Source organism: Zootoca vivipara, chromosome 7 (genome assembly GCF_965207765.1).
Source record: "Zootoca vivipara chromosome 7, rZooViv2.hap1.1, whole genome shotgun sequence".
In the NCBI taxonomy this organism is placed as follows: domain Eukaryota; kingdom Metazoa; phylum Chordata; class Lepidosauria; order Squamata; family Lacertidae; genus Zootoca; species Zootoca vivipara.
This window is the reverse complement of record NC_142590.1, coordinates 38,523,221-38,584,168: the sequence shown is the minus strand read 5'-3', so window position 1 is coordinate 38,584,168 and position 60,948 is coordinate 38,523,221. Positions and strand designations below refer to the sequence as shown.

Sequence of the window (60,948 nt, the reverse complement as noted above, 5' to 3'; positions counted from 1 at the left end):
TATGTTATATATTTTAGTGTTTTTATATTGTAAACCAACGTTTACTCATCAGATAAAGGGTGCTATAGAATAACAACAACAACAACAACAACAACAACAACAACAACAACTTGTCAGTGGTGTAGCATGGGGGGGGGGGCTACTGAGGAGATTGACCAGGTTGCAAACATTTTTTGGGTGCGTCTCTGCAGCTGCCCCCCTGACTGGAGGCCCTCCCTATCCCCCCGCCCACTTCACCTGAGCAGCATGCTGAGCAGGAGCTGTAGTGAGAATGGGCCCTTGCATCCCTCAGCTGTGTGGTTTCCCCACCAGCAGAGGAGGTGTGTAGACAGGAGTCTTGTGGCAGCAGCAACCCATCCCCAGCACAAGGAAGCGCGCATGCCTGCCCCACCACTGCCGCACAGCTCCCTCTGTGAGCAGCAGTGTGCTGTATGGAGGCGCCAGTTAGGGGGTGCAATATTTGTCTTAGGGGGCACAACACTAGTCTTGCCGTTGGCAGTAGCAACCCACGCTACACCACTGCAATTTGATGAGGCAATGGAGCAAGGGATGATGTAATCTGTTCTTCTTGTTTGCTGCTTGATCACATTTCCAAGAATTTACTTTTACCCTTGTGTTCCCTTAAAGTTCAACCAGGTTTTGAAACACATGTTTCTGGTTCTCAAGTGCATAGCAGCTTGCAGAAAACATCATTGCTGCAAAAGAAGCACTTTCACAATTTATGATACAATTTGCTTCCTTCCCGTATGTGGATGTTATCTTCATTTTGGAAAATCTCCATGTCAAGTTGTATTAGTATTCATAAGGCATTAGGGTAGATGGTTCACATAGTTTTGGTAATATGGGGATGTTTTACTAGTTCCTTCTGTTTCTGTTTCTGTTTTTTGTCCTTCTGTGACAATTCAATTCATCTGGGATTTGTGTATAAAGGCTAAGTCTATTGTAAAAATTTGAAGAGGTAGGATTGTGCAATGGAGCACAGTGATTAAAGTTATCAGAAGGCATCCGCCTGTCTTGAAAGACGATGGAAGAGTGCGCCATTGGGGGTAAAGTCAAACTGTTGGAGAGGTATAGTGCCTGCCATGGCTATAGAGAGCAATATGGGAGAGAGATATTTTATTGCAGAGGATATCTGGCTTCGCTGGTGCAAATGCAATATAGCCTTTTGTCTATCTGTACTCTTCAGTTTATCTGAACAGTAGTACATCAGGGTAGAACCAATTCTGAGAAAGTTTTCTTATTAGTAGGAACACACTAATATTCCAGACCTGTAATCTCTAGAAGAGAAGCTTCTAGTTTTTTATTAAAGGAGATTTTTTAGTAGTTTCTGCAATTCTGTATGGAGGTTATCCCAAAACACTTCAAATTTCTTACACTGCCACCACATGTGGTAGAAAGTGCCTGGTTTTTCTGCAAGAAGCCCACATGATAAGTGAAAATAACCATTGATTCAAGGCAGGTGCAGAAAATGTAAAACATACCTGTCAGGGGGCCTCCCTACAGGGAGCCTCTCCCTGTCATCCTGACCAGCACTTCGCCCAGCGAGAGCGGTAGCAGTGGGTCAGGCGGGGGGGAATGAGGAGGGGAGCAGAATGGAGGGAAGGCTCAGTGAGGTATCAGAGCCCTTGCACCGCCCAAGCCAACTACGGTAGTGGAGGAAGGAAGGCTCAGCGATGTATCAGAGCCCCTGCACTGCCCTAGCCCACAAGTGGAGGAGGGAGCACAGCCGCTTCCGGTGCCCAAATTGAGGCACGCCCCCAAACGCAGGGTGAGAGGGTGGCGTTTCGGGGTGCCCAAGTTATTATGCTGGCCCTGGAGCAGAAGGGCGTCATTGCCGGATTCTGCGAGTGACTAGGAGGTCATGTTTTCTGCTATCTCTGCACTGTAAATAGTATGCACAATAAAACCTGTAAAGACAGAATGGACTGGAGCGTCTTTACTCGGGAGTAGGTGCAACAATCCCCTGACAATACCTAACAACAAAATATAGTGAATTTGGAGGTTTTCATTCTATATTTTCAACAGACAAAACCAAACAGGTGCATACATATTCTTAACTTGGTTTTTTTATATAATTCTAAATAAACTTTTGCTATTATCTCTTTTTCATTAAGTGAAAAATGTGGGGTGGTGGTGGTGATTTTCTTCCAAATGGAAGAGCACATCCTCAGGTTGCTACAATTAAGTTAAATGAATGTATATATCCAAAATAAGGTTATAAGGATATAAGTATCAATATCTGCCACATTAAGTTTTATTATTTTTTTTAATGGCTGGTGGTGAACTAATTATATGAAGAAGTGACTGGAGAAATGTGAGGGCTAATGAGATACTAATGATACCTCTTCGATATGCGCAAACACGCCCAAAAGGAACAGGATGAAGAGGCACATTAACTTAATTTCCTGGCAGGTATTCACACCACTTCAAATCCTTTAATGGTAAATGGAAATTTAAGAAGTGCTTTGTCTGCTGAGTGGTTCTTGACTACGATCCACACACCCCACAATGCAAAATATAGTTTAGATTTGTGTGCTTGAGGAGGAATGACAGAGGATATGCAAAATTCAAGAGATGTAGATTCAGTGGCGAAGGCTGCACCTGCTAGGCAATAATTTGGGAGGACAGGGTACTCCCCACCCTGAATGAAGCCCCAGCACAGGGGAAGCTCTTGGAATGACTTTCAAAGATCAGCCGTTAGGACAGCCCCTGTCTGGATAAAAGACATCACACACAGGGAAAGGAAGGTAAGAAGAGAGGATGGTCTCTACCTTTTTTGACTGTTGTTGCTGTGCTACACATACTCGTGCTTTTGTAACTTCCAGGCTTGGGTAATGCCAGGTGGTCTGTGTGCATCTGCCCTTACGGAAACCTCTGAAGCAGCAGTTGGTGTAGAAGGGAGCTGTGTGCCTTTTTACGGATGGGAAAATGCATTCACATCTACAGTACATAGCTTCTTTGCATCTGTTGCACTGACGATCACTGTGCTTTGGGGCCCATTTAGGTGCTATCTGTAAACTTTAATGCTTTACATGATCTGGAATCCATATAACTAAAGAACTGGCAGTCCTTTTACATGGCTCTGTACCAAAGTAAAAAATCTTGCTCTTTCAGTAGCTCCATTTGATACTTTCAGTTGGCTTGATGCTTGTCTCTCTGTTGCCAACAACTTTCTGGTTCTAAACCAGAGTCCCCAAACTAAGGCCCGGGGGCCGGATGCGGCCCAATCGCCTTCTAAATCCGGCCCGTGGACGGTTTGGGAATCAGCATGTTTTTACATAAGTAGAATGTGTCCTTTTATTTAAAATGCATCTCTGGGTTATTTGTGGGGCATAGGAATCCGTTCACATTTCCCCCCCAAAATAAAGTCCGCCCCCCCACAAGGTGTGAGGGGCAGTGGACCGGTCCCCTGCTGAAAAAGTTTGTTGACCCCTGTTCTAAACCTTTTCCCACTGAAGTCTGTCACTGTTCTTCACGGTGGTGATTCTTCTCCAAAGCTTGCTTCGCTGTTACTTGCACAATACAGTATACATTTTTCAAAACCTTATCAGCCAATATATTTCAGGTTTGTTCTTTTGTTATCTGATCAGGCATAATAGCAGTTAGGTGTTTTTTTTTCCAAGTTGAGGAAGCCTGGTAGCGGTAGGGTAGAGTTAGTTTTGGTAATATAGGGAAATTTTACTAGTTCCTTCTGTTTCTTCCTCCCTTAAGCACTGGGTGGTTTCCTCAGGGCAACAACATGGGGGTGGGGAAAGGGAGTGGAAGGTAGAAAAATTGACCTTCACTGAGTGGGCATTTTCAGACTATCCCAAGGTACTTGTGGCAAACTCAGTTATGTGCAGTCATTAGGGCTATTGTTGTTTTTGTACCAATGAGCTTCATTTTACATCAAGGGTTGCCAACATTTTTGGGCTCGTAATCACTTTTGAATTTTGAAAGTGTGCCATGGGTATCTCTCTTCCTGATTGCTTCTCCCTTCACCAGTCATTCCCCTTCCCAAAGGCAAGGCTCAGGTTAATTTGTGCTGGTTAACCTTTGGGTACTTAAGCAAACAATGGTTTTTAAACTGTGGTGTGTGTTGGGGTATTATTTTTGTTTGTTACTATGTTATATGTGTAGTATAATATGTTATATATATATAATATATTATTCATGAGTATAGCAAGAGATTTTGAAATAATGTCTGTGGCATAATTAACGTAATTAGTGACATACTGTAATAAATAGCCCCTGAAGATTTGGAGTATGAACCAATGAGCAATAGGCATGTATATTCCTAATAAATCCCGCCTTATATAACATAGTATGAAATTACTATGTCCCAAGTGAATGACCAATAGCTTTGGATAAATGAGGACCAACAACAAAACTCTTGGCTTTCCAAATTCTTCACAGAACTGTTCTGGTCTTTGGACACGAAATTCTTGTTTTCCTTGCTTTTAGACTAAAGGATGTTTGTCATGCATGAACAAAAAGGGGTAGGAGTGTGACAATTCAATTCATCAAAGGCTAAGTCTACTGTAAAGATTTGAAGAGGCAGGATTGTGCAGTGGAGCACAGTGATTAGAGTTATCAGAAGGCATCCGCCTGTCTTGAAAGACGATGGAAGAGTGCGCCATTGGGGGTAAAGTCAAACTGTTGGAGAGGTATAGTGCCTGCCATGGCTATAAGGGGGCAATATGGGAGAGAGATATTTTATTGCAGAAGATATCTGGCTTCGCTGGTGCAAATGCAACATGGCGTTTTGTCTATCTGCACTCTTCAGTTTATCTGAACAGTAGTACATCAGGGTAGAACAAATTCTGAGAAAGTTTTCTTATTACAGTGGTACCTCGACTTACGAACGACTTGACAACCGAATTCTTCGACTTACGAGTGGGGCAAATGGCTGCACACTTAAGAATTTCTCGACATCCGAACGGAAACCACGGGAGTTTTAGGTTTTTTTGATGTACAAATTTTTAGATGGGGTTGCTTCAACGTACGATTTTTTCAGATTCCAATGCATTTTGGGAAATTTCCTATGGCGTTTTTCAACTAACGAATTTTTCGACCTACAAAGGTGCCTTCGGAACGGATTAAATTCGTAAGTCGAGGCACCACTGTAGTAGGAACACAGTGTTGGGTGTCAACATGGGAGACCCATGTTCAAGTGCAGATTCACCCTGAGTTGCATGGACAATTTTGGCCAGACGGTGCTTCTCAGTTAAATCCACACCACTAGGTTAGGGTGAGGACAAATGAGATATGAATTTGGATTCCCTTTGTCTTTTCCACCTCAGCTACATACACACCACACATTCAGAGCATCCTTCCCAAAGAATCCTAGGAACACTTAACAAACGACATCTCCCAAGATCCTTTGGGAGAGGGAAATGTGCTTCAAATGTTCACTTGAGGATTATTCCACAGAGTCAACTCTACATAGAAGACTAGGGCTGTATACACATAAGGAGCATGCAGCCCCATTCTTCCATGAAGAATGTAAGAATAATAATCCTCAAGTGAACATTTGCAGCAGAATGGCATGTGAAGAAAATGGGAAAATTAAGAAATCAATAAATTGAAACAGCAGATTCACATGAGTGACAATAGTCAATCATTATCTGAAGAAGTGTGCATGCACACAAAAGCTTATACCAGAACAAACTTAGTTGGTCTGTAAGGTGCTACTGGACAATTATTATTATTATTATTATTATTATTATTATTATTATTATTATTATTATTAGAATAGCCAAACGTTTAGCCAGCTATAGAAACATATAATCTCTTTGCGGAAGCAATCTGGCAATACACCCATCTTTGGCATCTCTTTGATTTCTGTTTTGGCCATGATACATTCAGAATAACACGGTATAAAAAACTCTTTTATGAATTCCCTGTGCTACAGTGGTTACAACGAAATAAAAGCCAAAGACAAGCCCAGATTATTTAGTCAGTATAGAGTATACAGAAATGGACAGGACTACACCTAAATCAGTGATTATTTGCATCAAAATTGAATAAAAGTGTGCATGTGTGCAGGGGAAATAGTGATTCGGAAATCTGAAATCAAATATTTCAAAGCAAGAGATAATCCCTAGTAGGTTTCCCTTATGTTCAATGGATGCACAGCACAGGTTCTCAGCATGAGACAGTGATGTTCAAATGGTGACTCAACCCTGTAGATCTTTGACTAAGAATAATTCCTCAAAAGAGTAATGTTTAGACTGCATTGACAGCACAGGGGCAATGGGACCTCTGACAGTGATTGATCCTGCGAATACAATGCATTGCAAACCAACCAGTTTGGCTTTACCCCTGAATTAAAGCATTCTGGCATGAAGGAGATAAAACTGGTTCTATCAGCCTAATACATTTTTTTCTTTTAATCATCTCTTAATCTGAGGCTGTATAACTTTGTGTGGATTCTTTAGTGAGCTGATACTTAGAAATGCTTTGGTGGTTGGGGCAAGTGAGGACATCAAAAAAAAGCTCTTAACAGCAGGGCACTGTGGCAGTAGAGCAAATGATAAAGTTGTCTGTTCTTCTTTTCCCTTGCACTCTCTTTTTTTATATAATATATTTTTATTAATTTTCCAATTAAAAACAATTATATCACATCCATTATTTCAAATTATACAAATACATATCAATCAAACCGAATGTTATGCCAAATCATCTAAAATTTTCGGGGTTCCCATGCTTCAAGAAATTGGGGATTCCTCGCAACTGCCCACTGCCGTCTTTTTTCTAAAGTCCAAATCATCACTCAAAGTCTATAATAGTCCCGATCTTTCCCTTACAGTCACATGTTTTCCTCTTTCATCCGATTTTTTTCCCAGCTGCTGAGATAAATATCAAACGAGATTTCACATATGTTCTTTCTCCTGTGTGAGTTAATCAGTCCGGCCTCCCCATAAATTCTTTTCCCTTGCACTCTCAACCAGGTTTCGAAATACATATACGGTAAGTTACTTTACTCATGATAGATTTTTATCTTCAGAACCAGTCTGTGGAATGCATCAAGGATAGCCCTGCCATACATTTGTTATTGTGGGTTTGCCTTTCATTGATTACATTAACACTCCTGATCCCACCCTGTAAAATTACTCTTGCTGTGATTGGTTAGGTCAGTCTTTAATTACGGTAACCTTCAAGTATTTTACTGGATGTGAGCCTGCATGTTTTTTAGGAATTGTGGACCTTCAGAGGCAGGAACTCTAGCCCAGAATACTGTACAAGAGTTCAGCGTCCTATTCAGTGTCCTTTGTGCCTGTCTGGCAACATCTAAAATATAACCAGAACAATCTGAGGCAGTTTCATCAACCCAAGAAGATGTCTGCTGGGACGTAAGTACATCGTGTGCAATCAATATGCTTTGAATTAGGTAAAAGGTAAAGGTAAAGGGGCCCCTGACCATCAGGTCCAGTCGTGTCCGACTCTGGGGTTGCGGTGCTGATCTCGCTCTATAGGCCAAGGGAGCCGGCGTTTGTCCGCAGACAGCTTCCGGGTCATGTGGCCAGCATGACAAAGCTGCTTCTGGCGAACCAGAGCAGTGCACGGAAATGCCGTTTACCTTCCTGCCGGAGCGGTCCCTATTTATCTACTTGCACTTTGATGTGCTTTCGAACTGCTAGGTGGGCAGGAGCTGGGACCAAACAACGGGAGCTCACCCCGTCACAGGGATTCGAACCACCGACCTTCCGGTCAGCAAGCCCTAGACTCTGTGGTTTAACCCACAGCGCCACCTGGGTCCCACTTTGAATTAGGATGATGGTTAAATAAAATAACAAAGTGTGCCAGTGCTTGACTTCATTCATATTGATTAAGCAAGTTTTATTACAGGAAACATTTGCAGAAATAAGATGGGAAGGGCAATTAACCTGATGATTTAAGTAATAAAAAGGCAGCATTTTGGCTTTTCTTGATTCAGAAATACTGTGGAAAATAGAATAGAAGTTTTTGATTGTGATTAGGAACAGAAATGAAAATTGGTGTAAAGAAGTATCATTGGTTATAATAACTTTGAAATAAAAGATATGCAGTTGATAAATGACATGAAACTGGATGTGTTGATGTTAAGTTTAGCAAACCCAATTAGATAAATGAAGGGGATAAGCAGAAGATGGGCAAAATATCTGGCTGCAAATAAATTAATGACTAAAGCAGAGTGCAGCACAGTACATACATATTAACTCTCTTTGGAACTGAATCAGTGGTCATTATTTGTCAATTATTGATGTCGAAAACAGTTCAATTAGTGGAGGTGTATAATAGGCCTATTTAGAATTTCACCCCTAAATCACCCCTAAATTTTAAACATGGAATAGTCTACTACACGGGTGCCAAGGACAAGGCCCGCGGGCCTAATCCGGCCCAGCAGACCTCGTGATGTGGCCCGCCGCCCGCCCGCCGCCAGACCTCGCGATGTGGCCCGCCCGCCTACTGGCCGGCCGCTAACCCCCCAAACCCCCGCTGCCGCCCGCCGCCCGCCCTCCCACGGCGCACCTGTAGTGGCTTTCTTTTGGATTATTTCCGAGGCTGCCGGGCTGGGGGGCCTGGGAGGTGGTGAGGGGCGGGCTAAGCAGCTGCAGCCAATCAGAAGCGACGGACGTCTCTGGGCGCCGCCCCTTCTCCGAGACAAACCACACCCGTCGCGGCAGGAAGACACGCCCGGCAACGCGCCCACACATGACGGAGCCTGGCCCGCCCCCGCCGGGTCGCGAAAGAGGGCCGCAATCTGCCTGCTCCTTCTCGGCGCCCCCGTCAGCCGCGCGGCCAGAGCGGTAAGCAGCACATCTTCCCCGGGCAGCCCTGGAGGCGCCTCCGAAGACACCATCGCCGCCCGGCTCGAAGGCCTTGCTCTGCTCCGCCTCTGGGGCCGCCTACCTCCCGCGCTGGCTGCCCCTTGGGGTGACGGCGGGAGAGCGAGTGGGGGAGCAAGCGGGGGATGAGGGGCGTGGTGCTGAAGCGGCGCGGGACTCTGTGCGCCCTTCCAGCGCTCTGGTTGACCCTCGCGCCTGCCCGTCCGCCCGCCCCAGTTCCGCTGCCTTGGGACTTCCTGCGCGGGACAGTGGGTGGCTGGGGAGCCTCTGCTGCCTCCGCTCTTCTTCTCCGTGAGTCGCTCCCGTACTTCTTGAAGCAGACCGCTCGCTGCACCACTTGTGGGGAATGAACGGACAAAGGAGGAATTGGGCGGAGAGGGACGGGGGGTGCCAGTCGATGGGTACAAGTAGGCCGCTTCAGGGCAGGGATCTCGGGGCGAGGAGACGCAGGAAAGGGGCTCCTGCACCTTTAACAGTTGTGTAGCGGAGGGAATGTCAGCGGATGACATGGCTACAGCTGCGGCAATTGCCTTTTCTGCGCTGCTGTTAAAGGTGCAAAAAAAAACCTCTCTCGCCCCACCCAGCCATTCACTAAGGAACATTCTGTGGGGTGAACAGATGTAGAGAAGGAAAATGAGTTTTGCCAGGTGCAGCCTGCCTTCCTGGCAGTGTGAGAAAAGCCATAGAATTATATAGAGTTGGAAGGGACCCGAGGATCATCTAGTCCAACCCCCTGCAATATGCAGCTGTCCCACATGGGGATTGAACCTGCAACCTTGGCATTATCAGCACCACGCTCTGGCCAACTGAGCTATCCCGGCTGAGGTATCCCGGCTGAGGTATCCCGGCTGAGATATTGGGACACTTCCCTTGTTTGTCACATTTCTAGCCTCCCTTTCTTCCAAGGAGCTCAAAGTGACATATGTGAGAAAGGGCTGTCACTCAGTGGGCAGGACCCCTGCTTTTCAGGTAGAAGGTCCCCAGCCGGGCCTTTGACCATTTTGGTTGCCCTCCTCTGGACACGTTCCAGCTTGTCAGTATCCTTATTGAACTGTGGTGCCCAGGACTGGACACAGTACTCCAGGTGAGGTCTGACCAGAGCAGAATACAGTGGTACTATTACTTCCCTTGATCTAGATGCTATACTCCTATTGATGCATCCCAGAATTGCATTGGCTTTTTTAGCTGCTGCATCACACTGCTGACTGATGTCAAGTTTGTGATCTACCAAGACTCCTAGATCATTTTCACATGTACTGCTCTCAAGCCAGGTGTCTCCCATCCTGTATTTGTGCCTTTCATTTTTTTTTGCCCAAGTGTAGTACTTTACATTTCTCCTTGTTAAAATTCATCTTGTTTGCTTTGGCAAAGTTGTCTAATCTGTTAAGGTCATTTTTAAGTGTGATCCTGTCCTCTGGGGTATTAGCCACCCCTCCCAATTTGGTGTCATCTGCAAACTTGCTCAGGATGCCCTCAAACCCATCATCCAAGTCATTGATAAAGATGTTTAGTAAGACTGGACCCAAGACAGAACCCTGTGGTACCCCACTAGTCACTTCTCTCCAGGATGAAGAGGAGTCATTGGGTTTGGTCAGCCAGCCAGTTACAAATCCACTGAATGGTAACATTGTCTAGCCTGCATTTTACCAGTTCTCCCCACAGTGCTCATGCCTTTCCATTGTTAGTCTGTCTCTCTTCCCCCCTCATTTTGACCCCTGTGGTGTGCGCCCACATTTCCAGTCACTTATCTTTTCCTGACTGCCTTACCAACACAGGCATCATAAGTGTCAAAAATGTGTGTGTGTGTGTGTGTGCGCGCGCATGACCGCGTGTGCCTCCGTCTTGCCGGCAAAGAGTTCTTACCCGTGCAGGAGGCTCCTGTCCCGTTGCTGCTTTAAAGCCAGCCACAAAGCCAGCGGTCTCCCCTTTCCCTGCTCGCCTGCCAGATGGCTGGCTGCTGCGCAGCTTGCCTCCCAAGACTCCCTCCCCCCTTACCCCACACCCCAGTCTTCCATCCATGCAGGCAGCATCTCCCCCCCTTACCCCACACCCCAGTCTTCCATCCGAGCAGGCAGCATCTCCCCCCCTTACCCCACACCCCAGTCTTCCATCCGAGCAGGCAGCATCTCCCCCCCTTACCCCACACCCCAGTCTTCCATCCATGCAGGCAGCATCTCCCTCCCTTACCCCACACCCCAGTTTTCCATCCATGCAGGCAGCATTTCCCACCACCCCTCACCCCACACCCCTGTCTTCTCTTCGTGCAGGCTGCATCATCCACCCCCTTTCCTTCTCCGTAAAAAAAGCTCAACAACTTTGAGCTGAACCCCTAAAAATGGGGGTAGATCACTGCCAGATTTTAATTCTGAAAGTAGATCACTGTCTCTTGGGATTTCGCCACCCCTGTAATTAATGGGTTGATTCAATATGAGGAAATTGTATAAGTTCACTTGATGGGAGCAACACACATGAAACCATACAGGTGTCGTAATAAGGGAGTCAGAGTTTTGCCCATTCCCAGTAATCAAGGCAGCCCAAACTCATAAGGCAGTGGACACATAGTCCTACAGATACAACTGGCCCTTTGAGGGTGACCAAACTGCTGATGCGGCCCCCGATGAATTTGAGTTTGACACCCCTGGTCTACTAGGACAATCCTATGCATGCTTACTCAGAAGTAAGTACCACTGTTTCCCTGGGGCTTTTCTCCAGGAAAGGTATGCAAGAGATTGCAGCAATAAGTCCTTTTGATCAATCTGTGACTTCCATACTTAAGAACCCTAAAATGAGCTCTGTCATTGGAATGAAGCAGGATATAAAAGAAACTTATAAGCCATCCCTCTTTGTGCTCTGAACAACTGGGACAAAAATATGGTTGGAGGGAATAGGAAGTGTTTCCATAATGAACTAGTTAGAAAAAGCAAAGGATCTATGGGTGGTATATGAATATGCCATATTCAGAGTAGACTCACTGAAATCAGTGGACAAATTAGGCATGAATAGACCCACTGAAATCAATAGAAAAGTCTGTCCCTCACTTTTGGCTGGAATGAGCACAAAATTGGTTTCAGAATAATTTCCTGTGGCAGGATGACAAACTGAAAATCTGCCTGCATGTTTCAAACTCCCCCCTCTGTGTTCTTTGGTAGATGTCTGCGCAGAAGAAAAGGTGCACATGAAATAGAACCCAAAACTGATCTTACTCGCTGGCGATTCAGCTCCGTGGAAGGGCGGCATAAATGGTACTACGTGGCAGACAATGAAGAATGTGCCCGTGAACAGAACGCACTAGAGGCTTACACTTTAGGGCTGGACATTGTAAGTGGCTTAATGATAACAGATGGTACAACACTGAAAGTCTACAAAAGGAGTAGAGGGCATAAGGACTGCTGGCTTGGGCTTGGCTTGCTGCAGATTCCCAAGGGCTGGGTCATTTTTCTTTTGGCTTCTCATTTTCTGACACCTCAGATAGGAACGCAGGAGCTTGGTTATTGCTTTCATTGAATCATAGATTGTAGAAGGGATCGTGAGGGTCATCTAGTCCAACTGCCTGCCACTTGGTGCTGTACAACTGCAACTTGATAAGGTCAGGCTTATCTTATACTTGAAAGACAGACAACCCTGAATAAGATGAATATGCTGATCTACTGGAAATACTGGAATACATAACTTTGATATCACTTTCTACAAGGTAGCTGCTCTGTGTGCTTGTTACCTGAGTTTGTGCTGAGTGAGTTCATCTGCAAGCCAGAGTCAGTGTAGGGTTCTTACTTGTGGAAAGGGAGTTGGGCTACATGATCTTCTGGTCCCTTATGGTTCACTGATCTAAGAGCTCAGAGATGTTCTCTAGCAAGCCACTTTCTTGCTCTCGATGACCATTCTCCAGTATACTGTGTCTGATATTTCCATGAGGGACTTTATGTGTGTGAAAATACTGAGGCACATGCATCCTCTACGCAGTTTGTTTAGAGGAAGACTCCTGGATTTCTGGACACCTGTGATCTCCCATTGATGTGAAGCATTGTGAGATGTTTGCAGCTGTAGATGTCACTTGAGGAATCTCCAGTTGAGGAATGGTATCTCAGGAACAAACCATCCATTACATTAAACAACTTTTTGTATTTAACATGACTGTTGTTCAACTACATGAGGACCCAGTCAGTATGGGAATTGTGGTGGGTGGGAAGGAGGGAGTTTTGCCTTTCCCAGCCTGCTGGTGTCTCTAGGCACATGCAAATAGCAGCTGGCGAGGGGCAGGGGGATTTCATTGAGACTACTGCTGAGAGGGGAAGTATTAAATGACACTTCCCCATCTGCCATGGTCCCTATCCTGACTCCCTTTCTCTGCTATATTTATTTTTAAATGACCAAACAGTTGCATTATATGTAGCAGGACAGTTAACACTATGCATACCGGTACTTTGTACTGTAGCCAGCCTTTTCAATTTCTGTACATTTCTCTTACTTCCCCCATTTTGTTTTACAGAGTAAGTTCTTTCCAGACTTGCCCAAAGCCAATACGGCCCAGGAAGCAGTCCAGAAAGCGATTAAATTCTTCTCTGGCCTGCAAGCGGAAGATGGCCATTGGCCTATGGAGTGCTCTGGTGTCGTCGCTCTTGGACCAGGTACAGGGACCCTAACAGAATTACCACGAATACATTAACTGGCCTCCCTGTATATTTTCTATAAATCTGTTGTTGTTTTTTACCAGATAGGCTAGGCACAAATAGGTGGACATTTTCAGAAACCTCTGAAACTGCTTAAATTAGTTGTCTTTCTTTTGCCTCATAATAACATAGGAAGCTGCCTTATCCCACTGGCACATCTATCTGAACACTGAACTGCTGGCAACCCTCTTTGGTTTCCCCAGCTCTATGCCCAGGATCCAACTTGGGATTTTCTGCAACAAAGCAAAAGCTATCGCGCTTTCCAGTGCAGTCAGAATAATCTAGAATAATGGACCTGTAAGCCTTTAGCTATGAAAGGAACAAAGAGATCTCACCTGTGAACTTAACTGTAATTCAGCTAAATAGGTTTTCTTCTTCTTGGGTAAGCAGAGGTGTTTATCTTATTCAAGCCAGTTCAGACTGCCTTTGGTCAACTTTCTGGAATAGTCTTCATTCTCAGAATATTTTAAACTAAACAATTCCCACCTGTTTTAGAAAACTAAGTCTAGCCTCTCTCACAAAACAGAATACCACTTCAGTGCATTCCAAGCAGGGGGGCAATCCATTGACTCCATTGCACAGGATATTGCTCATTGTTGGCATCACATAGCTGTATGGGGATGTGGTAGACCAGATGGTTTTAAAAAATAAATCTCTATTATTTTTAACTGTTTTACAGAAAATTTTAATATTTCTTGTAAACCACTTAGAAGCTTTACTACACTGAAGTGGTATATAAATAAATATAAATAAATAAATGTGGTTTGCGTAGAGATAGAGATGTGAGAGAAATTTGATTTAGTTTGCAGTAAAGGCTTTATTAGTGCTTTCGGAAACAGTATGAGAACTGAAGCACAGGCATCCATTGACATTTGCTATTCACTGAATTTTGTAGTGCACTTCTCCAGTCACATAATGTGTAGAATGGCATATACTAGAGTAACAACAGCAGCAGCAGCAGCAACAACAATAATAATAGCTTTGCAAAAATGTGTATATTGAGATGATGAATTTTCATGAAGACTTAAAAATAAATCAATCACAAACAGATGCAAAAAAGTGAACCAAACTTTGAAATGAAGTGAGAGAAGCTGAATTCACTTCAGTCCCTGCATGCAGAAGGTCCTAGGTTTGCCTTCTGGCATCACCTGATAGGATTGGGTAATACCCCTCTGAATCCCCACCTGGACCAGCAATTTGAAGATAGTTCACTGAGAATCCTGCTGCCTGTTGTTCAGTGGTTCACCACACAGGGGAAGTGCATGCAGCTCCAGGCAATTACTGTAAGCAACATCCAACATTGAATAGTCCAGAATGAAATTATGCACCTTCTAGTAAGGGGGCAGAAGTGATTATCTTTTGCCTAAACTTGCTAGATAATTAAATCTTGTCAATCAATCAATCAAAACCTTTATTGGCATCATTTTTAAACATTTAAAACACATAGTCCTGTACAATCACGTCGCCAACTTATCAGTACAGTCACTTGCCAAAAGGGGGAGAAGGCCAGCAATCTATTTCACCTCTGTGGGTCTCCAATGGGGGCAGGATCCTGTAGTGTACTTTGGCGGCAAAAGATCAAATAGAGGAACTTAGCTACAGTCTTGGTACGCTCCTGGTCTCTCCCCCTATAACCTCTATCTCCGGTTTCCATTTTGGAACACATAGTTGGTCCAGGTATTGCTGGCGGACATCGTCATACATTTAACGACCATATGAGCTAAAGTTTCAACCAGATGGGCGTCTCATGGGCAGATCCTGTCTCCTTCTGCTGTCCCTGCGAACCTACCCCAGAGGAGGTTAGAGGGGTTAGCACTGAACCTAGCTAGTGAGAAAGCCCTTCTTTCTTGTGGGTTAAACAGAAATTGTAAATAGCTGGAATTAGATTCCTGTGCCCAAGAGAGTTGGAAATAAAGAGGGGGACATGTTTTTCTCGCAGCTAAAGTCAGTTCCTGGCGCTCTATGTCCCATAACCTAGTTTTTAACATGGCTTTGGCAATTGGAAAAGCCAATTAAATCTTGTTATGTTTGATCTTTTCCTTCTGTTTCACACACCTACCAGGGGTACAAAAGCACAAGTTACATTTCGATATCCAAACAGGCGGTATCCAAACAAATCAAGCCAAAACTGAGATTGTGAAGTATTATACATTGTTATCTTTTTTTAAAAAAATCAAACAGGTTTTTTGATGTCATGCTATGCTGCCAAGATCTCACTGCCAGAAGAGTACGAGAGAGAGCTCCTGCGTTACATCTTCTCACAACAGCTTCCAGATGGTGGCTGGAGTTTGTGAGTAGTCCAAGGAGGGTGTGAGCTTCTCTAGAGTGGCCTGGGAAGAGATGCTCTAATTCTGCATATCTTTGTCTTGGGCTGGTCCATGATGCAATTCCCCCATGAAGGCTACTTTAAATCACTTCTGCATTCTGCTGTCTTTTGACTGTGAGCAATACTCACCATGCGGACAGGGCAGCAGGGTAGATGACCAAAATGCAAGCTGGACTCAGCATGTACTGAAGCTGCCCAGCTGTGGCAGAGAAAAATAGAATTGTGGCATGAGGGGTGGAGAGAGGCAACAATAATGAAGACATGATATCCGACATCCCTCTTGCCTTTAAAAAGTACCACCTGTAGGAAGTATTACAACTGATAAATGGTCTGGGGAAGCCAGGTTGCCTCCATCCAAATGTATCCTGTCAAACCAATAGCAAACCACAAAATAGTTTGGGGTTTGACTCAGCTTTGAATCCGAATTTGGAATCTACATTCTCATCAGCTCCGGCTCTAGGGGAAGGCTGGGTGGCGCGGGGCTGCCAGGGGGGCGCTGCGCGGTGTGCCTGCCCACCAGCCGTGGCAAGAAATGGGGCGGGGGCACCGGAGCAATCTCCGCACCACGGCGCCCGGGCGCCCGACATGCTTAAGACGGCCCTGATTCTCATAAACCAAGATCAGCTCTATTTATCTGGAATGGAATTTCAACTGGTATTCCGGCTGTATGAGCTGCTCTCAAGCCCATGCTGTCTCCTGAAAAGAAACATTTCAAAGCACTACATGTCCTCCATTAAGGCATTACTTTAAAAAAAGGGAAATAGAAAACAAAAGTAGGTATTCTGTGGTAGCCTGGCTAATGGCTAGCTGACTGGGTATTGTTGGAGTATTCTGACAAATTCTCAGAGAAGTTTTTGAATTTAAGTTAATGGAAAGTAAACAATTCAAACAGGTTTCTAGACATCCAAACACTCTGGTCTATTTTCTAATGGCTCTTTGATCTCTCTTTATGGTAGCCATCTTACAGAACAGTCAACAGTATTGGGCACAACCTTCAGCTATATAGCTATGCGAATCCTTGGACTTGGGCCTGACCATCCAAATGTAGTGCGGGCTCGGATAAATCTCCACAAGAAAGGTAAGGCAGAACTCTCTGGCAGGGCTGGATCAATCCATTTTGCTCGAGCGTAGTGCCCAGGCAAAACTTGGGGGTCCTGATGTTGTACAGTTATTTGGGAGCACCTGTCTATTCTGTCTCTTTTCCTTCCTTCCTTCCTTCCTTCCTTCCTTCCTTCCTTCCTTCCTTCCTTCCTTCCTTCCTTCCTTCCTGGGTCCTATTACAAATCTCCATAGATTGGCAAATGGACACCATTTCTATGATCAAACAGAAGATGCTGGTCATATCTTCCCTCCTGATTTTTCCTCCTCTAACAATTATACAGTGTTACCTCAGGTTACAGTCGCTTCAGGTTACAGACTCTGCTAACCCAGAAATAGTACCTCGGGTTAAGAACTTTGCTTCAGGATGAGAGCAGAAATTGTGCGGCAGCGCCCCCATTAGCTAAAGTGGTACCTCAGGTTAAGAACAGTTTCAGGTTAAGAACGGACCTCCGGAACGATTTAAGTTCTTAATCCAAGGTACCACTGTATTGGGAACTCTTGGGAGGGTCGGGACATGGGCCGTTTTGTACCACTCCATAAAGCACAAATGCAGTGATAAAATATTATTTCATAAATACAAAGAATGAGGTGAGTTATACCCCTTTTATTGCAGTAGCGTTCACACATAGGGTTTATTGGCACAGTGGGAGGTGAAGTAGTTACTTCTGCGTGGATACAGTCTGAGAAACAAATGCATATGGTTTGAGGATGATCAGGGCATTCACTCTGTCCAATATAGAAATGAAGAGGGGACCCTTTGGCTCCAACCTGTTCAGAAACTCTACACTGAACATAGCTGAAAACTGTGCATCTGCTACTAGACTTGCCCTCCAGTGTGTGGAGTGTGGCCGAGCCAGGCAATGACAGTGTGACAGGGCAGTTAACATATACAAATATATTAAATTCAGTTGTTGTTACAGGTGTCTAAACAAGGTAGAAAACACAGCTTATTTTCACTTCAATTTCTTCAGCCTAGGTGTTACAGCTTAGGTCTTAATACTTTGGTTCTGAAACAGGGTGGTACTATCTCTCTCTCTCTCTCATCTATTTATCTATCTATCACCTAATATTTTATTTTAAGAATTTGTTGCTTACATTTTACATTCATATCAACACAATAAAACATTGTCTTTTGGAGGTTCTCAACCCCCAGACTTCCCCCCACCCTCCTCCCCGGTTTCCCATCATTATCTCTTATCTTTTCTGCATTTTTATATCTTTATCTAATTTATTCATTTCCCTTATTACAAATTTTACCCTAATTATATCACCAGTTCTAGTTACAGGTAGGTAGCCATGTTGGTCTGAGTCGAAACAAAATTAAAAAATTCCTTCAGTAGCACCTTAAAGACCAACTAAGTTTTTATTTTGGTATGAGCTTTCGTGTGCATGCACACTTCTTCAGATACACTGAAACAGAAGTAACCAGACCCTTATGTATATTCAGAGGGTGTGTGGGGTGTGTGATGGGAATGGGTGATGGGCTGATAGGAGTGGTAAACCTGTTGATGACTGTTAAACGACTGTTAATGACTGCAATTGGTCTTGCGGGAAAAAGCAAGGGCTGAGGTGCTAAAGAAAGCTTGATCATGTATAATGAGATAAGAATCCTATGTCTCTGTTCATACCAGGTGGCTCCATGGTTTTAAGCTTGCTAATGAGTTGCAATTCAGCAACTTCTCTTTCCAGTCTGTTTCTGAAATTTTTCTGTAATAAAACAGCTGCTTTGAGATCTTGTATAGAATGTCCTGGGAGATTGAAGTGTTCTCCTACTGGTTTCTTTGTCTTGTGATTCCTGATGTCAGATTTACAGTATGTCCATTTATCCTTTGGCGTAGGGTTTGGCCTGTTTGTCCAGTATTGAGAGCTGAAGGGCACTGTTGGCATTTGATGACATACACAGTGTTAGAAGATGAGCAATTAAATAGTCCTGAGATGGTATGTTGGATGTTGTTGGGGCCAGTAATGGTGTTGTCCGGGTGTATGTGGCAGCAAAGTTGGCACCTGGGTTTATTGCAGGTTCTGGTACCAGTGTCCATGTTAAGTCTGGTGGTTGTATTATTGTGGGTGAGGAGTTGTTTAAGATTGGGTGGCTGTCTGTAGGCAATGAAAGGTCTTCTTCCCAGAGCTTGAGAAAGAGAGCTGTCATTGTCCAGGAGAGGTTGTAGATCTCTGATGATGTGTTGTACTGTTTTAACTTGGGAGCTGTATGTGATAACTAGTGGTGTTCTGTTATTTTCTTTTTTGGGTCTGTCTTGCAGCAGGTTCTCTCTAGGTATCAGTCTGGCTCTGTTGATCTGTTGTTTAACTTCATCAGGTGGATATTTTAGTTCTAAAAAGGTTTGCTGTAGATCTCTTAGGTGAGATTCTCTGTCTGTAGAGTTGGAACAGATGCGGTTGTAATGTTAAACAACGTTAGGCTGCGGCACAGCACTCTGGTGGAATTCTGAGCATAGCTGCCAAGTTTTCCCTTTTCTCACGAGGAAGCCTATTCAGCATAAGGGAATTTCCCTTAAAAAAAGGGATAACTTGGCAGCTATGATTCTGAGGCATTGCATCACTAAACTCTAAACAAGTTGAGCTTTCAATCACACAAGGCTATAAACATATCTACGTTTTCATTAAAGGTTTCTTTGACTTTGCCCCTTCAGTCTATGGAAACAAAGACTTTGATAATTCTCTTTCCAGGTGGTGCTCTTGGAATCCCTCATCTGGGCAAAGTTTGGCTGGCTACTATGAATTTGTACAGCTGGGAGGGAATGAATTCACTGTTTCCTGAGTTATGGTATGTGTCCTAAAGTTTTCTCATCCCCAACCCACCCTGCCAATCATGAATTGCCAAAGAAAGGTCTCTGCGGCAACAGTATTACACAGTAGACGGATCCTTCACGAAACAGCAACAACTTGGAAATAGACACATTCATATGAATCTTCACTACCAGGGCCGTCTTGAGCAGCTCGCGCGCCCTGGTGCTGAGGGGCGGAGATCGCTCCGCCGCCCGCCCCGCCCTTGCAGGGCGCAGTTGGTTTCCACGCGGCTTTGCCGCGCGGTGCCCTCCTTGCCAGGCCGGCGCCCAGCTTACCAGCCCCCCCCCCGTGGTGCACTGTGCCACCAGGGGGCTATGTAGAGCCGGCCCTGTTCACTACTTCGTGTCCGTTTGTGACAGAACCTGTTCCTCACAGGATTTCATGTAGAGGTTACTCAGATGAAGAACATCTACTCATGAGTCAGAGTGAGGTATGGCTAGTTGCCATACCTCTGCCTGATTGGTGAGCAGACACATGTCATGGATGTGACATATGGTGCATGTTAATGAGCAAAAATTGCAAGCTGCAAATGGAGTTCAAACTGCAGCCCATAGGCCTGGGAAATGATTTTAGGGTTGTTTTAAACAGTGCTTTTTTCCTAAAAAATGTTTAGGGGTACTCTCATTTTCCTACTCATATTGCTCATATTGAAATACTGCCCTCAATGAGGCCAAACTTAGATTCACAAAATGTTTAGGGGTATGCATACCCCTGTGTACCCGCAGAAAAAAGCACTGGTTTTAAGAAAGAAGTAACCAGAAGGTTGCAAAAGATACTAGTTTTCACAAAAAATATAGTGGAGGATGAATTATTGTTTTGTTTCTTATTGTGTTATACCATAAACTGCCCTGTGATCCTCGGATGAAGGGCAATATAGCCTGCCCTTAGTTTTACCCCTATATCCAGGATTCCTGACATTGTTTTCCATGAACCTGTTTCTTCCATCTTTCTGAAACAGGCTGTTCCCTACATGGATGCCAGCACATCCCTCAACATACTGGTGTCATGCTCGGCATATCACCCTCGTGATGAGCTACTGCTATGCCTCTCGCCTGACTATGGAAGAAGATGAATTGATCCAGAGTCTAAGACAGGCAAGGCAACATTCTCCAAACATCCCATCATCCTCGGTCAGAGTAGGACCCTCGTACTCCCTCGTATCTGCACTTGGGAGATTGCTTGCTTGTATCTGACAGGGAGAAGGCTAAATTGGATGTCTTATTTTCCATTTAAGGCAGAAGTCAAGCTCAGAGCAACAGTGTTTAAAAATGCCGTGGGAATATTTATTTTGGAGAGAGGCGGGGGCATGGAAACATGCCACTTGGCCATCCCTATTCCATAGGGGAGGGCAACTTTGGGAGGGTAGAATTTGGAGTGGAGATGGTGCCCATGGCATCACCCTTCCAAATCATATGTCTCTCTCCTTCCATGTTTTTCTTTTAATTTATTTTAATGACTCTGTGCTTCATGGTCCACAGAGTATTGCTTTAGACCCTTGCCTCTTCTCCTAAAAACTGACAGACTACACCCATGTTGCCTCCTCCATCACAGTAATACCAGACTCCCCCTTTTTAATGCATCTTTTAATTTCTTTCTCCCTTTCTTTTTGGGTGGTAAAAGGTGTTTTCTCCTCCCCTCTTCAGAACTACTAAAAAACAAATCAATGATGAACTGTTGAACCATTAATCTCCTATGGAGTACCCTCCTCTTCCTCCTCAAGTGTTTAATTGATTAATTAATTAATTAATTAATATTATTTCTTAAGACATACCACTTTTCATATAAGTATAAAAATGGATGAAGAGGACCATGAAAGCTGAAGCCATAACACAGGGAGGAGTGTTATATGGGTACAGAGCAGATTTTGCCACACTAGCATGAATTTTCTGGGTTTTTTAAAGCTATGAAATGACATTTGTCAAGTACACTAGTATCCTGCTACTTCTTTACTATGAAAGTCATTTCACTTCATGGTTTCCTTCTAGGAGATTTATGTGGAGGACTTTTCCACTATTGATTGGCAAGCCCAGAGGAACAATATTCACGAAACCGATTTGCAAGCTGCACACAGCTGGATGCTGGATGCTGCATATGGTGAGTGATGTAGGAATTGGCAAGTCTTATTCCAGGAGTTCAGTCCTTCAATGTAGGTTTCCTAGGGTTTACTTGGCACAGAGAAAGAGAGGAAGAGACTTCTGTTGTTATAGGCAAACACATTGTCTGAGGAATAAGACATGGGTGCTTTGCATGTCCTTGACGCAGACACATATCCATGGAAACATACAACATCTTCCAAGTTTCATATTATCACAGCTTGTTAGCTGGAAGCAAACAGTCAGCTCTGAGAACAAACACAATACAAACCTTTGTAGCACATACAAGTAAGAACATTGCTTTGTGAGCAAGAGGCCTGAACCATGGCTATGGACACATGCCATGGCATTATGGGTTTTGTAGTCTTAGAACCACCCATGGTGATCATCACTAGGGTTTTGCCTGTCAGGCTACAGCAGGCATCCCCAAACTTCGGCCCTTCATATGTTATGAACTACAATTCCCATCTTCCCCGACCACTGGTCCTGTTAGCTAGGGATCATGGGAGTTGTAGGCCAAAACATCTGGAGGGCCGCAGTTTGAGGATGCCTGGGCTACAGGGTAGTCCCACTCGCTGGATTATCACCTTGTCGTGGTGAGTGGGATTGCATGTTCCTATGACCCTTGTGAGCGAAGCCGTCTGGAATCTCATACTCCCAGCAGAGTCACCCAAGGCAGTAAGGTCAAAGTGAAGGAGCTAGACAAAGAATGATCCAAGAAGTCCTCAACAGCAGAACAGGCGGATGATAACAAGTGGCATGTTACAACGGCTGTGAAGGTGGATGAAGGCTGCAGCAGATAGGAATCTACCGGTTTGTCGTGACTACTTCATGCCATTGGAACAGAGCCCTACTGCGAAGACTGTGCGTTGGTCAGTGTGCACTGATCTACACACATAAAACAAATTCATGCACAGGCGTCTTCCAAAAACCCAACCCAAACCCCCAAAGTCCCATGGCGATCAGCAAATGGTAACGGGGGCAGAATCGTGAAATCTGGAAGCCCCTAGTCATGAACCTGCACATGGGCGGTGGATACAGATTCAGTTGTTCTGACTCAAGGAATGAGGCAGTTGAGCAGCTCAGCAGCTGTATCCATGACTGAGCAGCCCTTTTTAGGATCCACTCTGCTCACCCCAAAAAGGGGAGGGGCTAGAAAAGGTGCCCTAAACACAGTCTGCCTCCCTTTTTCCCTGACTGGATTATTGCGCCTAGTGGGGTCACCACCTAGCGGTCGTAAAAGACAATTGAACTTTGGAACATGGAATATACGGACTTTGTCAGATAACACAGACAGCGAGCGTCCTGAACGCAGAACTGCCATCATTGCAAGAGAGCTGCAACGTTTTAACATTGATGTTGCAGCACTTCACGAGATTCGAAGAGCAGGCGAGGGACAACTGAAGGAAGAAAAAGGAGGTCACACTTTCTTCTGGAAAGGTCTACCTGAACAAGAGCATCGAATACATGGGGTAGGCTTCGCTATCAAAAATGATCTTGTGAAGCTCCTGTCAGAAGTCTTCAACACAGGCTTCAAGGAAGGAAACCAAGGCACAAAATGAACACTCAAGTCCTTCAAGATCCCATTAAGTGGGATTGCTTCCAAACGACTCTTAAGGGCCACCTGCTTTCAGAATTCCCTGATAACATCGAGGAACACTGGACCAAGCTAAAAACATCCATTATTGCAGCCTGTGAACAAACTATTGGATACCAAACCAAGAAACACCAGGACTGGTTTGATGAGAATGACAGTGAGATTGAACGCATGATTGACAAGATGAGGAAGGCCTTTCAAAGCTGACAAAGAGATAGAAACTGTGCCACTAAGAAAAAGCTATGCCAACGCTAAGGCTGAGATTCAAAGAAGAACCAGAGAACTAAAAAACACCTGGTGGATAAAAAAAGCTCAAGAGATCCCACACTTAGCCAACACTCAAGATGCACAGAGTTTCTTTAAAGCCACAAAGACCATCTATGGACCAATAAATCATGGCATATGCCCCCTACGCTCAGCAGACAGTATCACACTTCTAAAAGATAAAGAAGCTATTGCACTGCGCTGGAAAGAACATTACCAACATCTCCTTAACCGCAGCTCCCCCGTAGCTGCTGAGGTCCTCTCACAAATTCTGCAAAAACAAGTTAGAGATGAGCTTGCAGTATCTCCAAATCTGGGAGAGTTGTGTACAGCTGTTCACCAAATGAAAAACAACAAAGCCAGTGGACCTCATGGGATACCTGCCAAAATCTTCAAAGTGGGCAGAATTGAATTTACACAACAACTTCACAAGCTCATAAAAAAAAATCTGGGAAAGAGAAGAGATCCCAGCAGACTTGAGGGATGCCAAAATTATCAATCTCTTTATAAAAGGTGACAGAACTGATTTTGGAAACTATCGAGGCATTTTTCTATTAGCTGCGGCCAGCAAAATTTGCTAAGGATCTTAGCAAACCATCTCTTAACAATATCCGAGGTGACCCTTCCTGAATTAAGGTCCATGAATAACCATAGTTTAGAGGTCCCGGGCCCTAAGGAAGTCAGACTATCCTCCACCAGGGCCAGGGCCTTTTCAGTGATGGCTCCGACCTGGTGGAATGCTCTGTCCCATGAGACTAGGGCCCTACAGGATTTAACCTCCTTCCGCCAGGCCTGTAAGACAGAGCTATTCCGCCTAGCCTTTAATTTGAACTCAGCCTGATCTTTTATTTCCCTTCTCTTTCCCCATCCCCCCTTTTATGAAGATTACCTGCTCTGGGACCCCACAGCTAATTCTCTCCTGGCCTCCTCGCTGGCCCAGATAGGTCTAATTTAGCCAGCTATCTCTGGTGCCTATCTAATGTTTATTGGATGGATTTTTCCCAAATTGATTCTTGCACTTGAATTTTATTGTTATTCGTGCTTTTATACTGTATTTTATGTTGCTTTTATGTTGTATTACAATTAAGTGTTTTAAATTTGTTGTTAGCTGCCCTGAGCCCAGGTTTTTGAATCAGGAAGGGCGGGGTATAGATAAAAAAATATTATTATTATTATTATTATTAAGTGGTGTCACTTGGGTCCACACATAGGTAATAGCCCCTCCATGAAAGAGGGTGTCCCATTAAAGGGATCCAGAAGGAGTTGCTTCTGTCTGAACATCCAGGCGGGGGTTAGGACCATAGCACTCACTGACCAGGGACCCTTTGGGGGGGGGACCACAATTTGGTGTAGGTCATAGTATTGGGTTGACCCTAGAAACACTTCCAGTTGGTAGGCTGGACTTCAAATGATATACCCAATGCCTATGGCTAACATTCACATCAGATCAATAAATTTGTGGCCTATTTGACCCATTTTACATTTACTCTTTTTGTCCTGTCTGGTTATTTCCCTATAATGGGGGGAATGGGGTCATGGTGGCTTGGGATGCAAGCTCCTCACCAAATGACCCTAAACCACTGGTACCCATCTGTGGTAAACCCCTTGTTCACATCCATGTTCCTTTTGCAGATTCCCCCCTGAAATCATCTTTGAAATTTGGGGGCTGAAATCCTGCCTCTATTTTGAGCAAAATACAGTATCTTTTGGAAGCAAGTGCCATTGAATTCAATGGTGCCTTCTTCCAGGTAATTGCATGGAGGATTGCAGCCCAAAACGCACAAGGAAGATAGAACCGTATTAACATGATTGCGATGTTCATAGTGTCTCTTATTCCTTCTGCAGCTACCTTAAATTTGTACGAGAGATACCATTTCACCAGTTTCAGAAAGAAAGCCATTGCAGAAATGTATGAGCAAATCAAAGCTGATGACATATTCTCAAATGCCACCAATTCTAGTCCGGTAGGTCCTTTGTGAATGTCTTTCAGAAATAATTGTATCGGGAACAAATTACTTTTGATGGCAGCGTATGTTCCTTCTCCTGAGGAAGATTTGCCCCCAAAACCAGTATACTTCCAAAGGCAGAGCTATGCTTGTAGCAATCTTGTTTTGCCCAATTGAAGGAGTTTCTGTGTTGGGCTGGTGACATGCAGAGACATAGCCATGCAACAGATGACTGTGCTAAGCATGGAGGTATAGCAGAGGAGAATTCCTAACTGGAATGGTGTATCTTTTGTCCTGTAGATTTGTAAAGTGTTTCATATGCTAATAAGAAAGCAAGTTGATGGAGCCAATTCTCCAGCTTTTCAAGAACATATCTCCAGACTTTATGACTACCTTTGGTAAGACTGGCATATTTATTCCACCCATCTTTGTAGTGTCCTGAATATGGTTTTGCATAAGTGTGGTTTTGCAGACCTTGATCTTTCCTCAAAAAAGGGTCAATCAGACTAGAAAACATAAAGCACATTCACATCGTACTTCAGAATGGTGTGTTTACCTGCGACAACCGTCGTATGTGCACAGATGAGCACAGATGCTCAGATGGCAGCTTCATCACTAGGCGTTCCAGGGGGTTGCAGTGGTGGGGAAACCAGAAAGGGCATGCACACTCTGTAAAAACATCTCTGCCCCCTCTCTGATGTGAACAACCCTGTGCAAATGCAGCTTTGCAAAGCAGTGGGATAAAATGACTTTGCTGCGTTTTAGGCCAGTGATGTGAACATATCCTTATTTGCAGTACTGTATAGGCAGATCTCATGCACACCCGTGGCTCACTCGTTGTGTTGTATGGGAGAGATATCAGGAAGATTTTGGTCTCTTATTATGCAATGCAGATAGGTAACTACATGGTCTTGTGACTGCTATAATCTCTTCTTTTTATATCTCTGCAGGATGGGACAAGATGGTATGTTAATAAAGGTACAATAGTGTGAACCAATATGTTTTGAAATATTATGGGCTGCAATTGGCATTGCATTGGTGACTCTCAAGCTCAGCTGTCTTCTCCCTGCCGGACAGCACCAGCTTATTTGAAGTGAATATCAAAATATCAGGAGATCCAGGCATGGATCTTCTGCATAATGTGTAGCTTCACCCCAGGGTTAGGGCTAGGAGATAAGATTTAAGATAACACCAGGTCATGTGGCACCTTTTTAAAATGCTGATTCAGATGTTATCTGATGTGCCAAGAATCCCAAAACACATGCTGCTTAACTGAGAGAATAAGAGGAAAAACTATTGGACTTGGGGGGAATTGATCAATACAAAATACAATCAAAACAAGGGCCAAGCGAAAGTGCGGAAGAGCCCTTTAGTTACTGATTTACTCCCAGTGTTCTTGATTTCTTTTAAAATAGTGTATTAAAAGAATAAAAATGGGAATAAACCACTCCCACTTCCCCACTCCCACACAATTCTGACCACACAAATTTCAGAGGCTTGCACACCTGTCCACCCACATATTTTCCCATCTTCCACTCAGATAAGCAGGAGGGCTTGTCACAGTTCCATGAAACATTCCAGCCCTTAAGGAGGGTGCAGAGCAAGGCCAGTGGGGTAGGGTGTAGGCTGGGAAGTGACCATGACTGGGGAAGCATCCAAAGGGCTGGTTAGAGAGGACTGCATTCAGCTCCCAGGCTAGTGGTTCTCCAGCCCTGATCTAAAGGACAAAACTGACCTTCCTTTCTTTATATCAGGTCATGGGATCACAGACCTGGGATACATCATTTATCATTCAAGGCTTATTGGAGGTACCATTTTATATTGTCAAATCTTCTACTTTTGTTCTCTCCATAATAATTTCCATTTACATATATATATTAGATGAATGAACTGGCATGTAGATGGTGTGTGTTTAACCAAAGCACACACCTTATGAGATCTGAACACCTCGTATGCCTGTCATGGTTCTCCAGGTAATTTATGACATGAGGTCCAGGAATTCACACACTGAGTATTCCTTGTGTAACACTGAAGTTATCCCTCAAGAACTTGCGTTTATTTTTGTAGCTGTCCAAAGTGATGCTTTTGTGTAAGTGTCACAGTGGCCTGAGTGGGCTACTTCAGAGTAACGACTCTACGCGGCTCTGCATTTTATCTTTTTATTGGTGCTGCGTATGTACAGTGCTAAAGGCAGTACTATTTACAGAGACAATCTTATCCGCTTGAGTCAGAACCTCCGAATGGCGCTTGGCGCGTTTTTCTCCAACATAACAACTTGGGGAGACCCAGCCTCTTCCCCCTACGTTTTCTGCGCAATTCCGGAGTTGGGGGGATGGGTCTGCCTCCCTTGCTTCCCCCTTCCTGTCCCAGCTGGGACGATGGCTCCGCTACCTTGCCTGAGCCTCGGACCCCACTTCCTGCTTCCCCATTTGAGTCGGAACTCTCCCTGCTTTCCCCTGCGCTCGGGGATGGGCTGGAACTTAGGAGGGGAGGGACTTCGCGATATCCCCTGTCCCTCACAGTAAGTGTCTGAGATTTTCTCTGTGACTTTCCTGGGTCGGAATTCTTAAACATAACTTCTTTCATTTTCTAGGCTGGGGTTCAGAACAATCCTGACTATGCATCCTGTCTGAAAAAAGCCCATGAATTCTTGAAAGCCTCTCAGGTAAAGCATGATATTGGAATAACATACATAGGGAATCAATACTGCTTTCAGCTGTCTCAGCAAAAGAATCAGGAGGGAAACGCTTGTCTCTTTTTGCAAAGTAACATGAGCCCCTTTCATGTGTTGCTCATCATGAGAAGGAGCTATTAGGGGATCCAAGGCAGTGGGCCACTACTTGACCTAGATCAGGCATACTACTTGACCTAGATCAGGCATCCCCAAACTTCGGCCCTCCAGATGTTTTGGACTACAATTCCCATCTTCCCCGACCACTGATCCTGTTAGCTAGGGATCATGGGAGTTGTAGGCCAAAACATCTGGAGGGCTGCTGTTTGGGGATGTCTGACCTAGGTGTTGAAGGGCAGCTTCCAAGGTTGTATGGTTTCCCCCAGCCCTGCCTCTGATATCTCTGCATTTAGACATGGATGCCTGCATAGGCAAAGCTTAATGTGTGGATGTTGTGGTCATGAGATGCTGTGTGACCTTGTAGGCAGAGCCAGAGTGTGGCTCAGCTGCCTCTTGATCACATGAGATTCGTTCAGCTGAATAATGTGTCATGGCAGGACTACAGAATAATAGGTTTTTAATCTGAAGCCCATGTGATCCTTGACAAGTAATATCAATTTGGTTTTATAGTGTGGCTTCAGTCCTGTGTAAAACCTTGTATATCTACGGCAATTTACCTCAACCAGCACTATGGGTTGTACCCAGTATGAATCCCATTCAGAGCAAACCCATTCAGGTTCATAAACATGACCAACTTGAGTTCATAAATTTCAGTGAGTCTACTTTGAGTAGCACTAGCACTGAACATAACCCTATGTGCTGCCATTGCATCAGGCTGTAGCCACATTCTGTCTTCTAAATTACAGACCATATTTCTGACTGAGTTAATTTATTTGTTTTGTTTTGTTTATTAGTTATTGCATAGCCCACCTTTTTCTCCAAGGAGCTTAAGGTGGCATACATGGTTTTCTTCCTCCTTAATGAATCCCCACAACAGCCCTGTGAGGAAGTCTAGGGTGAGAGGCAGTGAGGATTGGCACCCTGGTCTCTCAGGTCCAACACTCAAACTGTTATGCCACACTGGCTTTCCCACTGGTTACAAATATAATCTGATCGCCTTTTATTAATATGCTGCTAATCTGTTTTTCAGATTGTAGATAACCCACCTAACTACCAGAGATATTATCGCCAGATGAACAAGGTACATCCAGAATCGTGACCTGTCTGTGTGACACATAGCCATCAAAAAGAGAGCTTTTAAGTGTTAATTCTGAGAATGTAAGGACATGAGAAGAGCCTGCTGCATTAGGCCAGTGCCCATCTAGTCTAGAATCCTGAAGAAGAAATATGGATCACCCATCAACTCCCTGATTGCTTTCTTGGGCTTTGCTTGGGAGGAGATGCCTCTACACTGGCAGCTGCCAAAGGAGTCCTAATCTATTCACTTCAATTACCAGGGTGGATTCCCCTTCAGCACTCGAGAGAATGACTGGATAGTGTCTGACTGCACTGCTGAGGCCATGAGGGCACTGATGCTGCTGGAGGAAAAATGCCCCTTCATAGAAGATCATGTGGCACCTCAGCGCCTCTTTGATGCTGTCAACGTGGTGAGAAGGGGGAAAGCCCAGAAGAGAAAATGGGAAGCAGGCAGGAGGAAGCTATTGTGGGAAGACTGAAGTCATCTAGCATTCTGTAATAGTGCTGAGTTTTGTGGGGCCGTAGGCTAAGAGAATTGGTGGAAGTGTCCCTATGGCAGCATTTTATCCTCTGTGAAGGATGATCAGTCTTAAAGTTTGAGTTCCTGAAGCTCAGGTAAAGGGATGCAATGTAGTGGGACTGAGAGCAATCTCCCCCAGTAAGCTGGATCGAAAGCTCACTGGGCATTAGGATTGAGAACAGATGGACTGTTGATCTTGCTCTTTAGAAAGCAGCTATTGCATCCTTACACATTACTTACGGTAATCAATTTGAAGTCAAATACATAATGAGTTAATCTCTTTCCCTACACTAGTGATTTGGAGATAAATCACATTTGGTAGAAATAGTGCAAATTAGCAAATTTTGTCCTGAAATCCTCATCATAGTCGTGAGGAGCAAGGGCACTTTCTAGGGTTTGCTAGAACAACAGAATCTCCCCATCCACCGAGTTCTCCATTGGCCTAATATGGTGAGAGAGGGCCAACTGGCACGACTACATATATATACAGAGAGCCACTCTGCTTTTGTTGAGCTCCACTTAAAATAAAGAGATTGGTTTGTCAAGAGCACAGGCTCTGATTTTACACAGCATTGTAGCCGGGTGGAATGGCGCCTGAATTGCATTTGGTGCTTGTGGCAAAGCCTGAAACAGCAGGAATCTATCCAGACTTGAAAAACAGAAAATGGCCACATGAACCATACAGTTATCAAAGCACTTGGGTAGAAAGGGGCAACTAAAATGATCAAGGGGCTCCATAACATTTGGGTTTTTTTAGTTTGTAAAAAAGACAAGTGTGGAAGGGGCACAGGAGTGGCTTGTGGGGTTGGGCAGGAGTGACCAGCCATGTGCCTCTGCAAGGAACGCCATGCCTGTTCTTAAACCCTCTCCCCCTCCCCCATCCCACTTGTACTTTTTTGCAGATTCTGAGCATGAGAAATTCTGATGGCGGTTTTGCTTCTTATGAAACCAGACGAGGGAGTAGGCTACTGGAGATAATGAACTGCACAGAGTTATATGGTAAGAACACAGCCTTGATATCAGAACAACTTAAATGGGAATTCTGGTCATCATTAAAAGCAAGGCCTATTTCATAGTTTTGGGGTTGGAGACCATGAACTGAAGTCACATGTTTGAAGGCAGTTTGTTTTGGCCATAGGACCTTGGCAATTGTTCACGTTGTCAGAGTCCATTGCAGGTGCTGATAGGAGAGATGTTCTAAGGAAGGCTGGTGGTTGGTTTCTGAAATAGGCAGAACAAAGATGACGTGATACGGACAGTCCATGTGGCTCTGAACATGGAACCCAAATGAGCAACAGGTACACAAAGTTAGCTAGAAATCAATGGTCTCCTCACATCACACATGTTATTCTTTGGCTATTATGTGGGTGGCAGTGCAGCCCAATAAAGATAAGCGGTGCAGGATAGCAAGGCACCAAGGCTGTGCTGCCAGAGTCCCTTGTTTGTGTCCTGTGGTTCTTTACAAATCCTTGCAGATTGGCCCTGGCTTTGAAGGTGGTCTGCAAACTGTGACTGGCTCACAATGGCACAGCATGCCTCCAGACCAGGCATCCCCAAACTTTGGCCCTCCAGATGTTTTGGACTACAATTCCCATCTTCCCCGACCACTGGTCCCGTTAGCTAGGGATCATGGGAGTTGTAGGCCAAAACATCTGGAGGGCCGCAGTTTGGGATGCCTGCTCTAGACGATAGGAGGGAGCCAATAATGCACAGTAACTCATGTCTTACTCTCATTTTACTTACACAATCACAGCTTTGTGTGGCTAGGTAGAAATAAATAAATGCACAGCTTTGAATTTTGGCTTACGCAGCTTCTCAGAGATGGGCAAGTGCTTACTGGGCTTTAGGAAGGAAGCAAAATTCATAAAATTGGGGGTGGGGTGGAGGCTGGTTCTGGGAGTTCCTAACTTTATGCATGGACCTGCAGAACTCAACCTATGTGGATGAAGCAAGCTACTTATCTAAACATCAAAGTAGTGTTTAGTGGCTGCCAATGAGTCTATGGGCCTAGTTCAAGTTAATTGGTTTTCAGCTACAGTGGCTGCCAATGAGTCTATGGGCCTAGTTCAAGTTAATTGGTTTTCAGCTACACCACACGGGTCTTGCTTATTTTAGAAGCCACCTCTCCCAGGATGACCCTGTGAACTGCATGCCAGCAGTGAGTGTGGCCAGAGCCATCTCTCCCTCCTTTTGCCACACCCTCTTATCTTCCCCTCTCTTTTTTGCTCCGTGCCCAGCAGGCTGCTTGGGGAGAGACCAATAATTCTTGCAGGGTTCTCAACTGTTTGCTTGGAAAGGGATTTCCTCTCACATTGCCCCATCTGTTTCACCTCCACCACCATCTTCATCTCCCTTCTGGCTCTTCCTGTGCTTCTAAAAATAGGCTGAGGTCTGTATGTGACCCTCTGGATGCAGCTTGGCCACCCCTGATCTAGACAAGGAAGGCTCTCGCTGATAGTCCTCTGCACAAAATGCATGGCCTGTTTTCCTGATAAGCTTTTGGTGGCCAAAGGGCTGACATTTTGACTGTTGTTTTTATAGAGTTTCCCCCCCCTCTTCCTGCTGTTTAAACTGCAAGGTTTTGGCTCCGTTTTTAAGGATATTTTCAAGGATTTTATAAATCTGTAAACCATCTTGAAACATAAAGTAAAATACTTTGTTTTTCAGCTGACTGTATGATAGACCACACCTATACAGAATGCACTTCATCCATAATGCAGGGATTGAAACATTTTGGGAAAAGATTCCCAAATCACCGGGAAGATGAAATCAGGTAAAGGTATGGGGTGAGATCCTCAGAAGCTGAGAAGCTTATTGTTACATCATGATATTCATCTTCTATAGCAGGCATCCCCAAACTGCGGCCCTCCAGATGTTTTGGCCTACAACTCCCATGATCCCTAACTAAGAGGACCAGTGGTCAGGGATGATGGGAATTGTAGTCCAAAACATCGGGAGGGCCGAAGTTTGGGGATGCCTGTTCTATAGTCTTGAATTCTATATTCTAATAGACTATTCCATGTTAAGAGTTCAGGAGTTGAATTTGTCAAAGACTGTATTTTTTTGATATTTGATTGCAACTCCAGTCATTATTTAAAATATATACATATACCTCCATCCGCTTAAATACCTGCCAACTAATGACCACGCGGTACATCTGAAGGGTACTCCAGTCCATAAAAAACTTTTGCCACAATAAAATGTGTTAGGCTTTAAGGTGGCACAAGACTCTTAGTTGTTTTTGCTGCAGCAAACCAGCACAGCTACCCCTCTGGAAAATGTATATGTACATGTAACTTACAGCATACATGTTATTTCCAACATAGAAGTGATACTTATGTAAAGTTGCTGCTGGTGGTTTAAACAAAGACTGATGATGAACACTCTTGATCTTAATTACCAGTAGCCATCACCTGGGAGGCTGGGAGGAACCACTACTGGATCACAGCCTCCTCTAAGGCGGGTCACAATAGCAACACAAACGTTGTTAAAACATTAAGAAGTAGGCCACAAAATGAATGTTTTGGGTGGGACCAAGTTCTGAAAAAGTGGAAGGCTTCTTTAGGTTACTGAATGCCATTGTTACAAGGAGCTTGCCTTAATTATTCTCTCATCCAGAAGCTGTTTAGCTTGAAATGTAAGACCCCTTTGTTTTTCTTCCCAGTGATACTCTAAGTAAGGCTTTGCAGTTTTGTCGTAAAATGCAGAAAGCTGATGGCTCCTGGTTAGGGTGAGTGGCTTACAAATATCCCACACTGAACTTGACTGCGGCACTGATTGGCGGAGTTTCTGAATGCATACATAGCGTTCTGAAAGAATGACTTGCTGACTGAGCAGTGGAAACCTTCACCTTTTGAATGTCTTTCCTACACAACAGTTTGACAGATAAAAAGGAGAGAACTAGCTAATGCAACACGCTGTTCCATTGTTTCAGCTGGTGTGTCATCCTACCGGTAGTAGAGGAAGTGCTGTGGATCAGCTGACCACTTGTAGTGTACAGTAGTTGACAGTCAGCTGTCCTATGTTGATACGGACTATGATTGTGGCCCAGTGCAACCCCTCGGGGGACTTGGGTGGGGCAGGCCAATTGTTTTCCTCAACTGACCAGAGGGGATGATGGGAAAGCCTGTCAATTTTTAAAATATAAATTGGCCCAATAGTGGCCTGATAGTGGAGCTTCAGCAGCAGAGAGAGATACTGAGGGTTCACTCCAGTCCTCTGCTGGAGTATTTAAGCCATCTGGAGTGGGAGCCAGCAACATAGTTGGCAGCTGATCATCCTGCCCACCCTAAAAATTGGCATTGCCTTTGAGGTAAGTGGGCAATGTGTATGGAGGACCTTGCTGAGGAGATAATCGGTCACCGTTTTCAGGGCCAGGAAGGAATTTGCATGCAGGCAAATTGGGCCCATTTGGTGGTTTTGTCTTCTCATAGCAATTGTCACAACTTTCAGTGGCTAAGGCATGGGATGAATTTGGGGTCTATTTCAGGCATCCCCAAACTGCGGCCCTCCAGGTTTTTGGCCTACATCTCCCATGATCCCTAGCTAACAGGACCAGTGGTCAGGGAGGATGGGAATTGTAGTCCAAAACATCGGGAGGGCCGAAGTTTGGGGATGTCTGGTCTGTTTCTTAGGGGGTGAAATGGTGCATCACCACCTTCATCTGGCGGGATGAAGGGAACCCCGGTAAAGGGGTTTTGGTAGAAGATTCTGTCCAGAAGGCATAGATTCAGGCCGGGTGTGTGTTTGTGTGTGTGTGTGTGTGTGTGTGTGTGTGTGTGTGTGTGTGTCTCAGTTTGGTTGACCTGTGTCTTGAGGTGACCCTTTACTCAGGCACAGTCCTGTTTATCTGCATTGGCACTGGTGGCAGCTTGCTCTTTTGATATGTTCTACAAATATGAAACTATTTTGGGATGGAGGGTAAAACACAAGCAAGGAATGGGGTTTCTCATGAATGCACGGAATTGCCTTCCCACTGTGGAGGGGTGCGCTACAGCCTAACTCTATGCACTGGAAAGAAAAGATGAGTATGCAGCCTCTTTTTTGAGGTAATGAGATCCTAAATGAACAATGCGAGCCGGATCAGACTTAACCCTGATGCATGAAATGGGCAAATTCAGCATGTGACAGCTAAGTTGGCAGTTAGAGGTCTTCTTCACAACAAATAACTGATGTTAGCCTGTCTGAGGAGTGATTTGAAACCAGCAGCCTAAAATGTAGTACCAATATCTAGGCATCAGCGGCAACAGTAAATCTATGCCTGTTCTGAGGCAGGATTTTGTGACCATTCAGATGAGCAGTGTTCTAATGATGTGTCTGCATAAGGTAGTTGCACAAACCTTCACATTATCATTAGGCTTAGAGGGAAAACATGCTGGTGTTTTAAAATGGGGGGGAGGGATGGGGATCCTTTTGTCAGTAACATTGTGTACTGATCCCATACCGATCCCTTCATGAATCGTCATGAAAATTCACACCCTTAGATCTACAACCAGTAAGTAAAATAACTGGTTATATAAATTAGATCTAGTTAAATGTACAAGAAGAAGAAAAAACAACTGATGCCTAATAAAGGTTATTGATTGAAGTAAAATAACTGGTTATATAAATTAGATCTAGTTAAATGTACAACAAGAAAAAAATAAAATAAAAAGTTATAAGAGATTCTGACTTTGACTAGGAACATGAGACTCAAAAGATTCCCGCATTGCAAGGGGGTTGGACTAGATGACCCTCATGGTCCCTTCCAACTCTGATTCTATGAAACAGTGAATGGAAGGGCATGCTCAAAGGTTGTAGTCTGTCATTTGTCTCTGTATCATTCATTCAGCGGCTGATGGGTTTTCCCCTCCCTGACAGGCGATGGGGCGTATGCTTCACATATGGCACCTGGTTTGGACTCGAGGCATTTGCATGTATGGGATTCATCTACCGTGGTGGGTGAGTAAGCAGCCTTTCGGATAGAAGATTAGTATGAATGTTGCTCTGCTGGGAGCCCTTGATGGAGCTTAGCTTCAGGGTGGTGAAGTGGAAAGATCGTAAGGCTCCTCCACCCAAAATATCAAATTCGGGGGAGTCATGTGCATATAATATTGACAGCTCCAGCCCCTATGCATGCTTTCTCAGAAGTAAATCCAACTGAACTTAGTGGGTCTTACCTGCAGGTAAGTGTGCACAATTTTGGGGGGGGGGGGTGCAGTCAAGGCCAACAGTGGAACAAAACCCAATGAGGCATCTCATGGGCTGTTTTTCCCCTTCTTTCTCCTCTCATGTTTTCTAGGGAGGCATGCAAGGAAGTGACCAAAGCCTGTGAATTCTTAGTCTCCAAGCAAATGGAAGACGGTGGCTGGGGAGAGGAATTTGAATCCTACAGGTTTCGCAAATATATTCAGCACACCGTATCCCAGATCCACCAAACCTCTTGGGCTCTGTTGGGGCTAATGGCTGTTAGGTAAGCACAGAAGCTGGCAGTTACCTACCTTAGAAAAGGCTTCTGTCTGCTTTTGGCCAAGTGGTTTCTGCAGCAGTTAGACAAACCAATTAAGGTGTGCTAAAGAACCATGCTTCTAAGTTCATGGGGCTTTGGCGAGAGGGGGCTGATCTGCCCCAAGTCCATTTCCTCCAAAGACTTTTTCACACAAAAAAACCAAAAACATTATCCATACACTATGAGTGCACTGCATCACTCGCATAAATTTCTTCTGGGGCTGTTAGCCAAAGCAGGCTAGTCATGGGAAATGGAGCTACCAGCACCCAAAAGCAGTAAGCTGTGTACCTTTAAAGCACATGACTTTCCCTAGAGAATCCTGGGAACTGTACTTTATCCTTCACAGAGCTGCAGTTCCCAGGATTCTTTGCAGGAAGTGATTTGCTCTAAACCTATGGTGTGTATGCAGCCTAATCCTCCATCACAAGAGGTGCTTCTTTCTGGAAGTATCTTTGGTTGTGCTTATTTTCATTGGGTGCCATGACGCCTTTGAAAACCCATGGAAAAACAGGCCACAGACTTCCCTCTCACACATCGTGTCCCTCATGCCGCATAGCTGTTGCGACGAAAGTCCTTCTCACTTTCCGTCTTATAACTCTGACCTCTCAATTATTAAAAGCACTAGCAGGGATTTCTGAGGTAAATCAAACTTCCCACATCCCTCTAGCCTTTCTTTAACCCCTCTAGCACTTGTGGGTTTTCAAAAATAAAAGAGAGTCCTCTTCCAGCCTAAACGTGACCAGGTACCTACCGTGTTTCCCCCTTTTTAAGGCGTAGTCATAAAATAAGCCATAGCAGCATTTCTAAGCATTTGAGAAATATAAACCGTACCCCGAAAATAAGCCATAGTGATAGGCGCTGTGCGGAAGAGATCACTGAGCTCCCCGAGTCAGCAGCAGCAACGCCGGCCGCAGCAGTGTTTGCTGAGTCCTTTCTTGCTTTTGGGACTTGGTTACTGTGCTGGCTTGGGATGGTGTGTGTGCAATTGCTGTTGCTGCTTCGTGTTTTTCAGCTGGATTCTCTGGGTTCTAAGCACTTTCCCCCGTTTGTTTGTGAAGCAGCACTCGGCTGCAGCCCCTGCCTCTCCCGACGGCTGCATGAATGCGAGGCTGGATTTGATCGCTATCTCCTTTTCCATTTCTTTTGTCTTTGAGCACCCGGCCCCGCCCCCTCTCCCCTTCGTGGAATGAAGAACGGAGTTTTAGCAGCATTTCCTCATTATAAAAAAAAGGTCAGGAACTTTTACTTTAACCTCAAAAATGGGATATTTCCTCTCTCTAAAAACAACTCTGACCTGAACACCAATATAACGGGGGTAGATCACCTCCAGTTTATAAATCCGCAAGTAGATCGCAGTCTCCTAGAAGTTGGGCTCTATACTTTGGCTGATTGCAAGCCTTTGCATCTTTAAAAAACAAAAACCATGCGCTTCTCAGTCTTAATTTTCCTTTAATTCATCCCCCTATACCCTCCTCCAACCATTGCCTCCTTCCATTCCTTACCCCCCTCCCTCTCTCCCCACTTCCCTCACTCCTGTGCGATCTCATTTAGTCATATACTTGCTTTTTCTGTTGTGTTGTCTATTTTATATTTAATATTATTACCCTTTATGATGTTATTTTTCCCCTTGCGATAATTATTTATTTTTTATCTTTAACTAACTTTCCTTTCCATATTTTTCCATATATAACTCAACACTTTCCCATTCCTTCTTAACTCTTTGGATAGAGTGCCCCCCCATTATTGTTGTTAATTTTACAATTCCTGGATTTTTTATGGAACCGAACAGCTCGGGTGCTTCAGAATGTGCCTTCTGTTGCTACAGGGCTATGGGGCTTCACTATTTGACCCCCCCCCCAGGTTGGGATTTTTAAAGTAGTTCTGTGGGTCCCAGGGCACAGAATCACCCCCGATCCTTTCCTTTGTCTAAACAGACCTATTCCCCCCTGACTTTGGAAGGCTGTGCTTCAAGGGTGATACCAGGGGTTTTTTAAGACCTGCGCCTCTTAAGGATTGTTACAGTCCATAACTTCCATTGCTTTCTACAGGGTTGGGGGTTTAAAGCACTGCCACCCCCACCCCACCCTGCAGGCGCTCGGAACTGGCAGCGCCAACAACGCGCCCAGCAATGTGCAGAAGAGAGCACCGAGCATCCTGAGCCAGTGGGTCCCAGTTGTACCAGCACTTTTTTTTTTAAAAAAAGACACCCCCTGAAAATAAGCCACTGTGTGTTTTTTTGAGGGAAAAAAGTTATAAGACGGTGTCTTAAAAAAGGGGAAACACGGTATATAGACTTGGGGCTATAAATAAGACTGTTCCTACCGTGTTTCCCCTTTTTTAAGACACCGTCTTATAACTTTTTTTCCTCAAAAAAACACAAGGTGTCTTATTTTCAGGGGATGTCTTAATTTTTTATTACGATTTTTATTATGGACCCACCCTGGGGAGCAACTTCTTTTAAAAAGAGACAAGGAAAAAAGAGCAAAGGCAGCGGTGAGGGAGGCACTTTGTGCATGCTCAGAGACCACCCCATCCCCAGCTATAAACCCACCCCGGCTTTCCAAGACGCCTTTTCCCCGGCACTGGACTGGCGGGGGGGGGGATGTGCATGCTCAGAGGCAGCCTCGACCCGGGCGCCGCTATGGGAGGGGAGGGCACTCACCTAACCATGACCCAGATCCCGGCCACGACGAGGTGCCGTGCGCCGGCAACGGACTGAGCCGGAGCCCCTGGTGCAGGCTGGGGCAGGCCAGCGTTGAGCTCACTACCGGCCCCGCCGAGTGCAGCCCATCGCCCAGCCCGCCTGCCTGCCTCCTGCTTCCCTGCGCACAACATTCCGGCGGCGGGCCATGCAGCCCACGCCGCTCCGGCGGGGCGGAAGGGGCCAGCAGCGCTTCCGCCGCCGTCTGCGCCCCGGTGCCGCGGAAGGACCCGCGAGCCTCCCGCCGCCGCTCTGCCTTGGGCCATGCAGCCCACAACGTTCCGGCGGCGCGGAAGGGGCCAGCAGGGCTCCCGCCGCCGCCCGTCACCCTGGCAGGGCCAGCGGGGCTCCCGCCGCCGCTCTGCCTTGGGCCATGCAGCCCACAACGTTTCGGCGGCGCGGAAGGGGCCAGCAGGGCTCCCGCCGCCGCCCGTCACCCTGGCAGGGCCAGCGGGGCTCCCGCCGCCGCTCTGCCTTGGGCCATGCAGCCCACAACGTTCCGGCGGCACGGAAGGGGCCAACAGGGCTCCCGCCGCCGCCCGTCACCCTGGCAGGGCCAGCGGGGCTCCCGCCGCCGCTCTGCCTTGGGCCATGCAGCCCACAACGTTCCGGCGGCGCGGAATGGGCCAGCAGGGCTCCCGCCGCCCGTCACCCTGGCAGGGCCAGCGGGGCTCCCGCCGCTGCTCTGCCTTGGGCCATGCGCTCTGCCTCGCCACTCTGGCTGGGCACTCCGTCCGGTGCTGCTGGACGTTCCGAGCGCTCGGCGCTGCGGAGCGCTCCACTCTGCAGGCGCCTGTTCCGGCGGCGGGGCGGCAGGCCTCCTCGGCCGGGCCAGGAAGAGGCCAGACCGCTGACTGGGCGCTCCGCCCGGCACTGCTGGGCGCTCTGAGCGCTCGGCGCTGCGGAGCGCTCCACTCTGCAGCCGCCTGTTTTGGCAGGTGGCTTGCCGCTGCAGCAGCTGGTTCCAGGCCCCGCTGGCTGGCTGGGGCGCTCGGCGGTCTCGCTGTACACGGTATGAGAGGTATGTCTTATTTTCGGGGGGTGTCTTAGATATAGCAACTCCTAAAAAATGCTGCCATGGCTTACTTTATGGCTACGTATTAAAAAGGGGGAAACACGGTATGTGCGCTCAGATAAGGGTTTCCCTTCACTAGAACCTCCCTTACTGTAAAGCTAGCCTCCTTCCTGAGGTAACTTTATTATCACTCAGAACCTGTCTCCTCCTTTAGCCCCCCCCTTTCTTGGTGCACTCTCAGCCACAAACTAACCTTTCTCCTCTAAAAGGCAGTTTTGACAGTTTAAAAGAGTTCCCCACCACCTGGGTTCCTGGGTACCTTAGCTGGAAAATGAAATAGACGATTACTAATGTGACACTTTAAAGATGAATATTTATTGGCTTGAATCTTAATGGTTGCTTTCTGGTAACATTGGTATAAACTTAATTTCACAGGTAATGTTCTTGGTAATCAAATAACAGAATACCTATCCACTACTTCATCTACTCTAATTCTCCCTTCTCCACAACCACCCAAGCTCCCACACAAAAAAACCCCAACCGCCAACTGACATAACAGTTCCCCTTTCCATTTTAAACCCCATGCAGGCCACGCCTCCCATGGAATGTTGCTGCCAGTTAACCAGGAGTCTGGGTTAACCCTTCGATAGGTTGGTTGCGAAACAAAAAACATAACATAACAGTTTCACATTCGCCACAGCTGTCTTTTGTAAACTTGCAGAGAACTGAATTTTCCTGCAGCTTGGTATGTAGATGTTCCCAGGTGCTTCTTAGTCCAAACAATTGAAATAATGCCAAACAAAAGATGCAGTTAATGCCATCTTAAAGGCAGAGGTGGAGGCCTCACAATTTCATTTATTTAGCTTCTTCACTTTTCAGAACTTGTGTGAAAAACTCGTGTACTTACAGGTTTTTCCACTAGGGGGACCTATTGAGTTTCTGTGAACCCATGAGGGTTTTTTTTCTTTCTTTAAAAAAAAAATTGTGGTCATATAAGCTTCTCCCCAGAAGAAAACTGACAGGCTTTCCCCTCGCTCCAGCCACCAGCCCTCAACTGGGTGCTGATAACAGAACGGAATGACCAGTATTCTTGTGGCTTTGCAGATATCCTGATGTTCGGGTTCTGGAAAGAGGAATACAAGTTTTGATTGACAGACAGACATCGATTGGGGAGTGGCCTCAGGTGTGTTACAACTTTTAATTTCTTAATCAAATATCCTCATAGCAATATAATTTCAAGGTTGACAGGAACAGTGTATTTCAGCCACCTATGGAACTGATCATGTCCTCCAAATATACATAAAATGAATGAATGAACGCAGAGCATTTCCCAACAAGTCCTCAGAGTGTGGGGGGTCAGCAATATTTGGAGGATCGAAGGTTATCCACCCCTCACTTACAGAATGACCCAGATCAGTGTGTACTCTCATTGGCATCATTGCGGTCATAAAGATGCTTCTCATAGATGGCTGCAATGTATTGTGGGCACACATGGACACCTGTGTGGCATTGGCAGGTGAGCTCTTACAAGTGCTTCCCATATTCGCCCTCAATCGGACACTCTGATGTTCCTGTGGGAAGTATTCTGTTGCCTTAGGCACCCAAGTGCAGCTACCTGTTACTGCTGTGGCATTGAAATGTGCCATTGGGATTGAGTTTGTGTGGTATCAGAGCACAGGACACAGCTGGCCCTACTGTTACATACATGTGGCAGGTCAGAGGGGTGCCCTTCAAAAGCTGTAGACGGCCAGTTGATTCTTTTATTTTTTTAATCATGGAACCATTTTGATATTCGGCCTGAGATGCCACAATCTCTTTGGTCGCCTTTCCTGCATTTTAATTGGCTCTGGTCTCTGCTTCCTGCTTCCAGAGTCTTGTTTGCCAAACAAAAGCTCGGTGGTACTGTATGTGACAGTTGCTCTTAAAAGAGGTTACAGTGATCATACAACTGGGTTCTCAAATGGAATTTAATCACCATGAAGTCAGGGCAGAAGACTGCATGTAGGTTGTTCAGGAATTTCTCTCTTGCCTCTCCTCAGGGTGACATCGCTACAGCATTCTACAAATCTGGTACTCTGCATTACAATGCCTACCGAATCATCTTCCCTATCTTTGCACTTGCCCGCTTTACCCGGCTATATCCCAGCAGCCCTGTCGCTAAAGAACTCCTGAAGAATGGATCTGTGCATTCAGAGCAGCGTCAGAATGGAGGGTGCTGAGCACAGGTGCACTGTCATCCCTGAGGGTTTCCTCCTTCTCAACGTCACCCAGTTCTCTCTTGGTTGATATTTGCTGTGTAGCATGTGCTGTTTTTCTTTTATTATAATGCCACATTAGATCACTTGAAACATCCCTATAAGATCAGAATGAAGGGCGTATTGAGATACTATCTTTTCCTTGCCAGGCTAACTGATTTCAACAACATGTCTTGTTGGCCAGGAATAGCTTAAACTATCACATGACCTAATGTCCAAGCATGAATCAACAGGTGTTGGCTATTCGGAGAGTCCCGCAAGAAATTCATTATTTAAATGCAGTGAGTACATCTCAGAATAGCAGCACTATGGCCTGGGCACTGAAATGTTTGGGTGCCCGTCCTCTTCATGGGGTATTTTGTAGGTGCTCAGCCACGCGGGGCCTCAGGGAGTTGGTACCCACGGGTTGCATACTTGATAAGATCAGGTTACAGGTAGGTAGCCGTGTTGGTCTGGATCGAAGTAAAATAAAAAAAATCCTTCAGTAGCACCTTAAAGACCAACTAAGTTTTTATTTTGGTATGAGCTTTCGTGTGCATGCACACTTCTTCAGATACAGTGAAATGGATAAGATCAGTAAATAAGTTACTGAATATGTCATTCTGAATATGACTGTACTGTAAACTTATCTGGTGATTTTAATGATTTGCTCTGGAAATGTGACCCCCACAATCCATTCAGAATTAATCCATTCTATGAGTTCAATATGTGGCCTAGCAAGAAGCCCACATGATAAGTGAAGATAACCATTGATTCAAAGGAAGGTGCAGAAAATGTAAAACATACCTAACCACAAAAAAATTGTGAATTTGGAGGTTTTCATTCTATATTTTCAACAGACAAAACCAAACAGGTACATACATATTCTTAACTTGTTTTTTTTTAAAAAAAATTCTAAATAAACTTCTGCTATTATATCTCTTTTTCATTAAGTGAAACATACGGGGTGATGGTGGTGGTTTTCTTCCAAAGGGAAGAGCACATCCCTAGGTTGCTACAATTAAGTTAAATGAATGTCTATATCCAAAGCAAGGACAAAAGTATCAATATCTGCTCACATTAAGTTTTGAGGGTTGAGAAATGATACATGTAAAATGTTATCAGAGTTTTAGCCTTCATTTATTACTGAGAAGCAGGTAAGGTGTATTTTATCTCCTGTTGACCTGCTTCTGTGTGCTATGCATAGTGTAAACGTTTTGTGCTTGTTTAATGTTTTGCTTTGGAAAAAAGTAAGCACACTCATTTTTTAATATGAGCACACATACCTCGACTCCTCCATGTATATGGAGACTAATACTTGGTGGGTGCTCTAGAAAGCATCACATTTTATTATATAGCTTTTCATAATTCTTTCCACAAACTATGGGGAGAGCTAAACCTTTTGCTATGCCAAGTGGCTGAATCAAACCACCCATTCAGAAGGAGAGTGAGCGTTCATTCCGTCTACCTTTGTTAAAGTCACACTTCATGGTCTCAAAGAGCATTTTCACCAGCTCAGTCTTCCCTCTGGCCACCATGGCTTTGGAGAGCTCAAGCACCTCAGCGGTGTAGTGGTGACACACCAGCCTAAGCTCCTGCTGCACTCGCTGTTTGGGATATTTCTCCTCCGCCTTTTTCACCCACAACTCTACTTCCTTCATCAGCATCTCTGTATTTATCCTCTTCTGACTGAACAAGGCAAGCAGCATTTCCATTAAGCAACGGAAGCTCTCTGTGTAAACAGAACCCACATCATCCAGCTCTATTGCCTGCTTGAAGCATTCCATGGCATTCAGGCCTTCATTTTTTATCCGAAGGCATTTCCCCCTCAGCAGCTGGATTTCAGGAAAAACATTCCCCAGCTCTAATTCCATGGCTTTAGCAAAGAACACGAGGGCATTGTTCATGGCATTTTCATCTACAAGTAAAAGTTCCTGCATGGCATCTACTCCCATGTAGTAACATACCTAGAAGAGCAGTGGATGGGCAGGGAGGGAAAGGAGGAACACTCAGTATTTATTTAAAAAAACATGTCAAAAGAACAAAGATGGCTTCCAGCTTCCAGAAAACAAATCTATAAATGTTCATTGTTGAATATCTGCCAGAAAATAAAATTTTAATATAATGGCAATGAATCATAAAAAACTTTCTTGAATATCTTGTACAGGCATCCCCAAACTCAGGCCTTCCAGCTGTTTTGGGACTACAACTCCCATCATCCCTAGCTAACAGGACCAGTGGTCAGGGATGGTGGGAATTGTAGTCCCAAAAAAGCTGGAGGGCCGAGTTTGGGGATGTCTGATCTTGTACTTTCTCTTAAAGCACAGGGGGTGTGTGTGACCTGTGGCACTCCTGTAGTTGTTGGACTGCATTTCCTGCCAGCAATGGCCAATGATGAGGCATGATGGGAGTTGTAGTCCAGCAACATCTGGAGGGCCATATGTTTTCCCTCCCTTTCTTAAAAGTTTGTAGAGTGAGGCTGTGTGTTGGCCTCTGGGAAGGGCTTCATAGTAACAGTCTATGATAAATTATTAAAGAAACTAAAACAGGACCTCAGTGGCATTCAGCTCTTCATTTTTTATCTCAAAGCATTTCCTCCTCAGAATGGGCAAGTTTCTATTGAGAGAGCGAGAGCGAGAGCGAGAGAGAGAGAGAGAGAGAGAGCACCCCACAGAGACAAAGCTATTCCAGGGCAACTTCAGGGCTTTACATAGGTCAACACCATTGGCACCTTGAGTTGGTTAAGTAGGCTGCTAGGCAGGAGCTTTCTATTAAATTAATGTATTATATTAGAGAAGGGAACAAAAGGTTCACAAACTATAGCCACTTCAACAAGGCTTCCTCCCAAGCACCTGGCTTATGGGTGAGTCACTCCAAATAGAACCAGAGCAGAAAGTTGGGCTGAAAGTTCAGAATATTGCTCATCCCTTCAGAGATCCATGCACACACAGGAACTTCCCCATATGTTACTCTTGGTTAAAAATGGATACACTCTCATTACATTCTGATTACATTTCTGAAATCTCTCTAGAATCAACACTCTAGAATTAAATAATTAAAAAGTGCAATCCTTTTTTAAATAATATTTTATTAAATTTTCCAAAAGATAAAGCAATACAAAACAATAAAAACAAAAGCATAAAGGAAAAACAAAGACAAAGAAAGAACTACTACATATAAAACACCAAATCTTATATCATATCACAATGTATATTGGGACCTCCTCGGGTTCCCCTCCCATTGGTTCTTAGATACGTTTCTATTTAGCAAATTCTATATCAGATTATTCACTTTATAAAGACTCATTTTCTTCCTCTAAAATATCATATTCACAAATTCCAGTTTGTTTACAACTTGATTTCTGATCTAATACATTACTTTAACATATTTTTAAAAATACAATTTAAAATCTTTCCAATCTTCCTCCATCGCTTCCTCTCCTTGGTTGCGGATTCTTCCGGTCATCTCTGCCAGCTCCATGAATTCCATCATCTTCATCTGCCAGTCATCAATCGTTGGTAGTGTTTGTAGTTTCCAGTTCTTAGCAATCAAAAGTCTAGCTGCCGTTGTAGCATACAGAAAAAAAGATACATTTTTCTTTGGAATCTCCTTCCCGACAATGCCCACTAGAAATGCTTCTGGTTTCTTAACAAATGTGTTTTTCAACACTTTCTTAAGTTCATTATAAATCTTGTTCCAGAAGTCACTTACTAGTGGACATGTCCACCACATGTGGTAAAATGAACCTTCTTCTTTCTTACATCTCCAACATTTACTCTCATGGTTATGGTAAATCTTTGCTAACTTTACTGGTGTAAGATACCACCTATACATCATTTTCATTATGTTTTCTCTTAAAAGACTACACACAGTAAACTTAATATTCTCTTTCCACAGTTTTTCCCATTCTTCCATCATGATGTTATGACCAACATCTTTTGCCCACAAGATCATAGCATTTTTTGTTTGTTCATCTTTTGTATGCCACTCCAGCAGCAATTTATACATCCTGGAAAGTATTTTCGTCTAAGGTTCTAACAATTCTGTTTCCAACTTTGACCTCTCTGTTTGAAAACCAAGTAATCTATCCATTTTAAAAACTTCATTTATCTGGTGATATTGGAGCCAATCATCTAATTTACATTTCAACTCCTCATATGTCTTTAACTTAAATTGGTCTCCTTCTTCCGTTAGCAAATCCCTATATTTTGGCCAACTGGTTTCCATGTTTAACCTTTTACGAACCTTGGCCTCCAAAGGTGAAATCCATTTAGGTGTTTTCCTTTCTAACAGGTCTTTGTACCTGGACCAAACATTATACAATGATTTTCTAATTATATGGTTTTTAAAGCCTCTGTGGGCCTTTACTTTGTCATACCACACATATGCATGCCAACCGTAAACATTATCATACCCTTCTAAATCTAAAATGTCTGTATTTTCCAACATAAACCAATCTTTCAACCAGCAAAAGGCCGCTGCTTCATAATAGATTTTAAAATCAGGCAGGGAAAAGCCTCCTCTTTGTTTATCATCCGTAAGTATCTTATATTTAATTCTTGGCTTCTTCCCTTGCTGTATGAATTTTGATAGCACCTTTTGCCATTCTTTAAAACTGTCCAACTTTTCAATTATTGGCAAAGCTTAAAACATAAACAACATTTTTGGCAAAACATTCATCTTAACAGTAGCTATACGTCCCAACAGAGACAATTTCAATTTAGTCCAGGTTTCTAAGTCATTCTTGACTTCATTCCATAATTTAACATAATTATCTTTAAACAGGTTCAAATTCTTAGAAGTCATATTGGCACCAAGGTACTTCACTTTCTTAACAAAAGATAAACCAGTTGCTTCTTGTAATTTTTCTCTTTCCTCGGTATTCAAGTTTTTATCTAATACTTTGGTTTTTAATTTATTCAGTTTAAAACCTGCTACCCTTCCGAACTCTTGAATTACGTCCAGAGCCCTTTGAACACTGGACTCTGGGTCTTGCAAGTCAAAACAAGGTCATCTGCAAAGGATTTAAGTTTATATTGTTTCTTCCCTACAGTCACACCTTTTATTTCCTGGTCTTTCCTAATCCTATTGAGTAGAACTTCCAGAACCGATATAAAGAGTAGGGGCGAGAGGGGGCACCCTTGTCTTGTACCTTTCTCAATTCTAATCTCTTCTGAAACCATATTATTTACAATTATCTTAGCTTTTTGTTCGGAATAGATCGCATTTACTCCATTCAAAAATTTTTGGCCCATCCCCATCTTTTCTAGGTTCCTTTTTAAAAAATAGCCAAGAAATATTGTCAAAGGCCTTCTCTGCGTCTATAAACATCAAAATGGCTTTTTTGTTTATTTTCTGCTCCAACACCTCCAAAATATCCACGACATTCCTAATATTGTCCTTCATATGTCTTCCCGGCAGGAATCTAGCTTGGTCATGGTAAATAAAGTCTTTTAAAACCTTTTTCAATCTGGAAGCTAATTATTAGCAAATATTTTGTAATCCACATTAAGTAAGGAGATTGGGCGATAATTCTTCACTTGCGTTCTATCCGTATCCGGTTTAGGTATCAGCGTGATATAGGCCTCTTTCCAAGACTCGGGGGCCTCTCCTACACTCAAAATCTCATTACACAGTTCTTTCAGTGGTTGGACTAGCCAGTCATTCATTGTTTTATAATATGTAGCAGTGAGTCCGTCCGGTCCTGGAGTCTTACCCAGTTGCATTTGTTGTATTGCTTGTTCCACCTCTTGTGTTGAAATCTGTTGCGAAAGTAGGGATTTCTTTTCTTCTGGGATTTTATGCAGTCCATGTTTGTCCAGGAATTGCTCTACCTCATCTTTATCTTGCTTTTCTTGTTTATACAATTGTTTAAAATATTTTTCGAATCTCTGTCGGGTGCTCCAGATGTTTTCCTTCTTGCACCAGATTTGTGATGGTATTCAACTTCTGCCTTCTTTTCAATTGCCATGCCAGTAGTTTTCCACATTTATTTGCTGATTCAAATGATTTTTGTTTCATCCATTTAATTTTTGATTCAATTTCTTGATTCATCAATTCTTAGGGTTTCTTCTTAATCTCTTTTCCTTTTCTTTCATTTGGTTTAAAATCCTTTCTTTTCTTGCATTGCTTTCTTTTTTCCTAATTGCATTTCGTTGGATCAAAAATCCTCTCATCACAGCTTTACTGGCATCCCATACCATTTTTTGTCAATTGTTGTCCTCAGATTTATATCGAAGTAGTCTTTCAATGTTTTTTGGGCTTTCTCCACTATTTTCTCATTTCTTAATAAAGCATCATTCATTCTCCATCTGTAAGTACCCTGTAGAGATGTTTTTGAGTCCAATAGTACCGCATTGTGGTCGGAGCAAGTTCTTGGGCATATTTCCATGTTATTTATCCTTGGTCCCAACTCTCTTGTAATCCAAATATAGTTGAGACGACTCCAAGATTTTTTAGCATTTGAAAAAAAAGTTTGGTCTTTTTCCAATGGATTTTTCAATCTCCAGGTGTCGATCAAGTCGAAATTCTCTGTCAATTCGAAGAAAGACTTTGGCAGTCTTCCTTCATTGGTACACATCTGTCTTTGCGATCTATCCATTAATGTAGAGACCACTCCATTCAAGTCTCCCAACAAGCATAGTTTGTAATCCAAATAGTCCAAGAGTTTTTCATGTAACTTTTTTAAAAAGTCAGATTTTCCTTCATTTGGTGCATAAATTCCCAGAATTAAGATTTTTTTGCCTTGCGATGTTATTTCAACTGCAACATATCTTCCCTTTTCATCTTTAAATATTAATTTGGGACTTAATTTCTCTTTAGCATAGAGCACCACTCCTCACTTCTTAACTTCATCTGAAGAGATGAATTCTTGACCCAATTTCTTATTTTGCAAAATTCTTCAATGGGCTCTTGTGACATGTGAAAGCTTGGGAACTATCGAAGGAAAAATTGGAATCACAGATCATCAAAGCATTCAGGTTTGGAGCAAGACCAAAGAAAGACAAAAATTTTGTTAGTGATTGTATGATATCATTCCAAACCAAAGAACAAAGAGATAGAATCCTGAGTCTACATTACGAGAAGACCTTGAAGGTTCAAGGAACACGGATCATCCTTTTTAAAGATTTGCCAAAATTCTTTCTGGACCTGAGATCCCAATATTCTGACCTGGTAACCATCTTGAAACGGAAAGGAATGAATCACAAGTGGGATTTCCTGGAAGGCTTAAATTTCCAATTCCAACAGAAGAAGTTTAAAATCAAGTCAGTGGAGCAGAAGAAGGAATTCCTCCAGAAATACGAGAGAGAGCTACTACGACCAGGACTGCTAACTTCAACTCCAGGACAACTAAACGCCCCAATCGAGCTAGACTCCGATTCTTACTTAGGAGAAGGCGCAGCTGCTGCAATTTAAGATGTCGTTGAGGATTCTGTCATGGAACTCGAATGGACTGAACTCAAAACGGAAAAGGAACCAAGTTTACCATATTCTAGCAAAACAAAGATTGGATATATTATGCCTTCAGTAAAAAGTGCAATCCTAACAATGTTTACTCAAAAATAAACCCTATTGGATTCAAATGGGGCTCGCTTCCAAGTTACTGAAATTAAGATTGCAGCCTTAGTCCTGTTAAAAGCCTGAATAAGCAACAACACTTTTATTATCATACAGATAAAATAAAGTGAAGACAATGACTATGTCTGGACAAGGTGGTTGCTTTCACTCACCTGGCCTAGGTCAAGGTAAGTCTTCAGACATGGATGCACCTTCATGACATTCTCGAGATCAGCTTTGGCATAAGAGAGGTTTCTCTGGTCTGGCATTCCTCCCAGGCCCACCTTCACACGATCCAAATCACACAAATATAGTTTAAGCAGCATCTAAAAACAAAGAGCTGTTAAACCAATTTGACTCTGCCCTCCCCTCCTTGCACATTAGTTTGTATGACTGTTCTTTATTCCCCAACTTCTCTTGTTAAAAGGGTCTCAGTGGTCAGAGCTTGGAAAGACCTGGAGGTACCATCAAGGACAGGCAGGACTTTGGGGCTGAAGTGTGGGACCCCCCCATTACTCAGAATGAGAAGAGGAGGCCTCAGACACAGCAAGGCTGACTCACCACATATGGAAGTAAGTGAAGTAATGTGTATGGCCATCTAAAGCCCCCTCCCATAAGCCCATTAATTTCAGAGTCTAAATCAGTAAATTACTGCCTCTGCCAGATACTGCCCTTCATTTCACTTTCAATTTGTATACCACCTTTCTCTATTACTACACACAAGGTGGTTTAGAAGCTGAAGAAGTAACAAAATGGACAACAAAGATTGCACACTTAATAACAATCAGATCCAATACAAAAAAAGTCACAATAACTTTAAAATAAACAGCTTATATCAAATAGACACAGATATTACTAAGCTAGATGGACCAAGGCAGGTTCATATGTTCTAACAGAGTTGGTAGCACTGGAATTTAAGCAGTGCCCTCATTAGGAGAAGTTACAAGAAGAGACTTTTTGTTTATGCAGTTAAACCAAAATAATTGATGCTGACCAGAAAGGCAGCTGCATTAATGGCTTTTCAGGAAGCACAATGCTGACAGACAAACTCCTTGTTTTTAAAGGAGAATTCCATACCTTGGCGCGCATGCAATATGCCTGCCAGTTAAGTACTGGATCTGGCAGCACATCTAAGGCCATGTTGCAGACTGCCATTGCCATCTCTTGCTTGCCAAGGAAGTGGAAGATTTTTGCTAGGCGGTTCAGAACAAGTGGGTGTTCTCTAGCTATTGCTATTGCCTTAAAAACAAACAAATACACAATACATTGCTCCATTAGTGAACTTCTCCTTGCTCTGTTGAACGATGGGCAATGAAAGGAGAAATTTATGTGTCAACATTCAGCTTGGCCACCATTGTACATTATGCCCTTTGGAAAGACTGAAGTGTGCGAGGACATGAATTGAGATGGCACCTTGCTCTGGATGAGAAGGAAATGAGCAAAGGAGGGCATCTCTTCCCTTCCGTCACTTACAGCACTGCCTTATATATATCTACTCATTAGCAAGTGGTGGCTGGCACCCTTTGGAAAAGACAGGGAGGCCACAATAGGTACAGCCAGAGTCAACTAATTCTAGTTTTGTCTCCATCCTCCTCTCCACAAGGGTAAAACTGAGACTTGAGTAGAATGGATCTTTGTTTTATAATACACCCGCATTATCCTTAATCATAATTAGCACCACTTGAAACACTCACAGCATTAACACTCCAACAGATCTTGCTTCTCCACTGGCCACAGCTTTGGATCCAGCATGAGCAAATACACCTCTCTCTGTAGCTTCTAGCTTCAGCTTTGCATCTCCACCCACTCTGGCTATTGTTCTGCTAGCAGTTGGGCAGGCCAGATTAAGATAATTTAGAGCAGGGGTAGGCAACCTAAAGCCCCGGGGCCAGATGCGGCCCAATCACCTTCTCGATCCGGCCCACAGACGGTCCGGGAATCAGCATGTTTTTACATGAGTAGAATGTGTCCTTTTATTTAAAATGCATCTCTGGGTTATTTGTGGGGCCTGCCTGGTGTTTTTACATGAGTAGAATGTGTCCTTTTATTTAAAATGCATTTTCTGGGTTATTTGTGGGGCATAGGAATTAGTTCACCCCCCCAAAAAAATTATAGTTCCGCCCACCACATGGTCTGAGGGACGGTGGACCAGCCCATGGCTGGAAAAGGTTGCTGACCCGATTTAGAGGCCCTAAGAGCACTTAAAAGATTTTGGGGCCTCCATATATACAGTATCTAATTCAAAATATAAACAATAATAAAAAGTAAAATAACATTTTATTTTTCAAAATGAAACAAAACCCATAGCAAGGTAGAAAACAATGTTTATTTTTGTATACTTCCACTTTATATTTGACAACCTTTTCTCCTACTTTTTTTAATTGCAAAGTCTCCGATCAGATCCTCAAAACTAACCTTACGCAACACATCCGATTCTAAACTTAGTAGAAATAAGGCACCCAACCTGCCTTGTTGCATAGTTGTTCTGTTGGGATTTTTGTTATACCTCAGCTGAGAAAATGGAAGCTCAGCTGAGCAATTTGTGACTACAGTATTAATGTTAAAAATCCATCAATGGAAAAATCCTGTAGTGCCCCCCCCATGTTGCTTAATGGTTAATCCAGCCCTGCAGCTGGGTGAGGGCTGTATGGGAAAAATCTCACCATTTGTTTTATGGCACAGAGCAACTTCTTTGATTATGCGGCTAAATCATGGTCCTTAACTAGCCAGGCAAAGCCATTAGCCTGACAAAGGAACTGGTTTGGAAAGCTTGTTCTTATAAAGGTAAAGGGTACAGCTTCTAGGTCATGTGGACAGCATGACAAAGCCGCTTCTGGCGAACCAGAGCAGCACATGGAAACGCCCTTTACCTCTGTTTATTTTCCACCCTTCTTCGGTTTTGGAATCCAAGGTGGCATTCATGTGGTTCCCAAGCAGTGGCCACCCAACCAGCCACCTGCTTAGCTTCTCTAAGGTGATGGCCTCAGGTGCCTTCAGGAGTATGCTGAACACCAGTAGCTCCATTAAATCAAGTACTTTGGCAGCTACTCCTGTCCTTGCCATGGTCAATAATGTAATATTTGTAATAATGTAATATTATAATGTAATGCATATTAGGAGGTAAAGGTAAAGGGACCCCTGACCATTAGGTCCAGTCGTGACCGACTCTGGGGTTGCGGCGCTCATCTCGCATTATTGGCCGAGGGAGCCGGCGTACAGCTTCCAGGTCATGTGGCCAGCATGACAAAGCCGCTTCTGGCGAACCAGAGCAGCACACAGAAACGCCCTTTACCTTCCCGCTGTAGCGGTTCCTATTTATCTACTTGCACTTTGACGTGCTTTCGAACTGCTAGGTTGGCAGGAGCTGGGACCGAGCAACAGGAACTCACCCCGTCACGGGGATTCAAACCGCTGACCTTCTGATCAGCAAGCCCTAGGCTCTGTGGTTTAACCCACAGCGCCACCCGTGTCCCTATTAGGCGAGATGCACATTAAATAGTGGCAAGAAATTCACAAACTGATGCAGGAATGTGATGAAATGAACTTAAGACTGGGAAAATGGGGAACTAAGAGAAATAAAAACTGACCAATTCTTTCATTTCTAGAAGTAAATCCTACTGATATCAGTGCAATTAATTCCAAGGAGAACAATCCAGAAAACATATTCTTTTTCTTGTCTCTCTGTGTGTCTGTATATATGCTGATATATGCACATTGACTCACATTCAATTGAATATTGATTGATTGATTGATTGGTTGGTCAATAAACAACTCAGACTAATTAGCTAAGATTTATTTAATTGGGCAGCCATGAGTAACAGGAAACAGGTTCTAGCTACAAGAAGCTCTGAGCAAAACAGATAGAATAGCAACATTTTTATGTGACTCAAGGTGGCAATTATTTTCTAAAACATTTTTGTAGTTACTAGTATGGTTAGTTTGATGTGTCCCCCCCCCCTTGCTGCTTTCTCTAATGTCTTAAGAAGTTTGGACTCTGCACAGTTGTAGTTTAAACATAAATATAGCCCTGCCCCTCAGTGCAAACATTTTGCTTTGACAAACAGTGCTCCAGTTCAGCCACCTGTATTTTCCCTGCTGTCTGTTGCTGGAGGGGATGATAAACTGGGTGTGCAAAAGGTTGCACCTTTGTTTGTTCAGCTTGAGCCAAGTAGTCCAGAATATTGTAAAAGCATCTAATCCGAAAACTGGATAGTGTTAGAAATTGGTGCAGAGGGTTTGTGATCTGAGCCCAGGCTGTTCAGGGACGTTTTTGTGAGCACTGCAACCACTTCTTTAATAGGTTTGAACATTCAAAATAAAATATTTGAATTGGCCTCATCCTTGGTTATGTCTGGATCTTTCTTAAAGCCACATGTCTAAAGCATCTTAGATTTATTTTTTTTAAAAAATGATCAAGGTTGCACCCAGTTACAGAAGCCTTGTTTAAATTTACCCCTCCCCTGTGACAGCATGCTCCTCCCATCTGGGAGGATATCAAAACAAGCCCCACCTCCACCAGTGACCATAGCTGTTTCCAGTCCTCCAACCTGCTCATGTTCCTCCAACCTTCTTTTTTGAAAAGATTTCCCCCCCTTGTTATGAAAATTCTACACATATATCATAAAACATGACATGACCAACCAAAAAAATGAGTAACTAGAGGGGTAGAATTCTAAACATATTATTTTCGAGTGCAGAATAATGAGGTGATTACAGCTGAGTTCCTCCAACCTTCCTCTGTGATGATGAAGTTACATTTTCAAAAGAACCTGAAGCTCTGATGCAGCACTGTGCTAGAAAGGTGAGTGTCATGCCGTGACTTGTACCTGTGTGTCAGCTTCATGGTGATGAACAAGGGTAGCAGAATTCATTGCCCCGGCTGGCAGCTGTTGCTGTAACCAGATGTGACTGAGCAATGCCCCAGAAAACTATCGCGGGCTGGTTGTGACACATGTGCAAGCCATTCTATGGGCATTTCATCTGCTGCAAAGACTCAGGGTCTGATATATTGTAGCAACATTTTCCTAACAGGATGGTTATTAGCCACACACACAGGGCCAGCTCTAAGGCAAGGCTGGGTAGTGCAAGGCGCCAGGGCATATCTGGCGCCCTGGTGCGAATATCCCTTCCTCCCCCCGGTTTCCCAGCGTGGCTGTCTGGGCGCAGCGTGTAGCGCGGCTGCCGCAGGCTCAGCCGCGCAGCGCCCCCTGGCAGCCCAGTGCCCTGCACCACCCATCCTTGCCGTAGGGCCGGCCCTGATTAGGTGTTTGAAGGCTACAAATTGTTTAAATAAAGCAGTGGTTCTTAATGAGAAGGGCTTTCTTTTGGCCTGGCTCAGCTCCCTGAGTTTTTTTTTGTAATAATAATAATAATAATTAAGCCTAGCAAGCTAACTGTAGATGCAATTGCTGCTGTATGAACAAGCACCTTTCCCTACACAGATCAACAGCTAAGATGCCTAACCTACCTCACAGGGTTGTTCTGCGGATTAAATGACAAGGGGGAGACCACGGAGGCCGTCTTGAGCTCTTTGGAGAAAAAGCTGGGATATAAAAGCAATAAATAAATAACAACAAGAACTCATGCAGCACCCACACTTCTCAAACATTGAATGACTTTCAAAGATCAGCCGTTAGGGCAGCCCCTGTCTGGATAAAAGACATCACACAAAAGGAAAGGAAGGTAAGAACTGAGGATGGTCTCTACCTTTTTTGAATGTTGTTGCTGTGCTACACTTACTCGTGCTTTTGTAACTTTTAGGCTTGGGTAATGCCAGGTGGTCTGTGTGCATCTGCCCTTACGGAAACCTCTGAAGCAACACTTGGTGTAGAAGGCAGCTGTGTGCCTTTTTACGGATGGGAAAATGCAAATATAGCTTCTTTGCATCTGTTGCACTGACTATCACTGTGCTTTGGGGCCCATTTAGGTGCTATCTGTGAACTTTAATGCTTTACATGATCTGGGATCCATATAACTAAAGGACTGGCAGTCCTTTTATATGGCTCTGTACCAAAGTAAAAAAGCTTGCTCTTTCAGTAGCTCCATTTGATACTTTCAGTTGGCTTGATGCTTGTCTCTCTGTTGTCAACAACTTTCTGGTTCTAAACCAGAGTCCCCAAACTAAGGCCCGGGGGCCGGATGCGGTCCAATCGCCTTCTGCCCGGGGGCCGGATGCAGTCCAATCGCCTTCTGCCCGTGGACAGTCTGGGAATCAGCATGTTTTTACATGAGTGGAATCAGGGCCGGCGCGCTAATAAAGGCAAACTAGGCCACTGCCTAGAGCGCCGAAATTGAGGGGCACTGCGCTGGCCAGCCTGCTGCCCGCCATCGCCCGCCACTGCCTGCAGGGCCGTCCCTCGGTTCGGGCTGGGGGCGCCAGGGCACCTGGCGAACAGGGGCAGTGTAGGGAGGAGGATGCGGGAGGCGATCCTCCTCTGAGGCCGCCGCCGCTCTGCGCACCTTCTGGAGGTTGGCCTGGGCGGCGGACACTGTCTCCGTGGCACTGCCGGCGCCACTTCTTTCCTGCTCTCGGCCGTTTCCGGCCGCTTCCTCCTGCTCGGCCCAGAGGCGCCCGCAGCTTCTGATTGGCTGCAGGAGCACCCCTGGGCCGAGCGGGAGGAAGCGGCCAGAAGCGGTCGAGAGCAGGAAGGAAGCGGCGCTGGCAGTGGCACGGAGACAGCGTCTGCTGCCCAGGCCAGCAACATGGGCTCTGTGCCCCTTTTCATCCCTCCTGCCATTCAAACTGGGGGGGGGGGGCACCAGAAGGTGACCTTGCCTAGGGTGCCAAAAACCCTAGCACCGGCCTTGAGTAGAATGTGTCCTTTTATTTAAAATGCATCTCTGGGTTATTTGTGGGGCATAGGAATCCGTTCATATTTTTTCCCCAAAATAAAGTCCGCCCCCCCCCCCAAGGTGTGAGGGGCAGTGGACCGGCCCCCTGCTGAAAAAGTTTGTTGACCCCTGTTCTAAACCTTTTCCTACTGAAGTCTGTCACTGTTCTTCACGGTGGTGATTCTTCTCCAAAGCTTGCTTCACTGTTACTTGCACAATACAGTATACATTTTTCAAAACCTTATCAGCCATAAATTTCAGGTTTGTTCTTTCGTTATCTGATCAGGCATAATAGCAGTGAGGTTTTTTTTTTCAAGTTGAGGAAGCCTGGTAGCGGTAGGGTAGAGTTTTGGTAATATAGGGAAATTTTACTAGTTCCTTCTGCTTCTTTCTTCCTTAAGCACTGGGTGGTTTCCTCAGGGCAACAACATGGGGGTGGGGAAAGGGAGTGGAGGGTAGAAAAATTGACCTTCACTGAGTGGGCATTTTCAGACTATCCCAAGGTAATTGTGGCAAATTCAGTTATGTGCAGTCATTAGGGCTATTGTTGTTTTTGTACTAATGAGCTTCATTTTACATCAAGGGTTGCCAACATTTTTGGGCTCGTAATCACTTTTGAATTTCGAAAGTGTGCCATGGGTATCTCTCTTCCTGATTGCTTCTCCCTTCACCAGTCATTCCCCTTCCCAAAGGCAAGGCTCAGGTTAATTTGCGCTGGTTAACCTTTGGGTACTTAAGCAAACAATGGTTTTTAAACTGTGGTGTCTGTTGGGGTATTTTTTGTTTGTTACTACGTTATATATGTAGTATAATATGTTATATATATAATATGTTATTTATGAGTATAGCAAGATATTTTGAAATAATGTCTGTGGCATAATTAATGTAATTACTGACATACTGTAATTAATAGCCCCTGAAGATTTGGAGTATGAACCAATGAGCAATAGGCATGTATATTCCTAATAAATCCCGCCTTATATAACATAGTATGAAATTACTATGTCCCAAGTGAATGACCAATAGCTTTGGATAAATGAGGACCAACAACAAAACTCCTGGCTTTCCAAATTCTTCACAGAACTGTTCTGGTCTTTGGACACGAAATTCTTGTTTTCCTTGCTTTTAGACGTTTGTCATGCATGAACAAAAAGGGGTAGGAGTGTGACAATTCAATTCATCAAAGGCTAAGTCTACTGTAAAGATTTGAAGAGGCAGGATTGTGCAGTGGAGCACAGTGATTAAAGTTATCAAAATGCATCCACCTGTCTTGAAAGATGATGGAAGAGTGTGCCATTGGGGGTAAAGTCAAACTGTTGGAGAGGTATAGTGCCTGCCATGGCTATAGAGAGCAATATGGGAGAGATATATTTTATTGCAGAAGATATCTGGCTTCGCTGGTGCAAATGCAACATGGTGTTTTGTCTATCTGTAGTCTTCAGTTTATCTGAACAGTAGTACATCAGGGTAGAACCAATTCTGATAAAGTTTTCTTATTACAGTGGTACCTCAACTTACGAACGACTCGACAACCGAATTTTTCGACTTACAAGTGGGGCAAATGGCAGCACACTTATGAATTTCTCGACATCCGAACGGGTTTTTTCGACGTACAAATTTTTAGATGGGGTTGCTTCGACTCATGAATTTTTTCCTTTCCAATGCATTCCTATGGGAAATCGCGTTTCCAATGGGGCTTTTCAGCTTACGAATTTTTCGACCTACAATGGTGCCTTCGGAATGGATTGAATTCGTAAGTCGAGGCACCACTGTAGTAGGAACACAGTGTTGGGTGTCAACATGGGAGACCCATGTTCAAGTGCAGATTCACCCTGAGTTGCATGGACGAATTTGGCCAGACGGTGCTTCTTGGTTAAGTAAGTAAGTAAGTAAGTAAGTAAAACTTTATTTATTTGCGTGGCCTACAGGCCATTGCAACAAAGGATTCATATTACATAACCTGGTAAAAAGGAAAGAAAAAAGAAAAATGCTATATATAACAATAAAATGTGCTGTCTCGGGATTCAGCATAACACAATTAAAATGAAACAGATGAGATCTTAATTATATGTTCACACAGGAGGCGCTATTGTCCTTCAGCTGGCGGCCCTCAGTCTCATGGCCCTCTCAGTAAATCTGGCTACCTTCTCTGTTGTCTGGGCAGTCTGGTCTGCCAGGAGGAAAAACAGTATATCCTCGGATGGGCGGCCCGAAATGGTGGATATCAGCGGTGTGATGATCTCATCCCTGAGGTCTTTATATAGGGGACAGGACAGGAGTACATGTGATACTGTCTCCACGCTGCCAACTCCACAGGGACATAGTCGATTCTGGTATGGTGTTTTTGAGAATCGACCTTCAAGGACAGCGGAGGGTAGCATGTCCAGTCTGGCCAGCGTGAAGGCTCGTCTGTATTTTGGGATGGTTAGGTTGGACAGGTATAGTGACCGGAAGTCCATGTAGGAAGGTGGAAGACGGATATACCATGCGCTAAATTTCTTAATAATGGCCATATTGTTTTGTTGTTCAATGTTCTTCAGGCGCTGGTATATGAGGCTGTTTGCCTTGGATGGGCCCATTATGAGTAAATGCTGTGCTTGCAGGACACATGAGAGGAGTTTTTGGTGCACAGCCTTTGCCCATGCACCTTTGTGTACATCCTGTGTGACTAGAGGCAATAGCCCAGGTGGATTTAGATTTAGACGGAGCCAGTATTTAGACGGAGCCAGCTTTTCAACTTACGAATTTTACGAATTTTTAGACCTACAAAGGTGCCTTCGGAACGGATTGAATTCGTAAGTCGAGGCACCACTGTAGTAGGAACACAGTGTTGGGTGTCAACATGGGAGACCCATGTTCAAGTGCAGATTCACCCTGAGTTGCATGGACAACTTTGGCCAGACTGTGCTTCTCAGTTAAAACCACACCACTAGGTTAGGGTGAGGACAAATGAGTTATGAATTTGGATTCCCTTTGTCTTTTCCACCTCAGCTACATACGCACCACACATTCAGAGCATCCTTCCCAAAGAATCCTAGGAACACTTAACAAACGACATCTCCCAAGATTCTTTGGGAGAGGGAAATGTGCTTCAAATGTTCACTTGAGGATTATTCCACAGAGTCAACTCTACATAGAAGACTAGGGCTGTATCCACATCATAAGGAGCATGCAGCCCCATTCTTCCATGAAGAATGTAAGAATAATAATCCTCAAGTGAACATTTGCAGCGGAATGGCATGTGAAGAAAATGGGAAAATTAAGAAATCAATAAATTGAAACAGCAGATTCACACGAGTGACAATAGTCAATCATTATCTGAAGAAGTGTGCATGCACACAAAAGCTTATACCAGAACAAACTTAGTTGGTCTGTAAGGTGCTACTGGACAATTATTATTATTATTATTATTATTATTATTATTATTATTATTATTTGAATAGTCAAACGTTTAGCCAGCTATAGAAACATATAATCTCTTTGCGGAAGCAATCTGGCAATACACCCATCTTTGGCATCTCTTTGGTTTCTGTTTTGGCCATGATACATTCAGAACAACACGGTATAAAAAACTCTTTTATGAATTCCCTGTGCTACAGTGGTTACAACGAAATAAAAGCCAAAGACAAGCCCAGATTATTTAGTCAGTATAGAGTATACAGAAATGGACAGGACTACACCTAAATCAGTGCTTATTTGCATCAAAATTGAATAAAAGTGTGCATGTGTGCAGGGGAAATAGTGATTCAGAAATCTGAAATCAAATGACAAACCCCTCTAGGTCCCCCCCCTTCCCCGGAAAACGTTTCCCTAGGAGTCCCGACCAGTCCCTTAAAACAATCCAGTTCAGACCTTTTTAATCCATCCATCAATTACAAAATCCCTAAGTCTTTCATCCTATACAAACTTTCGTCCACTCCCATCCCTGCTGTTTTCCCACCCTCCCATTCTGTTTCTGTTGTGTATATTCTTTAGCACATTCCCCATGCTAGTTTTCATTTTTTACAGTTTCCAATCCCACAACTTGCGCACCGTATGGATTGTGCTCTCCTACTCCCACTAGGAAAGCACCTCTCTATACCCCTTCTTGTTCTTTTGCCCAAGCATAATAGTCTCTGATTGG

At 44.2% G+C, this 60,948-nt stretch overlaps 2 protein-coding genes across 2 annotated transcripts; one reads left to right on the top strand and one right to left on the bottom strand.

The window, feature by feature from the left end:
* The first annotated feature begins 7,152 nt into the window (after positions 1 to 7,152).
* Positions 7,153 to 42,948, top strand: LOC118079446 (lanosterol synthase). The gene is made up of 21 exons (XM_088674006.1): positions 7,153 to 7,334; positions 11,960 to 12,128; positions 13,297 to 13,435; positions 15,659 to 15,767; positions 16,760 to 16,881; positions 19,593 to 19,689; positions 20,671 to 20,806; positions 21,698 to 21,806; positions 25,512 to 25,630; positions 25,913 to 26,010; positions 26,563 to 26,590; positions 27,367 to 27,420; positions 28,206 to 28,277; positions 29,434 to 29,484; positions 29,741 to 29,890; positions 30,903 to 30,999; positions 32,668 to 32,773; positions 33,665 to 33,730; positions 35,860 to 35,940; positions 36,281 to 36,451; positions 42,243 to 42,948. Exons 1-21 carry the CDS (start codon positions 7,321 to 7,323, stop codon positions 42,373 to 42,375), a joined length of 2,121 nt encoding a protein of 706 aa, XP_088530132.1. The 5' UTR covers positions 7,153 to 7,320; the 3' UTR covers positions 42,376 to 42,948.
* An 804-nt stretch (positions 42,949 to 43,752) lies between these two features.
* LOC132592485 (tetratricopeptide repeat protein 22-like) lies at positions 43,753 to 51,338 on the bottom strand. Its single transcript, XM_060277467.2, has 3 exons — positions 51,072 to 51,338; positions 50,168 to 50,320; positions 43,753 to 44,404 (listed from the first exon to the last, which is right to left on the bottom strand). Exons 1-3 carry the CDS (start codon positions 51,267 to 51,269, stop codon positions 43,874 to 43,876), a joined length of 882 nt encoding a protein of 293 aa, XP_060133450.2. The 5' UTR covers positions 51,270 to 51,338; the 3' UTR covers positions 43,753 to 43,873.
* Positions 51,339 to 60,948: the final 9,610 nt, after the last annotated feature.

Coding starts and splice junctions, on each gene's coding strand:
- LOC118079446 (XM_088674006.1), top strand. Junction 29,485..29,740: donor ATTATCGCCAGATGAACAAG/GTACATCCAGAA, acceptor TTCAATTACCAG/GGTGGATTCCCCTTCAGCAC. Junction 33,731..35,859: donor GCTGATGGCTCCTGGTTAGG/GTGAGTGGCTTA, acceptor CCTCCCTGACAG/GCGATGGGGCGTATGCTTCA.
- LOC132592485 (XM_060277467.2), bottom strand. CDS start 51,269: ATGGAGCAATGTATTGTGTATTTGTTTGTTTTTAAGGCAATAGCAATA. Junction 50,321..51,071: donor CATATTGCATGCGCGCCAAG/GTATGGAATTCT, acceptor CTTTGTTTTTAG/ATGCTGCTTAAACTATATTT. Junction 44,405..50,167: donor CTTACCTTGACCTAGGCCAG/GTGAGTGAAAGC, acceptor CTGCTCTTCTAG/GTATGTTACTACATGGGAGT.